Raw genomic sequence first — 72,089 nt, 5'->3', positions numbered from 1 at the left:
GGGATAGGTAGTGAGTTATACTCTAATCATGTCTAGAACGAAGTAAGTGGTCATATAAAAATATACATAACTAATGTCATATAACACTAGATATTTCTTCCATATTGTCTATATCAAATATTTTCATTCATACAACTTTATCATTTTGATTTTCTAATTACCCACAATTACTGATTTAGTCCCGATTATAATTGCTCACACACTTGTTTTATCGAACCACATTTGTTCTTCACAATCTTTCACTTGGGTCAACACTCTTAATACTAACAAAACATCAAAGACACACCAGCCATTTACCTTACTCGCTACCCGTCACTACTATTAAAGTCTTCTTAGAAAACATATTATCCCCTTAAAATTTTTATAATTATGGCTCCCTCCCTTTTCAAATAAGTATTTCATGATAGATACAAGCTCCACTTAAGGTCGATTGCACTAATTCCGAATCTAAAAAAGTTTACCTTTCAATGTAAGCTATTGAGTCGCTCCCAAGTAAACTCCACATAATCTCTCTCATACCAAATTTTAACTATCTTTCACAGCATCATATGCCTCATGTAAAAACTAGATAAATTCTTAGTCACTCCAACAATATTTTATAATATATGCTCATAAACTCTACTCGCCATCAAATGCCTAAGTAACATATCATAACATTCTATATAGTTTCATCATTTAAGTATTTTGAATTCCCTCAAATGCTCATTAATCATGTAAAATTGTAGGTCCTCACCGTTTAACATCAATAAGTTACTATAATTTGAAACAGCGAACTTTACATGACCACATATATAAAATATTTCACACATAGTTGCTTTTCACCCAATCAAAACTCAATCTTTAGAAAAATAGATGATAAGTTCCTTGTAAGTCCATGTAGGACTAATTCACATCTCACAATCATATCTTAATTCATATGCAATAAATCCTTCAACTACAAATTAGAGGTTTATACGAGAGGTCATAATCCTTAACTTTTTCATAAATTTTTCCCATGACACATAAATTAAAAAATCTTGAACTCTTCTCTACACCATATTTTTGTTCCTTTTGATAACTCGCTCACCAATATTATTCTTTATCCAACACCCCGTGTCATTTTTTTACCTTATACTTTGTAACAAAACTTGAAGAGAAGTACTTTCTTTTGACCTCTAATAATCAAGAGTAACAAAATTTACTACTCAAATTGTGTTTTTAAGTCCTCCGAAATACTTCACACTCAATTAATGTGATCGATCATTTTTTACCTTATCAATCCATACCTTGAAAAAAAATACTACCATGAACATAAACTCACCATGAAAAACATGAATTTTTTTATCTCAACCATGTAACACAATATGATTATCTATCATTATTAGCTCATAGCTTGAATTTTTGTAAATATTCAGGTATCATAGCTTATCAGTGATTCCTCTTCATTGAACTTATCATATCTTTCGCTAAAAGTTCAACCGTACTCATTACCAAACTCAAAATCAATTTTTTTTTAAAAATAAAATCTTATCATTGCACTGGACCTGAACGTATGTACACACATTTATCAATTTTATCCAATGGGTTTATTTTTTTTAAAAAAACTAATGTGATGAACCTGTGACACAATTATCATAAGTAGAGAAAATAGATGAAATCACATGTCTCTGAACTCAAATATCTTTCTTCCCCATCGCTTTTATCCAAAGACTAAGCTATATTATACTTATTGTCTTCATTTATGACTCTAACTCCTTTCAATTTTATACAAATAGTGTCTCCACATCTCCCATAACTTTCCATTCAATCAAGATACTCACAAAATAGTATGAAACCACAAACTTAAATACTTGCAAGTAGTAATTACAATACCAAATTTGTTTAACCAACAATCCTTATTATATAGTTGCATCTAAATCATATCGCAGACTCTTATTACCATCATGCTCAGCTAGCCCTTTCCATCACTACAAAGTCAATCTTGTCATTGATGACACCTTAAACCTAATTATAACAATCAAATCCAAGGGATTAACCCACTATTATATGCACTTTTTACAAAAAAACATTCAATTGCCTTCACATAAGTATACTCTTTTGGACATCCTTTACTCATAAGCTTGTCATTCTAGTACCTATCTATTTCCTTGGACCTTAAGATGAAATTGTCAATCCTCATCTAGATTTCTCCAGATACACTTAACAACCTAAACATATCAAAACCATATCAATGATCCACCACTAAAATCTTCCTTATGCGCACGTTTAACCCCAACCAACTGCAGTAACAACCTAGGTTATTTCTCCAAGGTGAATACAATATTGAATCTCACTATACGAGCATGTAATAAAACTGATAACCCGTTAAGTAGTTAATTATGACACTTGACATGAACGTATCAATTTTCATATACCATTAGTACCACATTGCAAAGACTGTTAAATCCACTACTAAAAAACACCATACCTATCGAGAAGATCATATCCAAATAAGTCAAACATTTTTCTACCCATCAAATAGATCTAAAATATTACCAAATTAATTAGGTATCTCCTAAAGCTATATGTATTCTTTTGTAGGTCTGGTCAATATCAAAAGTAACACACTAAATAACTCTAACCAAGCAAGCATATATACTAGTGTAATAGTCATTTTTGTTCGTCTTTGATATGCACTGAATCTATGAAACTACAATAGAGATTCTGACCTAACATCAGTCTCATCATTCACTAACTAGACCATATATATTATAACAAAATTACGACTATAGTTTTCTAAGTGACATTATTCATCACCTTTCAATTATTTTAATCTTTCCACTTTCAATTATCAAACTAGTTTATGATATTACCTATACCACACAAGTATTATTCCCTTAATTAGGGTAACTAACTTAACAGAAATAAATTCATAAATCTCTCAAACTATTGTTCAACCTCATCATTCGAATATCCTCAGAATGCATGACTGAGTCATCAACTTACTCAATTCTTCAAAATGTCTAAATATTCTTAACCTACCCACAAATAATTTTCATAAGTTTATTAATTCCACAAAAGTACTAAGTCTAACATTCAAGTGATACACGACACGCCAACTGCGTGCTCACATGAGGAACCACACATAAGTCATCAGATACATGAGAGTGAATGGAATTACACGATAGGAATGAAAACTGGACCAAGAACGCACAATCGAGATTCAAAACTAAAGATATTTCCTAAAAGTCACTATTGTGTGACGTCCCGCCACATCCTTGTTAAATTATGCATTCGGATAGAGGCTCAAGGGTCTACAGTTGTTGAGAGGTTTATGGAAAACTCTACAACCTTCTAGATTATTCAAGAAGGCTAGAGAATTCCTTAGAATTCTCTAGAATAACTTAGAATTTTCAAGAAAGGCTTTGAAAGATCCTAGAAAGTGCAGACTTTCCTAGAATAGGAACTTGTAAATAATTTTTATTTACACTTTAGCCCCTCTGAAGTAGTATAAATAGGGGGATCTCATTTGTAAATCAACAAAGCTAGTTGTATGTAATCTTTCAAAGCAATACAAAAGCCTTTTTTCCAGAGTTCTCTTTTGTTCTTTCTAATTATTTCTTTGCATTTTCCTAGCGTTCCGAGTCTTAAAGGCTAACTTGAGCTTACAAGATCTTGAAAGATTCGTGATTAAGTTGTCAAGTGCCGCACGAATACTCTAAGTCTGTGACAAAGTGGTATTTGAGCAAGTTTAATACTTAGGGAATGGATACCAAAGGACATTAAATGGCGCTCGCTCCAGCAACGTCCGTATGTATCGTGGAAAGAAGAACCGAAATGGGAAGAAACATCAAAAGGGTAATGAGGAGGTTCTGCACGAACCCACACCTACCGAGGCGCTAACATCTCATCCACCCTCCACTATCAAAGCAAGTGACGATGAATTGGGCGAAGACGCCATAGACGTCACCGCTGGAGAAGAATGGGTCATAATAGTGGAAGTAGCCATGCAGGCCGTAGAGATATTAGGCCGGCACATGAATGTGGCAGACGACAAGTTCAAGACCCTTAAGGACTTCACCTTTGAGGAGAATGAAAACATCCATAAGGAGTTGGAGGGTCGCCAACGGGTCAGGTTCAAGATGAAGGAGGCCATCACTTCGTTGGAGTGGCGGCTTATGGATGCACTTCCCATGATCAAGACGCTGAAGGCCAAAGTAAAAACACTCAAGAAAGGCGTAGAGGTTGGAGGATCTGCATCACCTGACCGTGATAGGGAGGACAGGTTTGAGGTTCCCAAGACAGTTATATTCAAGGGTGTCTATGACGCTCAATAGGTGGAAAACTTTCTATGGCACTTGAAAAATTACTTCAAGTGTAGTCGGGTGAGAAGCAATGAGAACAAGATCAACACGGTCGTGTTGTATTTGTCCTAGATGGCTATGCTATGGTGGAGGCGCAAAGAGGTTGAGATCGGGAAGCGGACGTGCACTATCAATGCATGGGAGCAACTCCGTTAAGAATTCAATAAAGCCTTCTTTCCTAACAACGTCATGCACGATGTTAACCGCAAGTTCCAAAAATTGAAGCAAACAGGAAGCATTGGAGCATATGTGAAGCAGTTCACAACTTTAACGCTTCAAAGTCCGAACCTTATAGATGAGTACATATTGTTCCACTTCATGGACGGACTGCCGAATTGGGACAAGAAGGAGTTGGAGCGTTGTCAAGTCAAAACCATTGACAAAGCCATCAAACAAGACGATTCCTTGATGGACTTCAAACACAAATGACATGACAAGGTGAATGGCAAGGATACAAAAAAAAGTCATGCAAAAGGTGGGGAAGACCGTGGTTAAGGAAAGGAGCAGCAGACACACCCCAAGTAGCATGACCCCCACAAGCTGGACGACAAGCGGTTCGGTTTGCAGAACTACACAGAGAAGCGGGCGCAAACCAAAAAAGTAAATAGATGCTACATATATGGTTGACTATGCCAGGTTCCTTGAGAGGAAGAACCTTGGTGCCATCCTACGTGAACGGAAGGAGAAGGACACAAAAGAGCAAGGGTAGAAAGCGGGCACGATACAATTGGGCATGGTTGGATTGTGCGGTGCAATAGCCAAGTAGACCGAGAAGCCAGGAGACTTCAGAATAGTGTATGTAGACATCTCCATAAATGGACGACCAGCTCGTGCCATGGTAGACTCGGGGGCCGAAGCAAATATCTTGACCAAGACGGTGGCATAGAGGTTAGGGATGAACTACGTGCCAAGCAACACCTGCCTCAATACAGTTAAAGCCTCACCCACTCCAGTATGCAGGGTAGCCCAAGGAGTGAGCATCATGTTGGGAAAGTTTCAAGGTAAAACAAACTTTACCGCTGCTCTTTTAGACATATTTGATATCATTCTCTGGAAAGAGTTCTTCCGACGCTACCATACGATGATTGACCCCTACCTCCAACGACTCATGGTCATGGAGTGGGAAGGGTCATGCATGGTACCTCTGATCAATGTGGCAATGAAAGAAAAACACGCCTACTTATCGGCCATACATATTATGAAGGGCCTAAAGAAAGGAGAACCCACGTTCCTAGCTACTATTGCAAGTTCAGGAGAAGATAATGGTACTATGGAGTCCTTGCCACCAATCATAGAGACTTTCCATAAAGAGAACAAGGATGTGATGCCGGAAGAGCTACCGCAGACTCTACCTTCGAGGTGCGAGGTATATCACAAGATAGAGGTGGAGATTGGAGCCAAGCACCCGCACATGCATTTTACCACATGGATCCACCAAATTAAAGGATCTAAGGAAGCAGCTGAAGAAGCTCCTCGAGACCGGTCATATACGTCCATCCAAGGCACCTTATGGCATGCCAGTGCTATTACAGAAGAAAAAAGATGGGTCATTGCGCTTATGCATCGACTATCGGGCGCTCAATAAGGTCACAATTAAGAACAAATATCATATCCTGCTGATTGCAGACTTATTTGATTGACTTGGGAAGGCCAAGTACTTCACCAAGATGGATCTCCGGAAAGGCTACTACCAACTGTGCACCACATAAAGAGATGAGACAAAGACAAGGTGTGTGACTAGATATGAAGCATATGAATGGTTGGTGATGCCCTTCTTCTTAACCAACACACCCGCCACCTTTTGCACGCTGATGAACGAAATATTTCATCCCTACTGGGACCAGTTCGTGGTGGTGTACTTGTATGACATAGTCATCTATGCAACACCATAGAGGAATACATGGAGAACTTGAGGAAAGTCTTCCAAGTCTTACGATAGAACAAAATCTACATCAAGCGGGAGAAGTGCAAGTTTGCCCAACAAGAGGTGTACTTCATAGGCCATGTCATCAACCAGGATGAACCACAGATGGACGAGACAAAGATCCAGGCATTCCAGGAGTAGACGGCACCCACGAAGGTGACCAAGCTACGATCATTCCTAAGAATTGCGAACTATTATCATTGGTTCTCAGTGGCTACTCCTCTAAAGCCGCTCAACTGACTGAGTTTTTGAAGAAGAATAAGTCGTGGGTTTGGAGTGAGAATTTCCAAAAAGCGTTCGAAGGTCTCAAGGTCGCAGTAAGGGAAGAACAGGTCTTGACGTTGCCCAATTTTGTCAAGACCTTCGAAATACATACGAATGCCTCAGACATTGCCATTGACGGAGTCTTAATGCAAGATAGACACCCAGTATCATATGAAAGCCGCAAACTGAACAAGGTCAAAGGACGGTACATGGTGCAGGAGAAAAGGATGACAACCATTGTGCACTACCTACACACATGGAGACACTACGTACTAGGTCCAAGTTCTTAGTTACAACCGACAACGTTGCTACTAGCTACTTTCAGTCCCAAAAAAAGATCAACCCTAACCAAGCTAGGTGGAATGTTTTTCTAGCAGAGTTCGACTACGTTTTTGAGTAGAAGCCAGGAAGACACAATGTCTTGGCCGACGCACTAAGCCGGAAGGCCAATCTTGCTTCCATAACTAAAATCCATTGTGACATTAAGGATGCAATCAGAGATGGTATGCAACATGATCCATATGCAAAGAAGTTGATGGAGTTGGCCGCTCAAGGCAAAACTAGGTGTTTTGGGTAGAAGATGTCTTCTTTCTCACTACGGGTTGGAGGGTCTTTGTGCCCATGTTTGAGGCAATCAGGTGGAACATCATTAAGAAAATCCACGACACACCGTGGACTGGGCATCCAGGGGAACGAAGTACAAGAACGCTGAACGAGGCTATTTATTTTTTGCCAAGCATGCGGGATGACATCGAGTGCTATGTGCAGACTTGTGTTGTATGCCAACAAGACAATGTTGAGCAAAGGCAACCGGGAGGGTTACTAGAGCCACTACCCGTAGTAGAACGCCCATAGGAGAGAGTGATTGTGGACTTCATCAATTTATTGCCGATGTCCGACGGGTTTGGCACGATCATGGTCGTGGTAGACAGGTTTTTGTAGTATAAACCTTCATTCCTGCCACATCCATTTGCAACGCAAAGAAAGTTGCTCGATTATTCTATAAGAACATGGTGAAATATTAGGGTTATTGACACATATCATTAGCGACTGAGACCCCCGCTATACCGGGAACTTTTGGAGATAGTTGTTCGAGATACTTGGCATGAAGCTTCACTTCTGCAGTAGTTTCCACCCGTAGACCGACACTCAGGCCGAATGCGTCAACAACCTATTAGAGTTCTATCTATGGCCTTATGTCAGTGCATATCAAAAGGATTGGTCTAGAGTCCTAGACATGCCGCAATTTTCTTATAATTTGGAGAGGAGTGAATCCACCAGGCTCACACCGTTTGAGTTGGCGACAGGCCAATAACCCCAAAATCCGCATTCGTTGAAGATTACTTTTGAGGGAAAGAGTTTGGGTGCCTACTATCTTGCATAGGGATGGGAGGAGCATCTTGTCACTACCAAGTCCTACTTGGACAAGGAAGCCAAAAGGATGAAGAAATTTGCCGACCGTAAATGTCGTCCCAAAGACTATAAGGAAGGCGACATGGTCTTGGTGAAATTCAACCCAAGACAGTTCACTAAGAGGCGTCCATCAAAACATAGTGCAAAAAATAAGATCCATCCGGTGTTTCATACAAGTTGGAGTTACCTCAACACTTAAAGATCCATCCGGTGTTTCATGCGAGGGTCCTCCAGCCTTACAATGAGGAAAGGGAAGATCCTAGCTGAAACCGATCACAACGGTCACCCATTACAGTCACCGCCTCGCATGATAGAGAGATTAAGGCTATCATAGATCATTAAGACAAATGAAAGCGAGGTCAACAAGCCAGCGTCATGTTCCTTGTACATTGGAAAGGACAAGCTCCAGAAGAGGCCACATGGGAGAAATATGAAGACTTGTGGTAATTGAAAGACAAAGTCCACGAGTTTTTGCAGCAATGCGCCGCGGTCGTCGTATCATCGGGTGGGGGATGGTGTGACGTTCCGCCACATCCTTGTTAAATTTTACATCCGGATAGAGACGAAAGGGTCTAGAGTTGTCGAGAGGTTCGCGGAAAACTCTAGAACCTTCTATATTAATCAAGAAGGCTAGAGAATTCCTTAGAATTCTCTAGAATAACATAGACTTTTCAAGAAAGGCTTTGGAAGATCCTAGAAAGTGTAGACTTTTCTAGAATAAGGAATGGTAAATAATTTTTATTTACAATTTAGCCCCTAGGAAGTAGTATAAATAGGGGGGTCTCTCATTGTAAACCAACGAAGCATGTTGTAAGCAATCTTCCTAAGCAATACAAAAGCCATCCTCCAAAGTTCTTTTTTGTTTTATCTAAGTCTTTCTTTGCATTCTCTTAAAGTTTCGAGTCATAAAGTCTTTCTTGAGCTTATAAGATTGTGAAAGATTCATGAGTAAGTTGTCTAGTGCTGCATGAAGTCTTAGCAAATACTCCAAGTCCGTGACAATAGTCTCTCAAAGATAAGTATAGACATCTCCATACCGATCGTCAAGGCTCTACATAGACTCGACTTGTACACACGTGAGACCTATGAACATGGGGCTCTGAAACCATTTTGTCACGACCTAAAAATATACGTGATGACACTCTTCATAATTCACTAAGACAAGTCCGCCTAAAACTCAATTATTATAATAAAATGCGGAAATTTTATAATCAATTAAAAAATAACCCCAAGATCTGGTTGTCATGTGTACCAGCCTCTAAAGTATTACAATTGATTCAAATGAAGTTGTTTCATGAATAGAACAAGATCATAATTGAAGAGAAAGAAAGTTTGTGTAGACGACAGACAACTGCCTCACAAATCTCCAAGAAGCCTCGGAAAAGAAGAGAATGACAAGTACCACAATAATCCAGCCTCATTAGCTACAAAATTTGTAGAAGCAAGGGTTGAGTGCCAAACCACATGGTACTGAACATGTAAATCCCTAAACACAAGCTAAGGGGATGAAATACGGACACTCTTACCACCCAAACCGAACCTCCACAACTACAACCTGCATAAAAATTAGTCCAACCTAACAGAAAGGACTTTCGATGTTCCGCAGAAAGGCATTCACATCAACAATGATTCAACAAGCATTCAAACCTTTCTCAACACATCACACATAAACAACTAATCACATTGCCTTTTGTTCTCCCTTTTTTTTTATTAGAATTAATCAATGTGGACAAATCAACCTATCCCCAATCCCGGTACAAACAAACATACACCACAAGAAAATAAACGCATTCCACACACTTAACAAGATTTGTGAAATCAACTTGCCTTAACAAATAAAGAATTCATTCTGGAACTTGAGTCTTCCCCTTTCGTTGAACTTTGAACTAAAAACAATCTATTTAAATGAATCATGATCACAATAAGATTTCAAAACTAACAACTCTCATATTACTATGTGTTTAGCCTTGACCCAAAAAGTCACCCAAATTTATAATCTAGTTCTTAGGTTTCATGCCTAAGATTATGTCGCATTATTTTTCCAATATCAACTCCAATAGTTTTAGTATGATAAAATACATCAATAATCAATTTCCTATCATAACATAGTGAACTTAAATTATAATATGATAACAATAAAACGAATTCAAAACCTAAACCAAACTAAGACTTGACCACTGAGTCCATTACCTAAATCATGAAGATCATAAAAATAAATAAATTACCTTATAAATGACGGCAGTTATTAGCCTATACTCGTTGTCCAACAATTTGTTACATGTGAGAACTTCCAACTTCCAGTGAAACACCTCTACATATGATTCAAACCAACAACAAATTCCCTTGAATTGAATCTTTGTCATGTAGTCATTATTGCCTCTATTCAATTATTATTCATCATTTCTCTAAATATTTATTTAGTGTTCATTTTTTAATTTATAAGAAGAGAATTAAGAACAAAAATAAAATATCTATGGAAGGGTTGGTTGTACCTAAATTGTTATCTTCCATGCGACGCTCTTCTCCGTGCTCGCTGTAGGTGTAAAAAAATTTACTCCTCTTTATTTTCATTTCTAAACTAGTTGTATATTAAAAAATGTTATGAAACTATATAAACTTAGAAGAAGAAGAAAGTAGGCAGAAGAGAAAAGACTTCTTATTTCTCTTGAATTATGTTCAGGATTCACAGATCTTTCGCAAATCTTATTTACAATGAAGGAAAACCCTTTATTTATAGGGAAAACCTTACTTGGTCCCCAAGTAGGATTCCTAACCATATTTTTCAAGGACTCCACATAATTATACATTAACTATAATACAAATTGTTTATAACACTCCTCCTTGAATGTCGGTAGATTATGTCCCTCGTCAAAAACCTTACTAGATAAAACCCAGTGCGAAAAAAATCTATTGAAGGAAAAAGAGTACACATATCTAATAATACGCATTATGGATGCCACATTAAAAACCTTACAAGGAAAACCCAGTGGGACAAAACCTTGTGAGGATAAAAGAGTACATCGCGTATGAACTCCCCCTAATGACAACTTCAATTCAGAGACTAGAATCTTGTTTTCCAAGCTTGTGCACTATCTTTTTTAAAGTTGTAGTTTGTAGAGACATGGTGAATACATCAACTATAGTATTACTTGAACAGACCTCTTACATGTTGATATTACCATTCTTGGGAGCTCATTAGTGTAGGGAAACCTTGAAGAAATATTTCTGCAAGTTCCTTACTTTAATTTCTTTAAGCAAGTAATCTATTTCCTTTTGAAAACTATTCAAGAGTTCCAATTCTAGGTATCAACTTGCATAACAATATTTGTATATGCTTCATGCATTTTGAATCGATTTAATCGTAATGAGGATAACAAAAAAGTTTTCCAAAAACTTGTATATGCTTTAGATTTTGAACACATTGGATATTTGATTTTGTCAAGTAAAAAAATTCAAATTAGATGTATGACATCTTTTAGTGCCTAGATTGCAAGTCAAATAAGCTTTATGCTTATCAAGATGCATCATTCCACTTTTCACTTGATAATTATTACTACACAAGCATGCTTTAATAGATGTGGAATTCATATTCTCATAATCTTTTACAATATTGTGCGCACATTGTATCAAATATATTGTCAACAATATACCATTTTGTATCGATTCACAATACGACTAAACTTATTGAGATCTCATCACTTTATTATTTTGAGGTAGCTACTCCTCTCATAAGATTTTCATAAAGTGTTATGTCGTAGGCTCTCCAAGAACACATTTTCTCCTTATTATGAGCATTTTGATTCTTTGATCCTCCCCATTTTTCAAGGATTATTATATTTAGAATTGATTAGTCTATAATGCTTAATGCATGTCATAGACTCTATCTTTAAGGGACATTCAGTAGGAGTATTTACAACTTTTGTGTTGCTTCTAATCTCGCCCTTATGTTAGACAAACTATCATATATCTCAATCTTTGGAGAATCTATCCTTGTGCATCAATGTATATTCATTGATTATACACCACATATCAAAATCATCAGATGAAAAATATTTGGTCCCCGTCCATAAATCAATTGAAAGAAAATTTGATCATAATTTATCAGTCTGATGCATACAATCACATTTGTATGCAATATCGTATTTCATATAGACATATGAAGTTTTTTTTTCATAAACAATGATTTTACAATTTTAGACATGTAGTGTCACATAATCTTGAGTATTTATCAATTTTATCAAGATAAATCGTCTTGATTACATATTCTGAAATTGTGCTGTTAACTCAATTATTTTTGCACAAACAATTTTGAAAATGTCAAACTACACGTTGACAACAAAAATACATGTGATTATATTATAGATGCATATTTTTATAATATTACATGATAGGTGAACGGAGCCATATTCACCTTTTATACATTTCAGAATTTAGAGATTTAATGTCAACATTAGTTGATCCAATCAACAAGTCATGAGGACAAACAACAAATGATTTCTTGAAGAATCTTCTTGTTTTTCAATGTATGTCCATTACTCACTATGAATATCTTTGGGATGACCATATTATAAATGCCAACTAATAAAATTATTAGTACTCGTAAACTCCAAGTTTACTACGTTTAGTAAATTTCTGATTTACTATTATATGACTAAATTTCAATTTTATTACTCCAAGAGTAATTTTCAGATTTATTTCTTCTCAATTACTTTACCCTTTAGATGAGTAGTGATTCCATCATTGAATAAACTAATCTGAAAAAAATTGTGCATGTAAACATATTATTTGTGCCAATATTTTTGCAAACATTATGTTGCGAGATAATAATAGAAGAAACATTTGTTAGGACCATTAAATATCTAAACTATCTACTTGGTGGATGACTAGGTCTACAAATATCTGTATACGTTCCTATAATGCAGAAAATTCAATCTCAACTTTCGTTTATGGTGGTCTCACAATTAGCTTGTCTTGGTAACAAGTAGTATACAAAAATTCACCATTTAAATGAATTTTTAGTTTCTTCCATGAAAATCCATTTTAATTTTTCATAATTCGTCCAAAAACTATAGACTAACGATGTCCCAGAAAATCTTGTCAAACTAAGAAAATATTGAAATTAGAAAACTTCTTATTTAACATAGAATGTGCTGCAATTACATTAATTCTTCTCCAATACAAGCCCGAAGATAAAAAATGAAACTTTTGTATAATACATGTCTTCAAAGAGACATGCTTGGTTATACCACATTATTGACCAAGGTCAAAATCTTTCTCATGCCTAGCACAGTGGCTTAAACCTCATTCCCTTTAAAGAATGGATCCATATTTTAGCATTTATCAGAAGTTCCCATTCTTCATGAATGGAACACAAACACGAGAGCTTATAAAATTATGATAGCTAGTACCTCATTCCATATTTATGTGCATTGTTCAATCACTTGTCTTCTTTCAGACATATTATGCACTAATACAACATTCACATTTATAATAGAGTAAATTCAATATGATTCATGACTCTTCATCTAAAACACATTAGCTTTTCTTTAGTCATTATTATACAATCAATATAGTGCACTAAGACTCAAATTCAATGTCTTATCAATACAAAAGTGTCTTAGGTCATAAATCGACGGGTCTTGAACCCAATATATTATCATTATAGTCACGACCCAAAACGAATCGTGAGTGGCACCCACCCTTAGCCTACTAAGTGAGCGAACCAAAAAAATTAAACCCCAACATTTACCAATAATTCAACGATAATTAATGAAATAATGTGGAAGCTCCAAAACATATTAATGAATACAAGTAAATAAACTTCTAACGTTTAACACTTATCATCCCCAAAATCTTGAAGTCATCGCACCAAGAACATCTATCCTCGAATTTCTAAATCTAAGAGTATTTAAGAAGCTGTAAAAGTAAAAGAGATGGTCCATGTCCGAACTTCAAGACATCAAGACGTAAAGGAGAGAATCCACTACGAGCAAGGAATAATAGCTCACCCTGAAATCTGATGTGCTGGAGACTTGCTAGAGTTGCGGACGAGTCGAAGTCGATGGCACGTTTGCTGCACTCCACAAATAACAAAGAAGAAAATTACAAGTAGGGGTCAGTACAAGGAACACGCACTGAGTAGGTATCATCGGCCAACTCAAAATAGAAAGCAATATATACTGAATAATAATATAAAATTAACCACAATACATAACAGGTGAAAATCAACAAGTACAAGAACCATTGGCAATAACACCAAGCACACCTATGAGAACTCAAGCCTCTACACCATACTCATTTGGAAAATAGGTTTCTTCGAATTTGAGTATATTAACATAGTTCAAGATTACTTCAATTTATTATTATTGTGTCGGAACGTGACACGCTGATCCCCTAATACTACCGTGTCGAAACGTGACGCACCGATCCATTATTACTACAGTGTCGGAACGTGAAACTCCGATCCCCTAATACTACGTGTTGGAACGTTACACTCCGATCCCCTAATACTACTAGTTGGAACGTGACACTCTTATCCACTAATACTACGTGACGGAACGTGACACGCCGATCCATTATTACTACTGTATCGTAACGTGACACTCCGATACCGTAATACTACGTGTCGGAACGTGACACTCTGATCCATTTATCTCATTGTTTTATTTCATCAAGTCTTCTAAATGATAAGGCGTCATCTTAATAGAGAGGATTTAAGATTTAAGATTCAACAGTCTCATCAATCTAATCCACCACAATTACACAATCACAACATACAATCACACAATGAAGCATATAGAAGAATTTACAATATCATAAATACATATCAATTGGTATTTAGAGTTTATCTATCACATAGAAATAAACCATAACCTACCTCTAACAAAGAATAGTGATCAAGCAAGATACTTCCCCAATGCCTTTGCTTTCCTCTTCGTTCTCTCTCTCTCTCGCTCGTTCCCCCCTCTCTGTTCTTTTTCTTTTTCTTCTCCAGATTCTTTTTCTTTTACCCTAATTATCATATAATTCATTATGATAAAAGTAACCCACTATTTATTTCCCTATTATCTTCTTTAACACCCAAGTAAATAAGTTATTAAACTAACCCCACTAATTTCATAATTATAATCATGAATAGTCCAAAACACCACTTTAAAAACATTATCAGAAATCCGACACAGTAGGGGTTACGCAACTTGTGACGGCCCGTCGTATCTGCGACGGTCCATCGTACAGGTCCGTCACAAAGTTCAGAGAGTCAAATTCAGTAAAGAGATTTGTGACGGTCCGTCGTAACTACGACGGTCCGTGCTGCAGTTCTGTCGCGAAGTTCAGAGAGTCGATCCAGCACCCAGATTTCAGAGTTGAAGTGTTTTAGAACGAAGACGCTCGACGGACCATCGTGCCTATGACGGTTCGTCCTACTTGTCGTCGAGGGTAATGAGGAGAACAGTAGAAGAAATTACACAAGTATGGGATGACGGAGTCCATAACGGTCCGTCGTGACCATGACGGTCCGTCGCGTGGTCCGTCGACCCAGTCAGTTTTTATCAAAAATAATTCTACTGCTCGAACCGACTAAACAGGTTGTTACACTCTACTAGACTCAGCTCTTGTACTCGTGAGACCGATGAACCTAGGGATATGATAGCAAGTTGTCACGACCCAAAATAACGAGTTGTGATGACACCTAAGTTTCAAACCGATAGGTAAGACAACATAATAAATTTCACCAATTCAACTTAATGTAAAAAGGTAAGTATCTAACTAGTATCTAACATACTAAGTAGTCAAATTAAATGTGGAAAATAGAAATAAAAGGAGGTTCCAACTTAAAGTTAAGAATTAATGCATCAACTTGAATATTACAAATATTTCATCAATTCTTGTTACTGTCAAAAGTATTAATTGACAATGAGTGCCATCAGAGAAAATTGTAGTATGCCTTAGCAATTTGAAATTAGGTTACGTGAATAACATCTAGTAAACATTCTTTGTAATCAGTCGATTATAGTTTTTATTATTTTCTTATTGTTACATTATAATCTATGTTTTTGATATATTAAGATAGACAATAACATATTAAATATATTAAAGTATACGAATAATATTAGAATTATGGTGTTGGAGAAATTGGAACTTAAACCTAAACTTGACACTTGAAGTTAATTAAAAAAAAGAGTTTACATGTTAATTGACATCAATATTACGAGCTTGATTACATATCTGAGAGAGTTTTTGTATTTAGACTAGACCTATAGTAATTTGAGTATTGTTAGGTTTTAAATCTTATTATGACTAATAATATCAATAGATTGCTTTGAGTTGGAAGTCCAACGAAAAGAGGAAGACTCAAGTCACAGAGTGATTGTTTGACTATTTGAGGGAAGTGGATTTCTAAACTCTTGTTAAGTGTATGAAATGCGTGTATTTCCTTGTACTATATGTTTGGGAGTAACGGGATTGGCGATGGGTTGACTTGTCCACATTAATTAATTCTAATAATGAAAAAAACGAAAAACAAAAGGCAATTTGATTAATTGTGTATGTGTGATGTGTTGAGAAAGGGTTGAAGGCTTGTTGAATCATTGTTGATGTGATTTCATGTTTGTGTGGTTGTGAACTGTGCAATGTTATGGAAATGGTCATCTCCTCATTATTTGTGTGAACTTGTCATCTGCGTTATAATGAGGCATTGGTTGTGACAAGTGTTATGTGCATTGAGAAAGAAAGAGTACTTAAGAGGATGTACCATTTCGAGCGACGTATCGCGCACCACGATGGATACTATATTTCGAGGGACGTATCGCGCACAGCGATGGTTACTTTTATCGAGGGTCGGATCACGCGCCGCGACAGATGAATGGACAGATATGTCCCACATGGGTCCCGGACAGAGAAACAGCGGGTGTGTATCTCTAGGTCAGACACGCATCATTATACTTGACATTGTATTCCATTGCATTGCACATACTTATCATTAGTGAACTTGATATGGTGTTTTGCTGATCTTCTTATTGCCTTTCTACGGAACATGTGATTGATCAATAATGACCTTGTTATTGCGGATATTTAATTTGTTAAAGTGTTGTTGTTGAGGATATGTAATTTTTCTAAGTATTGTTGTTGAGCTACGTGCTATGTAATCTGTGAACTGTTAGGTTGGGTTGATTTTAATGCAGGTTGTAGTTGTGGAGATTCGATTGGGGGTGGTAGGAGTACCCGTATTTCATCCCCTTTGCTTGTGTTTAGAGGTTTACTTGCTGAGTACCGTGTGGTTTTGTACTCACCCCTTGCTTCTACAAATTTTTGTAGGCTATGAGCCTGGATTTTTGTTGTACATGTCATTCTCTTCTTTTACGAGGGTTCATGGAGATTTGTGAGGTAGCTGTTTCCATCTCAGCAGACTTTCTTCTCCATAATTATGATCTTGTTCTATTCTAGAAACAAGTTCATTTGAGACTTGAGTTTTTCCTTTGAATCTTGTAATACTTTAGAGGCTTGTACACGTGACTACATGGTTTTGGGGGTTTTATTAAGTTACTTATATTTTATTTCCGCACATTATTATAATGGTTGAGTATTAGGCTGACTTGTCTTGGTGGGATAAGTCGAGTGCCATCACGTCCATTTTTGGGTCGTGACAACATGGTATCAGAGCCCCAGGTTCATAGGTGTCACGTGTGTACTAGTCGAGTCTAGGTAGAGTCTCGAGGATCGGTACGGAGACGTTTGTAGTTATCTTTGAGAGGCTATAGTGACTTTTAAGAAAAATCTTCACTTTTTGAATCTCTCTCGTGCATCTTTTGTTTGCTTTTGATTCACATCACTTCATTCCATTCTCTCTCACTTATGTGATGACTCATGCGTAGTTTTTCATGTGAGTATTTCATGTCGTCTATGATTTGAAGGTTAGATCTGGTATTACGTTGAGAGTAATATACTCATGAAAAAAAATGGGTGGTTAGATTTAAAAAGTTCAACAATTTTAATGGGCTGTGTAAGATTAGTTACCCTAGTAAAGTCAATAGTTTTTGTGTAGTATATACAATAATTAGAGTGGTTTAAACATTGAAGGTGAAATGATTAAAGGGAGAGACATTTAATGGACATGTGATTTTGTAAACTGCAATTAGTAAAGTTATCATAACATTAATGAGTTGCTCCAGAAATTATGATAATAGTGATGCATCAATTAAGGTTAGAATTTGTACCATAACAATACTGATGCTTACTTTGTTAGAGTTATGGAGTGTGTTACTTTTGTTATTGACCTGATCTACAAAGGGATGCAAATCTCTTTGGATGAGAGGTCGTAAAGTTTTGATAGTGTATGTTAGTTACCTAATGAGACAGAAACGTGTAGGTTATTTAGGTACAATATTCTCGATAGGTATGATGTGTTCTAGTGGTGGATTTAACATATTTCATAAGGTGATACTAATGGTACATGAAAATTGATATGTTTATGTCAAGTGCGATTACAAACCACTTAAAGAGTTATCAATTGTATCACATGTTCATATAATGAGATTCAATGTTGTATTCACATTTGAGAAAACAAATAGCTTGTTAATACACACGAATGAGTTAAGCATTATTTATAAGGAAGCATTTAGTGGTGGATCGTTGATACAATATTGATGATTTAAGATTAAAAGTGTATTCCAAGGATCCTAAATAAGGACATTGATTTCTTTTTAAGGTTCAATAGAATAGATAAATACCAAAATTACGAGCATATGGATAAATAAATTCCCAAAGAATATACTTGTATAAAGGTAATTGAATATTTTTGTAAAAAGATCATATAAAAGTGGGGTAGTCCTTTGGATTTGATTAATATAACCGAGTTTGAGGTGTCTCATTGATGAAAATGTTGTCTTCATGGTGATGATAAGATCTAATTGAGCATGATGGTAATAAGTGTTCGTTATGGATTGTGATTGAGATGCATATATATAATAAAAATTGTTGGTTAAATGACTTTTGTATTATAATGGTGACTTGCGAGTATTTAAGGTTGTGGTTTGATACTATTTAGTGAGTATCTTGATTGCATGAAAAGTTATAGGGGTTGTTGAGGCATTTCTTGAACAGAACAGAAAGGAATTAAAGTCATAAATGCAAAGAATAAGTATGATGTAATCTAGCCTTCGAAAAGAGATGAGAAAAAAAGTATTTTATTCTGATTGCAAGGGCTAAGGAGGTATTTTCAGAGAAGTTGATAATTGGGTTATGAGACACATTGTTTTCATCTATTTTGCTCTACTTATGATAATAGTGTCACGAGCTCATCAGATTGGTTAAAAACAATTGGGTAAGCCTTGACAAAGAAATCTATACATGTTTGACTCGAGTGTGGTGATAACATCTTATGATTTTGAGTTTGATAATTGGTACGGTTGAATTTTTAAAGAAGGATATGGTAAGATCAATGAAGAGGCAATGAATGATAGGTTAAGATACGTGGATTCATAAAGATATCCAATGTATGAGCAAATGTTGATAGATAATAGAATCGTGTCACATGGTTGGGTAAAAATTTAAGTTTTTCATGGTGATTTTATGTTCATGGTAGTATGTTTTGTCAAGGTGTGGATTGGTAAGGTAAGAAATGATCGATCATATGGAATGTTGAGCATTACAAAGGATTGGTATATGTTTTGAGTCATAAAGTGTGTTATTTTGACTTTCAAAATACCTAATGAAGTGTTTCATTTCAAGTTTTTGTTTTGTGTATAAGGTAAAAATGTCCAGCTTTGTTGGCCAAAAAATAAGATTGGTGAGCCAGTCAACCGAAGGAACATGGGTTTGGTGTATTGAAGAGTTCAAGATATTTACAACTTTGTGTCATGGGAATATTTTTTTAAAAAAAGTGAAGGAATAAGAACTTTCATATAAATTCTTGGTTTTTATTGGAAGGATTAATTAATTTTTGCCTATGAGTTTAGTATAATTCTGAGATGTGAACTAGTTTAGTACAAACATACCAAAAAAATAATAATTTATCATAGACTTTTCTCAAGATTGAGTTTTTGTTTGGGTAACAATCAACTAGGTAGGAGAGATTCTATGTAGTTATGTTGAGCTAGATTGCTTAAATTATGATAGGTAATTTGTTGTTGGGCCAATACATACTATTATGATCTGTTACATTAGCATTTGATGGTGATCAGAGATAATGAGCTTATGGTATACTGAGTAAATTGAGTGACCAATTTTTTTAAGTGTTGATATAAGATATATGATTACTGTGTATATTAGTTAAAATTTTGTATGTGAAAGATTGCGTAGAGTAGCGTTGGGTGTACTTTAATTATTTTACCTCGATGAAAAGTATTATTAGACTTGTAAGTACCTCTATCATTCTTATGTGTGCTGTGTATCTTTCATAGAACTATTAAATGGAAAGAGAGAGCGCCATTGTTTCAAATTTTTGGAGGTGGTAATGTATTTTTTTAAGGATAGTTTGATACTAGTGGCGGTTTGAGAGCATGGTAAATGGCTTGAATGGTTATAATGTTTTATTCGTATTAATAATGTTGGTACTAGTGAAGAAACTGCGAGAATCATATGAATTTGATGAATTAAGTATATTTACTATTGTAATGGGGACTATACTGGTTGATTGTAGGTGGCTAAAAATCAAAGAGATGGAGTCATATAAATGGAATGTTTGATATTGACGCTATGGAAAGAGTATATGGTGTTATTCGGTTTTTTTATGTACATTCTTAGGTGACCACCTACTTTGTTTTGGACATGATTTGAAGTACAATTCGATGTATATGTCCACGTGTGTTTCTACATATATCGGTAAATTTTTAGTGGTGGATTGGATGTACCGATCCTCTTATGTCCTCTTAATATGGTAGATTCTTGGATATAATTGTTCATTTCAATTATGAAAGAATTGGTGTTGTTTGGAAAATTAGAAGTATACCATTGTTTCTTTATGGACGACCTTGCTTATGAGAACTTATAGAAAAGCTTTCGTGAATAGTTATAGTTATCCGACAATTTTATCAAAGGTTCTGCATCCTAGAGTGTATCGCTTGTTGGGTATTTACTTGATCTTATTCTTTTTTTGACCTGCCAAGCATCAAGATGATGGATGATATAAGAAAAAGAAGAACAAGAAATACCAACATGGCTGATGTGTGTCGGCCTTGGCTGATGCTGCATTCAGTTGGCCGACGTCGCATGCCAGATGTGCACATTCCACGTGTGGGTTAGATAAGTTTGATTTTCCCTTGATGAGAACCCAATATATAAAGATCGGATTTATATAATTTAAGTTTGTTAAAGAATTGTGTTGTGAAAAGGAAATTTTGATAAGATATATGATGACTTGTACAATATGTGTATGTGGTAGTTAGTTCAGGTTCATATCTGATTGTAGTAGGTATTTAGTCAAAATGTCTCTTAGTTATGTGAGAAAAGATTCGTCATGATGGCTGTATTATGGTCAAGTGGATTTCAGTTTAGATTGGGTTCATGAGTTAGTTTGTGGCATTATAATCACTCTTGATTAATGAATCTTGCAAATTTTAATTTCCAAAGTTTAATTCTTAATAATTACTCTGATGGAATGGTCTTGAAGATGAGCCCACTTGGAGAGGTAAATATTGAATCTACAGGTTATACCTTAAGCTTTTGGTAACGTTGGCTAATATTCTTTCTTCTTGTATATGTTCGACGATGAACATGTTTTTTAGTGGTGTATAATGTAATGACTCGGAAGGTAATTTTTAAAAAATTTTAAAAAAAAATTATTTTTACCCCTCTCGATAGTTGCCTCGAGTTACTGTTGATCTATTGATAAAGTTGATTTGAAAATATTGAACTATTTATTTAACTATGATTAGTTAATTGACGAGTGTTTATAAAATAATTAATTTAATTAATAATAATAGGCAAAATCTAAAATTTATTTAACACTCTATACTATTTGGTTTATATATATTAATAAAAATTAGTATAATATACCACTTTTAGAACCTAATTAATTCATAAAATATAATAAAGAAAAGAAAGAACCTAATCTATCATGCGTGAGGCAGCGGCGGCAAACAAACAAACTATTACGTAATCAATTCTCGTACATTAAAAAAAAGAACTTTGTTTGTAAACTTGATTGTTGAATACTTGAGTACTCAATATTTTTTTTTATACATATAGATATATTAATTAGTATGTGATGATGGATAGAAATAAAAGGAGGTTCCAATTTAAAGTTAAGAATTAATGCATCAACTTTAATATTACAAATGTTTCATCAATTCTTATTACTGTCAAAAGTATTTATTGACAATGAGTGCCAATAGAGATATTTGGAGTGTGCCTTAGCAATTTGAAATTGGGTTACGTGAATAACATCTAGTAAACATTCTTCGTAATCAGTCAATTCTGGTTTTTATTTTTTTCTTATTGTTACATTATAATCTAAGTTTTTGATATGTTATGATAGACAATTAATATTAAGTGTATTATAGTATATGAATAATAATAGAATTATGGTGTTCGAGAAATTGGAACTTAAACCTAAACTTGAAACTTGAAGGAAATTTGAAAAAAAAAAGAGTTGACATGTTAATTGACATCAATATTACGAGCTTGATTACATATCTGAGTGAGTTTTTGTATTTAGACTAGACCTATAGTAATTTGAGTATTGTTAGGTTTGAAATCTTAATATGACTAATAATATGAATAGATTGCTTTGAGTTGGAAGTCCAACGAAAAGAGGAAGACTCAAGTCACAGAGTGATTGTTCGACTATTTGAGGCAAGTGGATTTCTAAACTCTTGTTAAGTGTATGAAATGCGTGTATTTCCTTGTAGTATATGTTTGGGAGTAACGGGATTGGTCATGGTTTGACTTGTCCACATTGATTAATTCTAATGATGAAAAAAAAGGGACAACAATAGGCAATTTGATTAATTGTGTATGTGTGATGTGTTGAGAAAGGGTTGAAGGCTTGTTGAATCATTGTTAATGTGATTTCATGTTTGTGTGGTTGTGAACTGTGCAATGTTATGAAAATGGTCATCTCCTCATTATTTGTGTGAACTTTTCATCTGCTTTATAATGAGGCATTGATTGTCACAAGTGTTATGTGCATTGAGAAAGAAAGAGTACTTAAGAGGATGTACCATTTCGAGGGACGTATCGCGCGCCGCAATGGATACTATATTTCGAGGGACATATCGCGTGCCGTGATGATTACTATTAACGAGGGTCGTGTCGTGCACCGTGACAGATGCATGGACAGATACGTCCCCAATGGGTCCCGGACTGAGAGACAGCGGGTGTGTATCACTAGGTCAGACATGCATCATTATACTTGACATTGCATTCCATTGCATTGCACATACTTATCGTTAGAAAACTTGATATCGTGTTTTGCTGATCTTCTGATTGCCTTTCTGCGGAATTTGTGATTGATCAATATTGAGCTTGTTATTGTGGATATTTAATTTGTTGATGTATTGTTGTTGAGGATATGTAATTTGTTAAAGTGTTGTTGTTGAGGATATGTAATTTGTCTAAATGTTGTTGTTGAGCTACATGCTATGTGAACTGTGAGCTGTTAGGTTGGGTTGATTTTAATGCGTAGTTGTGGAGGTTCGGTTGGGGGTGGTAGGAGTACCCATATTTTATCCCCTTAGCTTGTGTTTAGACGTTTACTTGCTGAGTACCGTGTGGTTTGGTACTCACCCCTTGCTTCTACAAATTTTTGTAGGTTATGAGCCTGGATTTTTGTTTTACTTGTCATTCTCTTCTTTTCCGAGGCTTCATGGAGATTTGTGAGGTAGCTGTTTCCTTCTCAGCAGACTTTCTTCTCCATAATTATGATCTTGTTCTATTCTAGAAACAAGTTCATTTGAGACTTCATTTTTTCTTTTGAATCTTGTAATAGTTTAGAGGCTTGTACTCGTGACTACCTTGTTTTGGGGTTTTTATTAAGTTACTTATATTTTATTTCCGCACTTTATTATAATGGTTGAGTTTCAGGCTAACTTGTCTTGGTGGGATAAGACGAGTGCCATCACGTCCATTTTTGGGTCGTGACATCTAGTAACTAACATTAATGGAAAAATTGAAAAGTTTATTTCGGAAAAAGTTATTTCAGTAAAAGTTCAAAGGAAAAGGTGAGGAGGATACTCGGGAGAGTGAGGACATGAAGATAAGATATTCACATTTAAGAGTCCAATTACTTTTATTCCTTTACCATTCGAGGACATACTTTTGTTTTAGTGGTAGATGATGTAATGACCCGTCAGATCAAATTGAGTACTACGACTATTTAGACCATTATTGTAATCTAATATAGAAAATTTTAAACTATTCGATAATTACGAATATTTAGTTGACGAATATTTATTAAATATAATTATTATAGTGATAGCTAATGCGCTAATTATTAAATATCTTTTACTACAGTGATAGCTAATGGGCTAATTTATTGAATATCTTTTACCACCTAACTCATATAATTTAACTAAAGGGCAACTTTCACATATAGCAAACCAAAAATTTATATTTGTATGCTACAGAAAATTTTTCATAATTGCGCTCCATAGCAAACATAAAACTGTATAATTCGCTATATATATACAAGTGTATAATTCGCTGGCCTAAATTGTATAATTCGCTGGCCTTTTTCGCTGCAATTGTATAATTCGCTATCCTATTTCACTGCAATTGTATAATTCACTGCCTATTTCGCTGCAATATTAAGTGTATAACAAGAAGATATATGTTTTTCTCTCGCTTTATACAAAAACAGAAACACAATATATATACACTTCTGTTGTATAAAGCTAGAGAAAATTGTATTTCACTGCAATTGTATAATTCGCAATTGTATAATTTGTTGACCTTTTTCTCTGCAATATTTGAAGTAAAATCTTTGTATATTGTATAATTAAGTGTATAACACGAAGATATATATTTTTGCATGTGTATATACAATTTTCTCTCGCTTTATACAAAACAGAAAAAGAATTATACACTTCTGTGTATAAAGCGAGAGAGGCGAGCGAGAATAGAGAGTGGCGAGCGAGATTTCTAAGAGACAGACGCTGGCAAATTTTAGCTAACGTTTTCTAAGGAGCACAATTAAATCAAACCCTAGCTATTCCATTTATTTGAGGTTTTTAGTTTGCTATTATATACAATTTTCCCAAAATTAAATTAGTGGAATGTTTCACTTTGAATACCCAGTTATTTATTGGGAAGGGAAAAGAAAAAAAGAGGCAGAACATACATGTGAAGATGAACGCCAGAGAAAGAAAAACATTGTGCTTAAATTTCAGGCAGGAGATGTATATATATACCTTTCCATTTTAAGTAGCTATTCTATGATAGATAATCATAACTTCTTATTTTTATATGTTTTGTTGGGAAAAGGGTTGGTTTTCAAATTGTTATAGTATTGATTTTATAAATTCTGGGTAGTATTACTTTGTTAGTTAGAATCGACAACAACTAGTAGATAGTAGGGGCTAAGTATATTCATGATAGGTGATAACAATGTGATAGATGGGGGGATGTTACTTATTAACATATTATAGATAGATTCTCATGTAACATTCTGCCAAAAAAATGAAGAAAATTCACAAGTGACTGAAATTGGTTTGTATTTTGATACCTAGTTTGGATTTTTCCTTATTATTATCACACTTCATATTGATATATTAATATATGTATAAGTGAAGGTTAGGTTATTAGAACTTATGAATACCATTTGAATATTAGATTAACCTTAGGCTTTAAATTTAGAAGCTTGACTATATTAGGATGAGTTTTGAACCTGGGTTAGATTTATAGTAATATGAGTGTTTATGGATTCACTTGCTTATGAGTATTGCATATTTGGTAGATTGGAAACATTATGAAGCTTTACGAAAGGGAAAAATTAAATCTAGAGGATTTAAACACGTGTTCGACATTCCAGGTATGTTAAGACTTTTTAGACTTGTTGAAGGGTGTTTTCTTAATTGAAGAATCACTACTAAAAAAACAGTGAATACCTACCTAAAAATTACCAACCTCAAATGATGTCGGTAATTTCTTACCTGTGGATGTCATTATTGTTAAAAAGAATAAAACTAGTTTGTTTTTATGCAAAATAAGGAGATAAAAAATAATTTTTACCTCAAACGGTCGGTATTTTTTGCGAAAAAAATATATTACAACAAAAATCAAATTCTTGATGTCGGTATTAAATAAAATAAATGAATAAACACTTTTATTTTGGATATTTTTATTTTAAAAATATCCAAATACCGACATCATGAGGTCGGCATTTTTATATCATCCAAATAATGACATCATGAGGTCAGCATTAGTAATTCATCCAAATACCAACAGCATGAAGTCGGTATTTTTTCTTCATCCAAATATCGACCTCATGTGGTCGTTATTTTTACTTCATCTAAATAGCGACTTCATGAGATTGATATTTACCTTTCATCTCAATACTGATCGTATGAGTTCAATTTATTGATTTCATTCATATTCAAATACGGACATCATGAGGTCGGTATTTTTATTTCATCTAAATACTGAAAGCATGAAGTTGGTATTTTAATTTCATCCAAGTACGAACCTCATTAAGTCTGTTTTTTTTCATCCAAATATCGACCTGTTATGGTTGGTATTTTTACTTCATCTAAATACCGACGTCATGAGATTGATATTTATATTTCATCTGAATACTGACCTAATGAGTTCGGTATATTTATTTCATCCATATTCAAATAACAACATCATTAGGTCGGTATTTTTATTATATCCAAATAATGACATCATGAAGTTGGTATTTTTATTTCCTCCAAATATCGACCTCATGAAGTCGGTATTTTTTAATTATATGTGATACATTTTAATAAAAGCGACATCCGGAGGTTGGTTTGTTTAAAATATTTATAATAATCAGAATTTCTGTTGTTTACCATAATACTAATATTTCATTTCAAACTTAAAATTAATTATTCAAAAGTGTAATAATTTTTTATACTTTATCAATAAAAAGTTAGACTTCGTGAAAAAATCAAAAAACTATATATAATCCATAGAGTATGAAACTACGTTATTATGAATTAGGATATAATTATACATACATTTCTAGAGTAATGTTCAAATTTATTAGACCGTCGTCTAATTGTAAAATTAATATCTCATGTTATGATGTGGAGGTTAAGCGATAACATATAATCTATTCGAGTATGAAATGACAGATAGTATTATTATATACTTTCGATCTTGAACAATGTCAAGTGTAGTGGTCACTTCTGTAATGACCCGAAAATTCAACATTGAAATTTTATTAAATTATTATTTTATCCCCTCCCGATAGTTGTACGAATCTTTTTTTTCAGTTCATGAAACTAGTTTGAGAATTTTAAATAATTCGATAATTTCAGATATCTAGTTGGTGGTATTTATTAAATAATTAATTTAATTAGTACTAATTATTTGGTCAAGCCTATATTTTGTAGAATACCCTTACCACTACACCACATAATTAAATTAAGTAGTGGAATTCAACTTTATAATTAGATCACAATTTGGAAAAAGAAGGAAAAAAAATATAAAAATAAAATAGGCGAATACGGAACCAACCTAGCACAGCTGCCCTCGATGTAAATTCTCAAGTCCTTAATTGTTGATTGGATTCAATTAGTATGTTGAATTCTTACTGGATGATTTAGATTGTTACTACTTATAAATTAAAAAGTGAATGATTTTCTCGTAAATGTAATGTTAGTGTATTACTTTGATAGGGTCTAAATTGTGGGGAAAAGATTATCTATGGTAAATGATGGTAACTATTACATATTTATTATATATAAATTAAAATCTACATGTGAGCAATTAATGTCTTGGTTTCATACGATTCCTAGTAATTCCCAAAATAAATAAATTTTTAATTTATTATTATTTTATAATTTATGTTTAGAATATTGAGATATGTAATTAAATATTTTGTATATTATATAATAGAAAAATTATCAAGGTTATAGTGTTTAGGAAAATAAAATAAAATTATGAGTAAATCTTAGGCTTTAAATTTCGAAAACATGAGAGTTGACATGTTAACTGGCATCAAGATTAAGGAACATGATTATAAATTTTGGTCGATTTTGGGTCAAGGTTAAACACATAGTAATCATAGTATTGTTAGTTTGAAATCTTATTACGGTTATTTATTTGAATAGACTGCTTTAAGTTGGGAGCTAAACAAAAGGAAAGGGCCTAACTCTCGTAGTAGGTTTTTTATTTGATTGGGGCAAGTGGATTTCTAAACTCTTGTTAAGTATATGGAATGTGTGTATTTCCTTGTGATATATGTTTGTGAATAACGAGATCTTGTGAGGGGTTAACTTGTCCACCTTGATTAATTCTAATGATGAAAATAAATGGTAATAAAAGTAAATGTGAATAATTGGTTGTGTGTAATGTGTTGATAATGGAGAATGGTTTGAAAGTCTTTTTGAATAATTGCTGATATTGTTGCGAATTGTGCAATGTTATGAAAATGGTGATATCCTCTTATTTGCGTAAACATGTCATTTGCATTATTTTGTGACATGATGGTGAAAAGTGTTATGTTCATTGAGAAGAATGAGAACTTACAGAGGATGTATAATTTCGAGAGACGTATCACGAGCCGCGATGGATACTATATTTCGACGGACGTATGGCGCGCCGCGATGGTTACTATTATCGAGGGTTTTTTCGTGCGCCGCTACAGATGCATGGGCAAATATGTCCCCTATGGGTCCCTGACTGAGAGACACCGGGTGTGTATCACTAGGTCAGACATACATTATTATACTTGACATTGCATTCCATTGCATTGCACATACTAATCATTAGTGAACTTGATATTGTGTTTTACTGATCTTATGATTGCCTTTCTGCGGAACTTGTGATTGTTGAATACTAAGCCTGTTATTGAGGATATGTAAAGCGTAGTTGTTGAGGATATGAAATTTGTTGAACTATTATTATAGAGGATGTGTAATTTGTTGAACTGTTGTTGAGGATATGTAATTTGTTGAAGTATTGTTGTTGGGGATATGTACTTTGTTAAAGTGTTGTTGTGGAGGATATGTAATTTTTCTAAGTGTTGTTTTTTTTAGTTACGTGCTATGTAAACTGTGAGCTGTTAGGTTGGGCTGATGTTTATGTAGGTTGTAGTTGTGGAGGTTCGGTTGGGGGTGGTAGGAGTACCCGTATTTCATCCCCTTAGTTTGTATTTAGAGGTTTACTTGTTGAGTACCGCGTAGTTTGGTACTCACCCCTTGCTTCTACAAATTTTTGTAGATTATGAGCCTCGAATTTTGATGTACTTGTCATTCTCTTCTTTTCCGAGGCTTCTTGGAGATTTGTGAGGTAGTTGTTTCCATCTCAGAAAACGTTCTTCTCCTTAATTATGACCTTGATGTATTGTAGAAACAAGTTCATTTGAGACTTGAGTTTTTCTTTTGAATCAATTGTAATACTTTAGAGGCTTGTACACGTGACAAATAGGTTTTGGGGTATAATGTAAGTCGATAGTAAATTTTCTGCATTATTTTGTAATAAGTTGAGTTTTAGGCTGACTTGTCTTGGTGGGATAAGACAAGTGGCATCGCGTCTATTTTTGGATCGTGACAAAATGGTATCAGAGCACAGGTTCATCGGTCTCACGTGTGTACAAGTCGAGTCTATGTAGAGTCTCGAATACAGAGACGTCTGTACTTATCTTCTTGTGGCTATAATGAATTTTAGGAAAACTTTTCACTTTTTTGAATCTCTATCGTGCGTACTTGATCCGATTCTGACTCTTATCACTTTATTTGGTTCACTCTCATTTATAGTGATGATCGTGCGTAGTTCCTCATTTGAGTATTTGGTGTGTTGTATTAGTCTTTGATGTTAGATTTGTTACAAATGTGGAAGTGATATATTTATGGGAAGGATGTGTATCAAATTTTGAATGTTCAACAACTTAAGTATATTGATTTCGGTGATTACTTGATGAAATATTTTGAGGATTAGGTTGAACAGTGATTTAGCGGACTTCACGAGCGTCTGATACTTTGTTTAGTCTAGTCATCTAGTATCAATACTTGTGTGGTATAGGGAATATCTTGAGTGTTTTCACAATTGAAAGTGAAATGAGTAAAAAAAAGGCTAGATTATGAATGCGATAACTGTAAAAGCTACATTTTATTAAAGTTTTATAACATATATGGTCTAGTTAGTGAATGATTAGAGTGATATTACACTAATTGAGGTCAGAATCTTTATTTTAGTTTCATAGATTTAGGGAGTGTCAAAGAGAATTCCAAAATTGCTACTATAAAGGTATCGATCATCACTTGCTAAAAGTTATGGAGTGTGTTACTCGTACTATTGACATGATCTATGAATGATTCCCTTTAGGTGAGAGATCGAATGAATTAAGTAGTGTATTGCAGTTAGTTTATGGTAAGAAATGTGTGAGCTATTGAGTATAATCTTCTCGATAGGTATGATATGTTTTAGCGGTGGATTTAGAAAATTTTTACTGTGTGGCACTAGTGGTATGAAAATGAATACGTCGATTGTGAAGTGTGAATATTAACTACTTAAAGATTTATACATTTTATCACATGCTCGTATAATTAGATTTAATGTTATAATCATATTTGAGAAACTAACTAGTTTGTTACTACGGGTGCTTAAGTTAAAACATTGTTATAAAAAAATATTTTAGTGGTGGATTGTTGGTATAGTAGTAATACGTTAATTTGTGGAGTGTATCTCGAGGTTTCTAAATAAAAAGTAGTCCAAGGGAATGGATAGATACCAGAATGAAAAATTTATAGGTAAAGGAAGTCTGAATGAGTATAAGGTAATTGAAAATATTAGTAAGAAAGTGCATATGAGATTGGGTTATTCCGTTGATTTTGATTGGTTTGATTGGATTTAAGATGTCATATTGATGAAAAGGTTGATCTCGTGGTAATGACTAGGGCTAACTAAGCATGATGGTAATAAAAATTCGTGATGAAATGTGGTTGAGATGAAACTATATAATAAGGATATGTGTCTTAATACAATTCAATGAGTAATTTGATTGCATGGAAAGTTATATGAGGCGATGAGATACCGCTTGAATAAATTGAGAGGAGATAGCGTCATAAATGGAAAGAATTAGTATAATGTAATTTAGTCTTTCGAAAGAAGGATCGAGAACAAAAGATGTACCTTCAGATAAGGAAATTGATTTTAGAGACAAATGATTTCATCTATTAGTCTATACTCAGGATAACAGTGTTACGGGTTGATCATATTGGTTAAAACCGTGTAGATAAAATTTTAGAAAGAAGTGTAAAGATGATCAACTCGAGCGATAATAAGTTTTTTTTTTGATGATTTTAAATTTCATAATGAGTATGACAGAAATTTTAGCGAAAGATATAATACGGTCGATGAAGAGAATTATGAACAAAAGTGAGTTTTGCAGATGTATGATTTTCTGATAAACACATCGCATAACCTCGCTTTTCTGCCTTGTGAAGATGGGTCACTCTAACATCTGGAAAGCTTACACAAGGAACTACGGCCTTTTTCACACACATGTATGTTAAAATCCTCAATTTGCCGTTAAAATCTTCAATATGAGTTTCTACTAGACCTCTACACGTGGTGCTGGAAGATATATTTCACTAGAGCTTTTTGATTTGCATCTCTATCAGTTAAATGTTGTATGGGATAATTTTGATATATGTTTCACTTTTATATGTGAACTCGTATGTTGACCTAAGAAGACTATTTTTTTAATTAAAAAAATTAATATTTTGTTCTATACATTCCTAATTTTTAGATTTTAAAAAAAATCCTAGGAGAGGCGATTAATGATAATATAAAATACTTTAATTCATAAAAATGTTTAAGGTATGAGATAATGGTGATAGATAAAGGGATTGAGTTACATAGTTAGATTCAAAATTCATTTTTTTCACGGTTAGTTTAGGTTTTTAGTAGGGTGTTTTATCAAGATATATATTGGTAAGGTAAGAAATGATTGATCTCATTGGGTACGAAGCAATTGGAAGACTTAAAAATATATTAGTGGTAAACTTGATTACTTTTGATTGTTATACCTAAGGGGGGTTTCACATAATTTATTGATGTAGAAAATAAGCGGAAAATATCATGGGTTGATGATCAAAGGATAAGATTGGTAAGAAAGTCAGAAAAAGGAAAAGGAGTTTGGTTTATAGAGGAGTTCAAGGTATTTTATATTATTGTGATGGAAAGAATTTAAGAAAAGTGAAGGAATAAGACCTCTCGTATATGATTTGTATTTGAAGAATTTATTGGTTTTTGTCTATGAATAGATATGCACTAGTACAGACTTACTAGGAACTATCATCATTTTTTTTTAAAGATTAAGTTTTGTTTGGGTGGTGTGGGGAAGATAATATGTGTTGTGTCGAGCTACATTGTTCAAATTATGATAGGTAACTTATTAATGTTTACATTGTGGACCTACAATTTTACATGATTAATAAGGATTTCGAGGAAATCGAATCTACTTTGTTGATGGGATGATACAAACAATTATGATGTGTCACATAAGAATTTGATGGTGAGCAGAAGTTATAAGCTTATAGTATGCCGAATTATTGGAGTGGCCAAGAATTTCTTAAGTTTTGATATGAGGTATATGATGATTTTGAATATTAGTCGAAATTTGGCATTTGAAATATTACGTGGAGTTGACGTAATAGGTGATTCAATAACTTTATATTGATGGAAAATGCTTTTATATTGGAAACTACTGTTAGTCTTGGGTGGGACCCGTATCTGTCATAAAATGCTTACTTGGAAAGATAGAAAGCCATAGTTCAAAAAAATTAGAGGCAATAATGTGTTTGCTAAGAAGAATTTAATATAGTGATGGTTTGAGAGTAAGGTAAGTGATTGATGTTGTTAGGATGTTTGTTAGTATTAAGAATGATGGCTTTATCATCGTACTGATAGGCTGGAGTTTGATAAATCGAGTATGTGATAGATTGTAATGGAGCTCACACTGATTTTTAGGTGGCCAAAAAAAATAAAATAAAATTGAGAGATGTAGTGAGATGAATGGAAATATTTGCTATGGACGTTATGGAAGAAATGTTTAGTACTATTCAATCTTGCTACTGTATATTCTTATGTAACCACCTTCATTATATTGGGCACTATTTAGAGTATAATTCCCTACTTATATTACGGGTGTTTCCACATCCATGGATGAATTGTTAGTGTTGGATCGGATGTACCGATCCTCTTATGTACCTTGATATGATGAGATCCTTGGGAAGAATTGATAACTGCAGTTACTATAGGTTTCATTTTGTTTGGAAGTTGAAGTACATAAGTAGTTCTACACGCTTAACCTTGTTTATGAGAACCTATATAAGAGGTATGAAGAGTTACAATTGTCTTATAGTGTTGTTAGATGTTCTGTTAGCTTAGGTGTATCGCTAGCTATGTGGTTAATTGATCTTGTTGTTCTTGGGTTAGATAAGATTGATTCTCCCTTGATTAGCATTTGATCTCTAAAGATCATATTTTTATAGCTAAGCTTATCAAAAGATTATATTGTTACAAGGAAATCTTGATAAGATCTAGGCTGGTTTGTGCAATATGGATGTGGTGGTTGGTTAAAATTTCACTTTTGAGTGTAGCCGATATTGATTCAGAAGGTTATCTTTGTTAAAGTCCAATGAAATTAAGTTTAGATAGGGTTCATGGGTTAGTATATGACTTGATAATCACTCTTAATTGGGAGATATTCAAATGTTTGATTAAAATTTCGATTCTTAGTAGTTGATCTTGATGAAATTGTCTTAAGAAGGAGATCACTTAGAGAGATGAACACCGACTCTGAAATATCATGCCTCAGACTGTTAGTAGGATTGGTTATTCTTTCTCCTCCATATATTCGAGGACGAACATGATTTTTAGTGGTGGATAATGTAATGACCCGAAAATTCAATATTGAAATTTAATTAAATTATTATTTTATTGTCACGACCCAAAACGAGCCGTGAGTGGCACTCACACTTATCCTACTATGTGAGCGAACCAACCAATCCAAACCCCAACATTTCAACCATAATAAACAGAATATATTGCGGAAGACTTAAAACTCATTAACGGAATAAATTGAATAACTTCTAAAGTTTATCAATTACTATCACAAAACCTAGAAGTCATCACCACAAGAACATCTATCCTCAAATTGCTAAATCTAAGAGTATTTAAGAAGCTAAAACAAATAAAAGAGATAGTACATGTCCGAACTTCAAGGACATCAAGACATGAATGAGAGAGAATCCAGTCTGACCTAGCAACAATAGCTCACCCTAAAATCTGATTATGCTGAGGTCTGGCTAGAGTTGCGGTTGACTTGAAGTCGATGGTACGTTTGCTGCACTCCACAAATAACAATGAAAGAAACATACAAGTAGGGGTCAATACAAGGTACAAGTACTGAGTAGGTATCATCGGCTAACTCAAAATAGAAAGCAATATATATCAGATAATAACATAAAATCAACCATAACACTTAAAAGGTAACAACAACAAGTACAATAACCATTGGCCACAACCCAAGCATATCTATGACGAATCAAGTCCCCACACCATACTCAGTTAGGAATTAGGTTCATCAAACCTGAGTATATTAGCGTAATTCAAGATTCATTCTCTATACTATCCTGTGTCGGAACGTGACACTCCGATCCCCTTAATATTCATTCATCTAACTATCCTGGTGTCAGAACGTGACACTCTGATGCCCTACTATCCTGGTGTCGGAACGTGACACTCCGATCCCCCACTATCCTGGAGTCGGAACGTGACACTCCGATCCCCTCAATATTCATTCATCTTACTATCAAGGTTTCGGAACGTGACACTCTGATCCCCTACTATCCTGGTGTCGGAACATGACACTCCAATCCTCTACAATCCTGGTGTGGGAACGTGACACTCTGATCCCCTACTATCCTGGTGTCGGAACGTGACACTCTAATCCCCTACTTTCCTGGTGTCGGAACGTGACACTCTGATCCCCTACTACTGCGTGTCGGTTCGTGATAACCGATCCATTAACCTCATTCTTTTAGTTCCTCAAGCCTTCTTTTATATCAAGGCATCATCATTAATAGATAGGTTTTAAGGTTTTTAAGATTCCACAGTATCATCATTATAAACTATCAATATTTACATAATCACAGCATGCAACAAAACAATTAAGTATATTGAAGACTTTATAATACCATCCAATACATATGAAGCGCTATTTAGAGTTTACTATGAAATAGTATAAACCATAAGCTACCTCCACCGAAGAATTTGTGATCACGCAAGCTACTCCTCAAGGTCTTTGCTTTCCTCTTAGTTCTCTCTTCTCTCACTCGTTCGTCCCTCTCTTTTGGTATTTCTATTTATCCTTATTCAAACACTTTTTCTTTTACCCTAATTATCATATAATTAAGTATAAAAGACGGTAAAAGTAACCCACTATTTCTTCCAAGGTTATCTCCTTTAACCCCCAAATAATTATATTATTTACATTAAACAACTAATTTTATAATCATAAGCGGGAATAGTCCAAAACACCCCTTAAAAACATTTAATAGAAATCCGACCCAGTCAGGGTTACGCAGCCTGTGACGGTCCATCGTGCCTGCGACGGTCCGTCTTGCTGAGTAGTCACATACTTCAGAGATTCAATTTTATTTAAGTGGTCTGTGACGGCCCTTCATGCCTGCGACGATCCATCCTGCCATTTCGTCGTGAAGTTCAGAGAGTCAATCTCAGTACCCAATTTTCCAGAGTCTAAGTGTTTTGGAACGAGACCCCCTCGACGGTCCGTCGCGCACATGACGGTCCGTCGTGGGATCCGTCGACCCAGAAAGCTATTACAAGAAATAAACTCTACTGCTCAAAACGACTAAACAGGTCGTTATAATAGATACCAATTTACCCATCGTTCATCCTCTAACGATCACAAGAAGAAAAACAAGGACGAAAAGGCATACCTGAGTCAGTAAAGAGATGTGGATATTTTCTTGCATATAAGCCTCCTTCTCTATCTAAAATAGCAACATGCTCCTCCTCATAAGACAAATTCTCAACAAGAAGAACTGAATCCCAACGAATGATGTAGTTTCCATCCCCATGGTATCTTTTCAACATAGACACATGAAATACCGGGTGTACTCCTGACAGTCCTGGGGGCAAGGCTAATTCATAAGCTACCTCCCCCACGCGCTTCTGAACTTCGAAAGGACCAATATACCTCTGGCTAAGCTTACCTCGCTTACCAAACCGCATCACCCCTTTCATGGGCGAAACCTTCAGCAAGACATGCTCACCGTCAATAAACTCCAAGTCTCTAACCTTTCGATCTGCATATTCTTTCTGTGTACTTTGAGCCGCTAGAAGCTTTTCTTGAATGCACTTCACTTTATCTAACGATTCCCTCAGAAGGTCAGTACCCCAAGGTCTAACCTCAAATGCATCAAACCACCCAATGGGAGACCTACATCTTCTCCCATACAGTGCCTCAAATTGGGCCATATCAATGCTTGAGTGATAGCAATTGTTGTATGAGAACTCTGCTAAGGGTAAGAAGTTATCCCAACGACAACCAAATTCTATCACACATGCACGAAGCATATCTACTAACACCTGGATCGTTCGCTCAGACTGACCATCGGTCTGAGGGTGAAATGCAGTACTAAGGTCCAACCTAGTACCTAATTCAGCATGCAACATTCTCTAAAACATAGAAGTAAAGTACGTACCTCTATCTGATTTGATGGACAATGGAACCCCATGCAATCGAACAATTTCTGAGATATACAGTTTGGCTAAGTTCTCTGCATTGTAAGTCACCTTGACCGGAATGAAGTGAGAAGACTTAGTTAATCTGTCCCCAATTACCCAAATAGAAACAAACTTACCCAATGTGTTTGGAAGACCAACCACGAAGTCCATTGCAATTCTCTCCCACTTCCATTCAGGAATGGGCATTCTCTGAAGTGTTCCTCCGTGCCTCTGGTGTTCATACTTTACCTTCTGACAATTCAGGCATTGGGCGACAAAATCAACGATGTCATGCTTCATTCTATTCCACAAAAAATGTTGCTTTAGGTCGCGATACATCTTGGTTTCACCGGGATGTATAGAATATCCTGAACTATGAGCCTCCGTAAGAATAGTGTGGATCAAATTATCAACACCGGGAACACATACCCGTCCATTACTCCTCAAAACGCATTCCTCAACAATTATTGCCTTTTTAGACTCTCCTCGCAACACCATATCCCGAATTCAGTTTAGCTTTTCATCAGTAAACTGCTTTCCCTTTATCTTGTAAAGAAAGGAAGATCATGCCTCCACACATGCCAAAAATCCTCCCTTCTAATTTACTTCTACCCTCATAATGTCATTAGCTAGATTCTGAACCTCTCTAGCTAATGGGCATCTAGAAACCTGCAAGTGGGCTAGACTTCCCATGCTTCCTGCCTTTCTACTTAAAGCATCTGCCACAATATTCGCTTTTACTTGATGATACAAGATAGTGATATCATAGTCCTTCAGTAATTCCATCCACCTCCTCTGTCTCAAATTCAAATATTTCTGAGTAAAGACATACTGTAAACTACGATGATCAGTATAGACTTCACACTTAACCCCATATAGATAATGTCTCCATTGCTTTAATGCTAACACTACCGCAGCCAACTCCAAATCGTGGGTCGGATTGTTACGTTCGTGCACCTTTAGTTGCCTCGAAGCATAAGCAATTACATTCTTCTCTTGCATTAGCACTCCACCCAAACCAGAATAGGATGCATCACAATAAACAATGAAATTCTTACCTTTCACTGGCAAAGTAAGAATTGGTGCAGTAGTCAACAAAGTCTTGAGCTTCTGAAAGCTTTCTTCACACTCGTCCGACCATACAAATGGAACACTCTTCTTAGTCAAATTTGTCAATTAGGAAGCAACAGAGGAAAATCCCTTGACAAAACGACGGTAGTAGCTAGCTAACCCAACAAAGCTCCTCACCTCTGTAACATTAGTAGATCTTACCCAAATTTTCACTGCTTCGATTTTAGAAGGATCCACCATCACTCTATCCTTAGAAACTATCATCAATGAATACAATGACAAAGAGATCCATATATGGTTTAAAAATCCCTTTCATCAAGCTCATGAAAGCAGCAGGAGCATTTGTAAGCCCAAAAGACATTACTAAGAACTCATAATGTCCATACCTGGTCCGAAAAGCAGTCTTGGGCACAGCCGTTGCCCGTATTTTCAATTGATGATAACCAGATCTCAAATCGATTTTTGAGAAGGTACAAGCACCTTGTAACTGATCGAACAAATCATCAATGCGAGGAAAAGGATACTTGTTCTTAATCGTTACCTTATTTAGTTGTCTGTAGTCTATGCACATCCGAAAACTTCCATCCTTCTTCTTCACAAACAAAATTGGAGCACCCCAAGGGGATGCACTTGGTCTAATGAAGCCTTTGTTTAACAACTCTTCAAGTTGGGTCTTTAACTCTCTTAACTCAGCGGGAGCCATTCTATAAAGGGGTATGAAAATGGGGCGAGTACCCGGCTCCAGATCAATGCAAAAGTCAATATCTCTATCCGGTGGCCTACCACGAAGGTCTGCAGGAAACACATCCAGAAACTCATGGACTATCGAAACTGACTCAATTGAAGGTACTTTGGTAGTATCATTCCTGAGGTGTGCCAAGAAATCTAAACACCCTTTACTAACCATTCTCTTAGCACGAATAAAGGAGATAATACGAACTGGAGTGGAAGTGTAATCACCCTCCCATACTAACGGATCTGTTCTAGGCATGGACAACGTTACAGTTTTAGCATTACAATCTAAGATCGCAAAATTTTGAGAATGCCAAGTCATACCCAAAATTACATCAAAATCCACCATTTCTAAGATAACCAAGTCTACATGAGTATTGCTCCCCACAAAAGTTACAAGACAAGACCTATACACCTTTTCAACTATCACAGACTCACCCACCGGAGTAGAAACACGAATAGGCATGTTAAGCAATTCACAATGTAAATTAAGACCAGTAGAAAATGAGGAAGATCCATATGAAAATGTTGAGCCAGGATCAAATAATAAAGAATCCAAGCAATCACAAACCAAAAGATTACCTGTGATAACAGCATCAGATGTCTCTGCTTCGGACCTCCCAGGGAAAGCATAACAATGGGCCCTATCACCTGTCTGCCCGTTGCCCCTACCATGTTGCGCTGCAGTAGTCCCAGTTTGCCTGTCACCCCGGCCGTTTTGGTGACCACCATTACCTCGGCCACCACGTCCTCCAGAATAGCGGCCTCTTCCATGACCACCTCTTCCTCTGACTATTGGGGTTCTGTAACTCTTTTTTGGATAATACCTCTTAATATTTCCATGCTCCCCACATCCATAACACTCTCTGGGTTCAAACATAAGTCTCTGTGAGAATGACGAAGTGTTGGGGTTATCTCCAAACTCAGAGGAATGTTGGCTGGTCTGTGATGGACCCCCAGCTACAGCCTGCAGTAAAGACTGAATAGGTCAGGCTGGGTAACCTCCTGAACCCTGTCCTATGGAGTAAGAACCATTAAACTCGCCTCCCTTACGAAACTTCTTAGATGTCGATACCATGGTGAACTCGTCTAAATTCACTCCCTCCACTTCTATCCCAAAATCTACCACTTCCTGAAAGGATTTTGCTGCAGCAGCTACCTGTAAGGCTGAAATCTGCAAATCTGAGCTCAACCTCTTCACGAAACGGCGAATCCGCTCTTGTGGAATGAATAAAAGCTGGATGGAAAACCTGGACAATGCATGAAACCTAGCCTCATACGCAGTAACCGACATCCTGCCTTGCTCTAGACTCAGGAACTCATCTCTCTTCCTATCCCTCAATGTCCGGGGTATATACTTCTCCATAAACAAGCTAGAGAATGATGCCCAAGTCATGGGTGGTGCCTGTGCTGGTTGACACTCAACATACGATCGCCACCACATTTTGGCATTTCCCTGAAACTGATAGGTTACAATTTCAATATCAAATCGTTCCACTATGCCCATCTTATGTAGAAACTCATGACAATCAACTAAAAATCATAGGCATCCTCAGATTCAGCACCCTTGAAGATTGTAGGTTTCAATTTCAAGAACTTACTGAAAAGTTCGTGTTGATCACTTGTCATTATAGGCCCTGTAGTCAACCGAGGAAACGTGCCTATTTCCAATGAGGCATTCATGCGGGGGGCCACAGCAGCTGCATGTTGTACTCCCGGAACCTGAGGTGCTGGTGCAGAAAACACTGGAGGTGTCAGGCCTTGATCAGATAACCCGCTAAGATAAGCAAGAACCTGATTAATCATCTCTGGGGTAGGTTGGGGTGGTAATTCCTCATTCTGCACTTGTTCATTCTCCCCTTCCTCACCATCTCTTACTACTTTCTCAGTCGGTGGAGGAGTCACCGCCCTAGTACTAGATGGGACAGGTGCTTGTCCTTTTCCTCTAGAGGACGTCCTCCCGCGACCTCTACCGCGGCCTCTTGCCACTGCTCCTCTTTGAGCTACAGCCCCAGTGGATGGCTCAGACGCATCTTGTCTTGCCAGTGTATGTGTTGACGCAGTTGTTGCTCTAGTTCTAACCATTTGCAAAATAGAGTGAAGATGGTCCGTTACCAATTTGTATCACCTAGATACCAATTGGATCCAAGTAATAGCACGAAAGAAAGAAAGAATGAAATTTTCCTAAAGTCTTATTGCCTCACAAAGAAAAGTAAAGGTGTCCCCCTACCGTTTCTCAAGACTCTACTAGACTCGTTCTTGTGTGATGAGACCAACGAACCTAATGCTCTGATACCAAGTTTGTCACGACCCAAAACGAGCTGCGAGTGGCACCCACACTTATCCTACTATGTGAGAGAACCAACCAATCCAAGCCCCAACATTTCAACCATAATAAAAAAGAATATATTGCGGAAGACTTAAAACTCATTAACGAGATCAATTAAATAACTTCTAAACTTTATCAATTACTATCCAAAAACCTGGAAGTCATCACCACAAGACATCTATCCTCAAATTACTAAATCTAAGAGTATTTAAGAAGCTAAAACAAATAAAAGAAAATAGTCCATGTCCGAACTTCAAGGACATCAAGACATGAATGAGAGAGAATCAAGTCTGAGCTAGGAACAATAGCTCACCCTGAAATCTGATTATGCTGAGGTCTTGCTAGAGTTGCGGTTGAGTTGAAAGCGACGGTAATGTTTGCTGCACTCCACAAATAACAAAGACAGAAACATATAAGTAGGAGTCAGTACAAGGTACAAGTACTGAGTAGGTATCATCGTCTAACTCAAAATATAAAGCAATATATATCATATAATAACATAAAATCAACCATAACACTTAACAGGTAACAACAACAAGTACCATAACCATTGGCCACAACCCAAGCATATCTATGAGGACTCCAGCCCCCACACCATACTCATTTACGAATTAGGCTCTCCAAACCTGAGTATATTAGCATAATTCAAGATTCATTCTCTTTACTATCCTTGTGTCGGAACGTGACACTCCGATCCCCTCAATATTCATTCATCTTACCATCCTGGTGTCGGAACGTGACAATCCGATCCCCTACTATCCTGGTGTTGGAACGTGACACTCCGATCCCCTACTATCCTAGTGTCGGAACGTGACACTTCGATCCCCTCAATATTTATTCATCTTACTATCCTGGTGTCGGAACCTAACACTATGATCCTCTACTATCCTTGTGTCGGAACGTGACACTCTGATCCCCTACTATCCTTGTGTCGGAACGTGACACTCTGATCCCCTCAATATTCATTCATCTTACTATCCTGGTGTCGGAACGTGACACTCCGATCCCCTCAATATTCATTCATCTTACTATCCTGGTGTCGCAACGTGACACTCCGATCCCCTACTACACCGGTGTCGAAACGTGATACTTCGATCCTCTACTATCCTGGCGTCGGAATGTGACACTCTGATCCCCTACTATCCTGGTGTTGGAATGTGACACTCTGATCCCCTACTATCCTGGTGTCGGAACATGACACTCCGATCCCCTACTACTTCGTGTCGGTTCGTGACACCCGATCCATTAACCTCATTCTTTTAGTTCCTCAAGCCTTCTTTTATATCAAGGCATCATCATTAATAGAGAGGTTTTAAGGTTTTTAAGATTCCACAGTATCATCATTATAAACCATCAATATTTACATAATCACAGCATGCAAAATCACAATTAAGCATATAGAAGACTTTACAATACCATCCAATACATATTAATCGCTATTTAGAGTTTACTATGAAATAGTATAAACCATAACCTACCTCCACTGAAGAATTCGTGATCACGCAAGCTACTCGTCAAGGTCTTTGCTTTCCTTTTCGTTCTCTCTTCTCTCACTCGTTCGTCCCTCTCTTGTATTCTTTCTATTTTTCCTTATTCAAACTCTTTTTCTTTTACCCTAATTATCATATAATTATGTATAAAAGATGGTAAAAGTAACACACTATTTCTTCCAAGGTTATCTCATTTAACCCCCAAATAATTGGATTATTAACATTAATCCATAATTTTATAATCATAAGCCGGAATAGTCCAAAACACCCCTTAAAAACTTTTAACAGAAATCCGACCCAGTCAGGGTTACGCAGCTTGTGATGGTCCGTCCTGCTGAGTCGTCACATAGTTCAGAGACTCAACTTTATTTAAGGAGTCTTTGACGGCCCGTCATGCCTGCGACAGTCCGTCCTGCCATTCCGTCGCGAAGTTCAGATAGTGGACATTAGTACCCAATTTTCCAGAGTCTATGTTTTTTGGAACGAGACCCCCTCGACGGTCTGTCGCACCCATGATGGTCCATCGTGGGATCCGTCGACCCAGACAGCTATTACCAGAAGTAAACTCTACTGCTCAAAACGACTAAACAGGTCGTTACATTTATCCCCTCCCGATAGTTGTCCGAGTCTTTTATTTTTAAGTTCATGAAATTAGTTTGAGAATTTTTAACAATTCGATAACTTCAGATATCTAGTTGGTGGTATTTAATAAATAATTAATTTAATTAGTAATAGTTATTGGGTCAAGCCTTTATTTTATAGAATACCCTTACCACTAGACCATATAATTAACTTATGTAGTGGAATTCAACTATAATTAGATCACAATTTTGAAAAAGAAGGAAAAAAAATATAAGTCAATACGGTACCAACCTAGAACGGCTGCCCTCAAGGTAAATTCTCAAGTACTTAATTGTTGATTGGATTCAATTAGTATGTTGAATGCTTACTAGATGATTTCGATTGTTACTACTTATAAATTAAAAAGTGAATGATTTTCTTGGAAAAGTAATGTTATCATATTACTTTGGTAGGGTGTAAATTGTGGGGGAAAGATTATCTTTGGTAAACGATCGTTACTATTACATATTTATTATATATAAATTAAAATCTACATGTGAGAAATTTATGTCTTGGTTTCATATGATTTCAAGTGATTCCCAAAATCGATAAATTTTTAATTTATTATTATTTTATAATTTATGTCTAGAATATTGAGATGTATAATTAAATTTTGTGTATATTATATAATCGAAAAATTATCAAGGTTATAGTGTTAAGGAAAATAAAATAAAATTATGAGTAAATCTTAGGCTTGAAATTTTTAAAACATGAGAGTTGACATGTTAAATAGAATCAAAATTTAGTAACTTGATTATAAATTTTTGTCGATTTCGGGTCAAGGTTAAACATATAGTAATAATTGTATTGTTAGTTTGAAATCTTATTATGGTTATTTATTTGAATAGATTGCTTTAAGTTGGGAGCTCAACAAAAGGAAAGGGCTCAAGTCTCGGAGTAGATTTTTTATTTGATTGAGGAAAGTGGATTTCTAAACTCTTGTTAAGTGTATCAAATGCGTGTATTTCATGTGATATATGTTTGTGAATAACGGGATTTGGTGATGGGTTAACTTGTCCACCTTGATTAATTCTAATGATGAAAATAAAGGGTAATAAAAGGCAATGTGAATAATTGGTTGTGTGTGATATGTTATTAATGGAGAATGGTTTGAAAGACTTTTTGAATCATTCTTGATATTGTTGTGAATTGTGCAATGTTATGAAAATGGTGATATCCTCTTAGTTGTGTAAACATGGCATTTGCATTATTTTGAGACATGATGGTAAAAAGTGTTATGTTCATTGAGAAGAACGAGAACTTAAAGAGGATGTACCATTTCGAGGGACGTATCGCGCGCCGCGATGCAAAATATATTTCGAGGGACGTATGGTGCACCGTGATGGTTACTATTATCGAGGGTCGTGTCGTCCGCCGCTACTGATGCATGGACAAATATGTCCCCGATGGGTCTCGGACTAAGAGAGATCGGTTGAGTATCACTAGGTAAGACATACATCAATATACTTGACATTGCATTCCATTGCATTTGTAACAACCTGTTTAGTCATTTCAAGTAGTAGATTCATTAGTGATAAAAAACTGACTGGGTCGACATATCACACGACGGACCGTCATGGTCGCGACGAACCATGATGGACCCGTCGTCCCATACTTGTGTAATTCTCCTGCTACTCTCTTCATTACCCTCGACGACAGGTAGAACGAACCGTCATAGGCACGACGGTCCGTCGAGAGTCTTCATGCCAAAACACTTAAACTCTGAAATCTGGGTAGGGGGATCAACTCTCTGAACTTCATGATGGAATTACAGCACGGACCGTCGTAGATATGACGGAGCGTCACAAACCCCTGACTAAATTTGAGTCTCTAAACTTTGTGACAGACCTGCAAGACGGACCGTCGCAGGTACGACAGGCCGTCATGAGCTGCGTAACCCCGACTGGGTCGGATTTATGTTAATGTTTTAAAGGGGTGTTTTGGACTAGTCCTGATTATAATTAGGAAATTAGTGGGGTAAGTTTAATATTTTATTTACTTGGGGGTTAAAGGAGATAACCTTGAAATAAATAATGGGTTACTTTCATCATAATGAATTATATGATAATTAGGGTAAAAGAAAAAGAATCTGGGGAAGAAAAATAAAAAGAAGGGAAGGAACGAACGAGCGAGAGAGAGAGAACGAAGAAGAAAGCAAAGGCATTGGGGAAGTAACTTGCTTGATCGCGATTCTTCGGTGGAGGTAGGTTATGGTTTATGCTATTTCATAGTAAACTCTAAATAACGATTGATAGGTATTGGGTGGTATTGTAAAGTCTTCTATATACTTAATTGTGTGGTTGCATGATGTGATTATGTAATTGATATTGATTAGAATGATGAGGCTGTTGAATCTTAAACCTTAAGTCCTCTCTATTAATGATGATGCCTTGACATAAAAGAAGGCTTGATGAACTAAAATAATGAGATTAATGGATCGGGTGTCAAGTACCGACACGTAGTATTAGTGGATCGGGTGTCACGTACCGTCACGTAGTATTAGGGGATCGGGTGTCACGTAACGACACATAGTATTAGGGGATCGGGGGTAACATACCGACACGTAGTATTAAGGGATCGGGTGTCACGTACGGACACATAATATTAGGGGATCGGAGTGTCACGTTCCGACACGTAGTAGTAGAGGATCGGAGTGTCAGTTTCCGACACGTAGTAGTAGTGGATCGGAGTGTCACGTTCCAGCATAAGAAGAATAAAGAGAATGAATCTTGAATTTGTTAATATACTCAAATTTAAAAAACCTATTTCCCAAATGAGTAAGGTGTGGAGGCTTGAGTCCTCATAGCTGTGCTTGGTGTTGTGGGCAAGGGTTGTTTACTTGTTGTTGTCACCTGTTGAGTATTGTAGTTGATTTTATATTATTGTTCAATATATATTGCTTTCTATTTTGAGTTGGCCGATGATACTTACTCAGTACATGTTCCTTGTACTGACCCCTACTTGTATTTTTCTCTTCGTTATTTGTGGAATGCAGCAAACGTACCATCGACTTCGACTTGTCCGCAACTCTAGCCAGTCTCAAGCATATCAGATTTCAGGGTGAGCTATTATTCCTAGCTCGGACTGGATTCTCTCCTTCATGTCTTGATGTCTTGAAGTTAGGACATGGACCATCTCTTTTACTTATTTTAGCTTCTTAAATACTCTTAGAATTAGACATTTGAGGATAGATGTTCTTGGTGTGATGACTTCCAGATTTTGGGGATGATAGTTTATAAACTTTAGAAGCATATTTATTGGTTATGTTAATATGATTTTGAGTCTTCCGCATTATATTTTATTCATTATTGTTGAAAAATTTGTAAATGTTGGGGTTTAGAATTGTTGGTTAGCTCACATAGTAGGATCAGTGTGGGTGCCACTCGCGGCTCGTTTTGGGTCGTGACAAACTTGGTATAAGAGTATTAGGTTCGTTGGTCTCATCAAACAAGAACGGGTCTAGTAGAGTCTTGAGGTACGGTAGGGGGATGCATTTTCTTTTTTTTGAGAGGCTATAGGGCTTTAGGAAAATTCCATTCTTTCTTTCTTTCGTGCTATTACTTGGATCCAATTGGTATCTAGGTGATACAAATTGGTATCTGACATCCTCACTCTATTTCACAGATGGTTAGAACTAGAGCAACAACTGTGCCAACACAACCACCGGCAAGACAGGGTGCGTTTGAGCCAGCCACTACGGCTGTAGCTCGAAGAGGAGTTGTAGCAAGAGGCCGTGGTAGAGGTCGTGGGAGGACATCCTCTAGAGGTAGAGGACAAACACCTGGTCCAGCTAGTAATAGGGCGGTGACTCCTCCACCGACTGATGAGGTAGTAAGAGAGGGTGAGGAAGGGGAAGATGAGCAAGTGCAAGATGAGGAATTACCACCCCAACCTACCCCAGAGATGATTAACCAGGTTCATACTTATCTTAGCGGGCTATCTTATCAAGGCCAGACACCTCCAGTGTTTTTTGCACTAGTACCTCAGGTTCTGGGAGTACAACATGCAGCTGTTGTGGCTACCCGCATGGATGCCTCATTGGAAGTAGGCACGTTTCCACGATTGACTACAGGGCCTATAATGACGAGCAATCAGCATGAACTTTTCACTAAATTCTTGAAATTGAAACCTCCAGTCTTCAAGGGTGCTGAATCTGAGGATGCCAATGATTTCCTGGTTGATTGTCATGAGCTGCTACATAAGATGGACATAGTAGATCGATTCAGTGTTGAGTTTGTGACCCATTAGTTTCAGGGAAATGCCAAAATGTGGTGGCGATCGTATGTTGAGTGTCAACCAGAAAAGGCACCACCTATGACTTGGGAATCATTCTCTAGCCTATTTATGGAAAAGTATATACCCTTGACTTTGAGGTATACGAGGAGAGATGAGTTCCTGAGACTAGAGCAAGGCAGGATGTCGGTTAGTGCTTATGAGGCTAAGTTTCGTGCACTATCAAGGTCTGCCACCCCACTTTGCTTCAGTACACAAGAGCGGATTCGCCATTTTGTGAAGGGATTAAGGTCAGATTTGCAGATCCCAGCCTTACAGGTAGCTGCTGCAGCAAAACCCTTTCAGGAAGTGGTTGATTTTGTGATAGAGGTGGACGGGGTGAAACCAGACGACTTCACCATGGCATCGACATCTAAGATGTTTCGTAAGGGAGGTGAGTTTAGTGGTTTTTACTCCAGAGGGCAGAGTTCAGGAGGTTACCCAGCCCGACTCATTCAGTCTTCACTGCAGGCTGTATCTGGGGGTCCATCGCAGACCAGCCAACATTTCTCTGTGTTTGGAGGTTATCCCCAGACTTTGTCATTCTCACAAAGACCTATGCTTGACCCCAGAGAGTGTTATGGATGTGGGGAGACTAGACATATTAGGAGATATTGTCCAAAACAGAGTTATAGACCTCCAATAGTCAGAGGTAAAGGTGGTCATGGGAGAGGCCGCCATTCGAGAGGACATGGTGGCCAAGGTAATGGTGGTCACCAAATCAGCTGGGGTGGCGGGCATGCTGGAGCTACTACAGCACAACATGGTAGGGGCAACGGACAGACAGGTGATAGGGCCCATTGTTATGCTTTCCCCGGGAGGTCTGAAGCACAGACATTTGATGTTGTTACCACAGGTAATCTTTTGGTTTGTGATTGCATGGCTTCTATATTATTTGATCCTGGATCCACATTTTCATATGTATCTTCCTCATTTGCTATTGGTCTTGATTTACATTGTGATTTGCTTGACATGCCTATTCGTGTTTCTACTTCGGTGGGTGAGTCTGTGATAGTTGAGAACGTGTATAAGTCTTGTCTTGTGACTTTTGTGTGGAGCAATACTGATGTAGACTTGATTATTCTAGAGGTGGTTGATTTCTATGTAATTCTGGATATGGCTTGGCTTTCCCCAAATTTTGCAATCTTAGGTTGTAATGCTAAAACTGTGACATTGGCCAAACCTGGGACAGATCCGCTAGTGTGGGAGGATGACTATACTTCGACCCCAGTTCGTATCATCTCCTTTCTTCGTGCTAAGAGAATGGTTAGTAAGGGTTGTTTAGCTTTCTTGGTACATCTCAGGGATGATACTTCCCAAGTACCTTCGATTGGGTATGTCTAGATAGTTCGTGAGTTTATGGATGTGTTTCCTGCAGACTTTCCTGGTATGCCACCGTATAGGGATATTGATTTTTGTATTAATCTGGAGACAGGTACTCGCCCAATTTCCATACCCCCTTATAGAATGGCTCAAGCTTAGTTAAGGGAGTTAAAGGCCCAACTTCAGGAGTTGTTAGGTAAAGGCTTCATTAGACCAAGTGCATGCCCTTGGGGTGCTCGTGTTTTATTTATGAAGAAGAAGGATGGAAGTTTTCGGATGTGCATAGACTACCGGCAACTGAATAAAGTAACTGCTAAGAATAAGTATCCTCTTCCTCGCAATGACGATTTGTTCAATCAGTTACAAGGGGCTTTTACCTTCTCAAAAATCGATTTGAGATCTGGTTACCATCAATTGAAAATACGGGCAACGGACGTGCCAAAGACTGCTTTTCGAACCAGGTACGGGCATTATGAATTCATAGTAATGTCTTTTGGACTTACGAATGCCCCTGATGCATTTATGAGCTTGATGAACGAGATTTTTAAGCCATATCTGGATCTCTTTGTCATTGTGTTAATTGATGATATACTGATATACTCAAAGAGCAGGAAAGAACATGAGGAGCATTTGAGAATTATGTTGGAAGTGTTGAGGGAGAAAAGACATTATGCCAAATTCTCCAAGTGTGAGTTTTGGCTAGATTCAGTGTCCTTCTTGGGGCACGTGGTTTCTAAGGATGGAGTGATGGTGGATCCTTCTAAGATTGAAGCGGTGAAGAGTTGGGTAAGACCTACTAATGTTACAGTGGTAAGGAGCTTTGTTGGTTTAGCTAGCTACTAGCGTCGATTTGTCAAGGGATATTCTTCGGTTGCTTCCCAACTGACAAATTTAACTAAGAAGAGTGTTTCATTTTTATGGTCGGACAAATGTGAAGAAATCTTTTAGAAACTCAAGAACTTGTTGACTACTGCACCAATTCTTGCCTTTCTAAAGGAAGGTAACAATTTCATTGTCTATTGTGTTGCATCTTATTTTGGGTTGGGTACAGTGCTAATGCAAGAGAATAATGTAATTGCTTATGCTTCAAGGCAATTAAAAGTGCATGAACAAAACTATCCAACCCATGATTTGGAGTTCGCTGCAGTTGTGTTTGCATTAAAGCAATGGAGATACTATCTATATTGGGTTAAGTGTGAAGTCTATATAGATCATCATACTTTACTGTGCGTCATTACTCAGAAAGATTTGAATTTGAAGCAGAGGAGGTGGATAGAACTACTGAAGGACTATGAAATCACTATTTTGTATCACCCAGGACAATCTAATGTTGTGGAAGATTCTTTAAGTAGAAAAGCAGGGAGCATGGGAAGTCTATGTCACTTACAGGTTTCTAGACGCGCATTGGCTAGGGAGGTTCAGACTCTTGCTAATGACTTTATAAGGCTGGAAGTACTAGAAAAGGGAGGATTGTTGGCCTGTGTGGAGGCAAGTTCTTTCTTTCTTAACAAGATTAAGGGAAAACAGTTTACTAATGAGAAACTGATCCGAATTCGAGATATGATATTACGATGAGAGGCTAAAGAGGCAAAAATTTATGAGGAAGGCATTTTGAGAATTAAGGGGAGTGTATGTGTGCCCCGTGTTGATGATTTGATTCACACTATTCTTATAGAGGCTCATAGTTCAAGGTATTCTATACATCCTGGTGCAACTAAGAAGTATCATGACCTAAAGCAACAGTTCTGGTGGAGTGAAATGAAGCGTGACATTGTTGATTTTGTTGCCCAATGCCCGAATTGTAAGCAAGTAAAGTATGAACACCAGAGGCCCGGAGGAACACTTTAGAAAATGCCCATTCCTGAATGGAAGTGGGAAAGAATTGCAATGGATTTTGTTGTTGGTCTTCCAAAGACATTGGATAAGTTTGATTCTATTTGGTTAATTGTTGACAGATTAACTAAGTCTACTCACTTCATTCCGGTTAAGGTGACTTACAATGCAGAGAAGTTAGCCAGGCTCTATATCTCAGAAGTCGTTCGAATGCATGGAGTTTCACTTTCCATCATATCAGATAGAGGTACGCAATTTACTTCTATGTTTTGGAGAAAATTGCATGCTGAATTAGGTACTAGGTTGGATCTTAGTACTTCATTTCACCCTCAAACTGATGGTCAGTCTGAGCGAACAATTCAGGTTTTGGAGGATATGCTTCGTGCAAATGTGATAGAGTTTGGTGGTCATTGGGATTACTTCTTACCCTTAGCAGAGTTCTCATACAATAATAGCTATACTCAAGTATTGATATGGCCCCATTCGAGGCATTGTATGGGAGGAGATGTAGGTTTCCCATTAGTTGGTTTGATGCATTCGAGGTGAGGCCCTGGGGTACTGATCTTCTGAGGGAATCATTAGAGAAAGTGAAATTCATTCAAGAAAATCTTTTAGCGGCTCAAAGTAGACAGAAGGAATATGCAGATCGAAAGGTTAGAGACTTGGAGTTCATGGAGGGTGAACAAGTCTTGCTGAAGGTTTCACCCATGAAAGGGGTGATGCGGTTTGGTAAGCGAGGTAAGTTTAGTCCGAGGTACATTGGTCCATTTGAAGTTCTGAAGCACGTGAAGGAGGTTACTTATGAATTAGCCTTTCCTCAAGGACTGTTAGGAGTACACCCTGAATTTCATGTGTCTATGCTGAAAAGATATCATGGGGATGGAAACTACATTATTCGTAGGGATTCAGTTCTTCTTGATGAGAATTTGTCTTATGAGGAGGAGCCTGTTGCTATTTTAGATAGAGAAATCTGCAAGTTGAGATCAAGGGAGATTGCATCCATCAAGGTTCAATGGAAGAATCGGCCAGTTGAGGAGTCCACATGGGAGAAGGAGGCGGATATGCAAGAAACATATCCACATCTTTTTACAGATTCAAGTACTCTTTCTTGCACTTGTTTTTCTTCTTGTGATCGTTTGGGGACGAACGATGGGTAAATTGGTATCTATTGTAACGACCTATTTAGTCATTTCGAGCAGTAGAATATTTGGTGATAAAAAACAGACTAGGTCGACGGATCACACGACGGACCGTCATGGTCACGACGGATCACACGACGGACCGTCATGGTCACGACGGACTGTGATGGACCCGTCGTCCCACACTTGTGTGATTCTCTTGCTGCTCTCTTCATTACCCTCGACAACTGGTAGAACGAACCGTCATAGGCACGACGGTCCGTCGAGAGTCTTCGTGCCAAAACACATAAACTGAGAAATCTGGGTACGGGGATCAACTCTCTGAACTTCGTGACGGAATTGCAGCACGGACCGTCGTAGATACGACAGACTGTCACAAACCCCTTACTGAATTTGAGTCTCTGAACTTTGTGACGGACCTGCAGGACGGACCGTCGTAGGTACGACGGACCCTCATGAGATGCGTAACCCCGACAGGGTCGGATTTCTGCTAATGTTTTAAAGGGGTGTTTTGGACTAGTCTTGATTATCATTAGGAAATAGTGGTGTAAGTTTAATAATTTATTTAGTTGGGGGTTAAAGGAGATAACCTTGAAATAAATAATGGGTTACTTTCATCATAATGAATTCTATGATAATTAGGGTAAAAGAAAAAGAATCTGGGGAAGAAAATAAAAAGAAGGGAAGGAATGAACGAGAGAGAGAGAGAGAGAACGACGAACAAAGCAAAAGCATTGGGGAAGTAACTTGCTTGATCGCGATTCTTCGGTGAAGGTAGGTTATGGCTTATAGTATTTCATATTAAACTCTAAAAAGCGATTGATATGTATTGGGTGGTATTATAAAGTCTTCTATATGCTTAATTGTGTGGTTTCATGATGTGATTATGTAATTGTGATGGATTAGAATTATGAGGCTGTTAAATCTTAAACCTTAAATCCTCTCTATTAATGATGATGCCTTGAAATAAAAGAAGGCTTGATGAACTAAAATAATGAGATTAATGGATCGGGTGTCACGTACCGACACGTACTATTAAGGGATCGGGTGTCACGTACTAACACATAGTATAAGGGTATCGGAGTGTCACATTCCGACACGTAGTAGTAGGGTATCGGAGTGTCACTTTCCGGCACAAGAAGATTAAGGAGAATGAATCTTGAATTATGTTAATATACTCAAATTTAAAGATCATATTTCCCAAATGAGTATGTGGTGGAGGCTTGAGAACTCATAGGTGTGCTTGGTGTTGTGGCCAAGGGTTGTATACTTGTTGTTGTCACCTGCTAAGTATTGTAGTTGATTTTATATTATTGTTCGATATATATTGCTTTCTATTTTGAGTTGGCCGATGATACTTACTCAGTACGTGTTCCTTGTACTGACCCCTACTTGTATTTTTCTCTTTGTTATTTGTGGAGTGTAGCAAACGTACCATCGACTTCGACTCGTCCGCAACTCTAGCCAGTCGCTAGCATATCAGATTTCAGGGTGAGCTATTATTCCTAGCTCGGAATGGATTCTCTCCTTCACGTCTTGATGTCTTGAAGTTTGGACATGGACCATCCCTTTTACATATTTTAGCTTCTTAAATACTCTTAGAATTAGAAATTTGAAGATAGATTTTCTTGGTGTGATGACTTCCAAATTTTAGGGATGATAGTTGATAAACTTTAGAAGCATTTTTAACGGTTATGTTAATAAGATTTTGAGTCTTCTGCATTATATTTTGTTCATTATGGTTGAAATATTGGTAAATGTTGGGGTTTAGAATTGTTGGTTTGCGCACATAGTAAGATCAGTGTGGGTGCCACTATCGGCTCGTTTTGGATCATGACAGCATTACACATACTTATCATTAGTGAACTTGATATTGTGTTTTAGTGATCTTATAATTGCCTTTCTACGGAACTTGTAATTGTTGAATACTAAGCTTGTTATTGAGCATATGTAAATTGTGGTTGTTGAGGATATTTAATTTGTTGAAGTATTATTATAGAGGATGTGTAATTTGTTGAACTGTTGTTAAGGATATGTAATTTTTTTAAGTATTGTTGTTGGGGATATGTACTTTGTTAAAGTGTTGTTGTGGAGGATATGTAATTTTTCTAAGTGTTGGTTTTTGGAGTTACGTGCTATGTAAACTGTGAGCTGTTTGTTGGGTTGATATTTATGAAGGTTGTACTTGTGGAGGTTCGGTTGGGGGTGGTAGGAGTACCCGTAATTCATCCCCTTAGCTTGTGTTTATAGGTTTACTTTCTGAGTACCGTGTGGTTTTATACTCATCCATTGCTTCTACAAGTTTTTGTAGGTTATGAACCTAGAATTTTGTTGTACTTGTCATTCTCTTCTTTTCCGAGGCTTCTTGGAGATTTGTGAGGTAGTTATTTTCATCTCAGCAGACGTTCTTCTCCTTAATTATGACCTTGTTCTACTCTAGAAACAAGTTCATTTGAGACTTGAGTTTTTCTTTTGAATCAATTGTAATACTTTAGAGGCTTATACACGTGACAACCAGGTTTTTGGGGTATAATGTAAGTCGATAGTAAATTTTCTGCATTTTATTGTAATAAATTGAGTTTTAGGCTGACTTACCTTGGTGGGAAAAGACAAGTGCCATAACGTCCATTTTTGGGTCGTGACAACTTTCTAATTATTATGACATGTAAATGATACTTTATCTGACTATGAAATACGTTAATTAATTATAAGAAATACATTATCAATTAAATAAATATTGATGATCAATTTAAAGAGATTTATATATTAGAGTTTATAAAGATAAACTTTCATTGATCGATAAAATTAAATTTATATAATCGAGGTGTGTGTGTGTGTTTGTGTGTATATATATATATACATATATATATATATATATGTATATATATATATGTATATATATATATACATATATATATATACATATATATATATATATACATACATATATATATATATATATAAATATATATATGTACCGCTCAATGTCAATATTTTTTTTAATATGATTACTTTTATTTGTCTACAAATTTAATGTGTTACCGACCTCATGATGTTTCTATATTTTTATTATATCTAATTCATTTTAACAAAAGCGACAAGCGGAGGTGGGTTTGTATAAAATATTTCTATTAATCATAATTTTTGCTTTTTAGCATAATATTAAAATTCAATTGGATACATACAAATAATTGTTCAAAAAATGTAACAATTTTGTATACTTTTATAAATAACAAGTTAGATTTCAAGGAATAAATTAAAACAATATATATAATCCATAATTAGAGCATGAACGTTGATATGAACTAGGATGTAATTATACTTATATTTCTAGTGTATTGTACAAATCTATTAGTCCGTCGTCTAATCGTGAACTTTACATCTCATGTTATGATGTAGAGGTGAAGATCTAACATATGATCTATTCAAATATGAAATGTGAGATAGTATTATTATATACTTTTGATCTTGAACGTATATCAAGGGTATGTAGTTATGACATCCTAATTATGATTACATGTAGAATATACTTCATATGAGTATGAAATACTTTGACTAATTATATTTGAAACACATGATCAATTAAAGAAATATCGATGATAAATTAGATTTCACGATGTCGATATTCATTTAATATTGTTAGATATAGATAATTATTAAAAAAATATCGATATTTCATTATCGGTAAATTAATTATTTTAAAAAATGTCGGCATCACTTGGTTGGTAAATTAATTATTTAAAAAAAAATACTGACATCATTTGGTCGGTAAATTAAAAAGTCCTCTTCAAAAAAACCAAGGATAAAATTAAAATTCAAAACCCTACTCAAATAACTCTCTAACTCCTCCCTCATTCCCAACCACCGCAGCCGCCACCCATCGCTCTGTCGTCGCTACCATTGAGCATCGCCGCCGCCATCGCCAATCCCACGTTCTAGACGACTAGCGCTACCCACACAATCTGCAGTCGCACATAGCAGTGGGTCTCTCCTCCCTGTTGGAGGTCGTGCCGCCTCCATCGGCACCGGCGCCGCGTCCATCACTAACTTGCACCGTCTCCGGCAACCAGCTCCTCTCCGTCTGTTTAACTGAAGGTGAATTTTTAAAACCTTCCTAACAAAACATTTTCGTTTCAATTTATTTTAAGTGTCTCAAAATTAGAGTTCTAATATACTTTGTTTGATTTATACTTTATGTTTTTCAAGAATTTGCTTGTGTTTTTATATGTGCATCTCCCTTAAAAGATTTTTATTGTAGTGGTTAAAGTGTTATTAGAATCTCTAGTTAAAAACATATTTCCAATTTGGTTTATTGAAGTGTTTGAAGTACTATTATTATGGTAGAGTTGTAATATTTTTATTTTTAATAAATGGTTCTATCATAAAGAAAAACTCATACACCTTTGTGTTTGTGATAAATTAGTAGGTTGGAGGGAATCCATACTTGAATTGATCTATTGATGTTAGTGACTCAAATCGAACTATTTTGAAATAAAAATACAAATGACTTAAGATTATGACTTAATTCCCTACTTGATCTTCTTGTATGTAACATGTGTGTGTATAATTTAAAACTCAATTTTTCTAGTGTTAACTTTTTTACCTCTTTTCGTGCTAGGTAACTCAGGAAGCTCAACATATAATAAAGTTGATACAACATTATATTGCTTCTTTCATGAAAGTTGAAGATAAGGTTTGGTGATTATAAATCTCTAAAGTTTAAGTACAATTATTTTATATAATGTGTGTATCTACCTACTATATTTGTGTCCTTGTATAGACACTTAGCTTTAAATTTTGGAATAATATATTTGTTAAGGACAAGTATCACTACTAGTTGATTCTATTGATGACTAAATCAATTTTCATGCAAGATCGATTTGTGTCCATCTAGTGTTGACACTTTGACATAAATTTAAATATAATATATTTGTTAAGAATAAGTACAAACACTAGTTGATCCTATCAATGACTAAATCGATTTTCTTGCAAGATCGGTTTGTGTCCATCTATTGTTCACACTTAGCTATAAATTTAGATATAATATATTTGTTAAGAATAAGTACTAACACTAGCTGATATTATTAATGACAAAATCGATTTTCTTGCAAGATTGATTTGTTTCCATCTAGTGTTGATACTTCGGTTTAAATTTAGAAATAATATATTTGTTATGGATAAGTGTCAACACTAGTTGATCCTATTAATGTCACGACCAAAAACGAGCCGTGAGTGACACTCACATTTATCCTCCTATATGAGCGAACCAACAAATCTAAACCCCAAACATTTACCGGATATCAATTATAATGAACAAAATATAATAATGCGGAAGACTCAAAACTCATTAACGAAAATCAATTAAATAACTTCTAAAACTCAATACTTATTATTCCAAAAATATGGAAGTCATCACACCCAGAACATCTTTTCTCAAGTTTCTAAACCTAAGAGTAACTAAGAAGCTAAAATAAGTAAAAGAATGGCGCATGTCCGAACATCAAGACATCAAGACGTGAAAGAGAGAATCCAGCACGAGCTAGGAACAATAGCTTACCCTGAATTATGATATGCTGGAGAGTGGCTAGAGTTAAGGGCGAGTCGAAGTCGATGGCGCACTTGCTGCACTCCACAAAATAACAAAGAAGAAAAATACAAGTAGGGGTCAGTACAAGGAACACGTACTGAGTAGGTATCATCAGCCAACTCAAAATACAAAGCAATATATATCGAATAATAATATAAAATCAACTACCACACTTAACTGGTGACAACAACAAGTACAAGAATCATTGGCCACAACTCCAAACACACGCATGAGGACACAACCCTCCACACCATACTCATTTGGAAAAATAGGATCTTCGAATTGAGTATATTAACATGATTCAAGATTCATTCTCTTTATTATTATTATCATGTTGGAACGTGATACTCCGATCCCCTAATACTATGTGTCGGAACGTGACACCCGATCCCCTAATACTATATGTCGGAATGTGACACCCGATCCCCTAATACTACGTGTAAGAACATGACACCCGATCCTCTAATACTACGTGTCGGAACGTGACACCCGATCCCCTAATACTACGTGCCGGAACGTGACACCCGATCCCCTAATACTAATTGTCAGAACGTTACACCCGATCCCCTAATACTACGTGTCAGAACGTGACACCCGATCCCCTAATACTACGTGTGAACGTGACACCCGATCCCCTAATACTACGTGTCGGAACGTGACACCCGATCCTCTAATCTCATTGCTTCTGTTCATCAAGCTTCTTTTATGTCAATGCATCATCTTAATAGAGAGGGATAAGATTTAGGATTCCACAATCACAACATACAAACACACAATCAAGCATATAGAACACTTCACAATGCTACCCAATACATATCAATCGCTATTTAGAGTTTACTATGAAATAGCATAAACCATAACCTGCCTCCACCGAAGAACCGAAGTCAAGAAACTACTTCTCCAATGTCTTTCCTTTCCTTATTTCCTCCGAACCCTTCCAATCTATCAAGTATATATATACATAAGGCGTAAGTTAACAAAATCATAAACACTCCAATTATTCTGTGTCTAGCCTATAACCGTCAATTCACCTAATTCTATAATCATTTTAATAAAATTTAAACCCAAGGTAAGTCTAGATTCCTTCTATTATCACAATTTTAATTGTATTCAAATGATACAATAAACCTAATATTTAATTACTCATCTCAATATATCTATACCTAATTTATAAGATAGAGAACTAAGTAAAGTAATTAAAAGTGAACGCTACTGGAATTGAAACAATTATACTTTAATTGTCCAAATAGTGAGCATATACTACTTATATATAGTACACTTAAACATTTTCTGCCAAACTACCATTGTAAATTTTTAATCAATTGCATACAATTCAACTCCACTAACTTATTAATATTAAACTATTTACATGGAGTAATAATGAAAAAGGCAAATTGAATTTTATCTATCATCGTTATTCCATCACCCCTCTATAACTATTACACAATTATTGATTTCTTTTTTATATACCACCACTAATTGTCAAAATAATATTTTACGAGAAAAGAGTACAAACCTTAGAGATATGAATGCCTTTAGGTGGTTTCCGCCACAAATCCTCTTCTCCTCCACTCCTTTCATTTTCCTTATTACTTATTACCGTAGTTATTATACTCATCTAATTATAATAGTGATAAAAGTGACCCACTATTAATTATAAAAATATTTTCTTAACCACTAACTAAATAAATTAGTAAAACTACCCCACTAATCTTATAATTATAATTATGAATAGTCCAAAACACCCACTTAATTCTATCGTAAAGAATTTTCTAACATAAAAAATTCTAGTGCTCAAAACGACCAAAAATTGTCGTTACAATAGATACCAATTTACCCATCGTTCGTCCTCGAACGATCAGAAGAAAGGCGTGGGCGAGAAAGAGTACCTGAATCGGTGAAAAGATGTGGATATCTTTCATGCATATCAGCCTCACCCTCCCAAGTGGACTTTTCAACTGGCCGATTCTTCCACTGAACCTTGATAGAGGCAATCTCTTTTGATCTCAATTTGCGAACCTCTCTATCTAGAATAACAATAGGCTCCTCCTCATAAGATAGATTCTCATCAAAAAGAACTGAATCCCAACGAATAATATAATTTCCATCACTATGGTACTTTTTCTGCATAGACACATAAAATACTGAGTTCACTCCTGACAACCCTGGAGGCAATGCCAATTCATAGGCCACCTCCACCACGCGCTTCAGAACTTCAAATGGTCCAATGTACCTCGTACTTATCTTACCTCTCTTACCAAATCGCATCACACCTTACATGAGTGAAACCTTCAGCAAGACTTGTTCACCCTCCATCAAATCCAAGTCTCTAACCTTTCGATCTGCATATTCCTTCTGCCTACTCTGAGTTGCCAAAAGCTTTTGTTGAATAAATTTCACTTTCTCTTATGATTTTCTAGCTACCCACAATCACCAATTTAGTATCAAAGTATTCTTATAAAATATATGTTCAAACCATGGCTATCTCTATTTCTATTTAAGCATTTCAGGACAATTACGAGTTCCAATAAAGGCTGCTAACATTATATAAAATTTGATAGTACCTTTCCTTCATGATAAACTATTAAATCAAACCCCAAGTCAACCTCACACCACTTCTACATATCATGCTTTAGCTACCCTTCTAAACCATCACATACCTCATGCCAACACTTAGAAAGTTTATTGGTTATTCAAATTATTATGTATCCTATTAGCTCATAACCTCTATTCGCCATTAAATATCTATGTAACACATCATAATATTCTATGTAATCCCAACAATAGAGTAGTATTATTCCAACTCTAAATTCTTAATAACCATGTAGAATTATATTACAATTTATGAATCATTCTTAAGTCATCTATCCAAATTTGAGCAATCTAACCAATGTAAAATACTTAATTCTTCATGCCTCATTGTTTCCAATCCAAATCATAACTCAATCTTTATAAAAGTCGATGATAAATTCTAGTAAGTCTATATCGAACTACTTCACATCTCACGGTAACATCTAAACTCATAGGAAAAAAACAATAAAACAATCAACTACAACCCATGTTTCTTCAGATCACTCATCGATCTCATCCTTTTACCAACAACCCATGACATTTTACTTTACATTCTAAATCAAAACTCAGAAGGAAAATCTTCTTAGATCCTTTAACAATCAAGAGTAATAAACTTTATGATCCAAAACATGTACAAGTTCTTTCACATGCTTAATGCCGATGCAATCAATCATTTATTACCTTACAAATTCATACCTTGAAAAAAAACATATCACCAAGAATGCAGACTTATACTGAAAAGTTTGAATTTTATGTCCAATTCTGTAACCCAATACCCTTATATATCTACGTTTGCTTATACTTTGAAGACTTTTATAATTACCTTATCTTAGATTATCATTGATTTCCTCTCCACCAACCATACCATATGCTTCACTAAAAATCCAACCCTACTCATTTCTAAATTCAACAGTACAACAAAACCTATCATCTCACTCAAGCTGAACGTCTGTACACTTCTTTCTTAAGTTCTATTCAATAGCTTTTAACCAAGCTGATTACCCTGTTATGCTATTACCTTAACAAAAAAAAAGATGAAATCACGCAATTTTGAACCCAATTGTCGATCCCATCGAAGATACATTTTTAGTTCTTACAATCAGAGAAAATAATTCTGCTCTCACTTTTTTTTTCTTAAGGCTACACATGCCACAAGTTTTGTCTTATTTTATTTATGATTCCAGCTCCTTCAAATTCTATTGGAGCGTTGACCCAACATCTCTTAAAACTTGTCATACACCCACATTACTCACAAAATAGTAGAAAATCACAACCTTAAATTGTCACGACCCAAACCGGGTTGCGACTGGCACCCACACTTACCCTCCTATGTGAGCGAACCAACCAATCTAACCTTAACATTTCAATATAATATCAACAGAAAGTAATGCGGAAGACTTAAACTGATTAAATAAAGACCAATTCATTAACTTCTAAAATTCAACATCTATTATTTCCCAAAATCTGGAAGTCATCATCACAAGAACATCTACGATCCAATGACTAAACTAAGAGTATTCTAAAAGCTAAAAATACATTAGAAGCTAGTCCATGCCGGAAGTTCAAGGCATCAAGACTTGAAGAAGAAGATCCAGTCCAAGCTAGAAGCATTAGCTCACCCTGAATTTCCGATGTAGTAAGACTGGCTTGAATTATTGTTGAGTTGAAGATGATGGCACGTTTGCTGCACTCCACAATAAAACAAGAAGAGAACATAAAAGTAGGGGTCAGTACCAAACACGGGTACTGAGTAGATATCATCGGCCAACTCAAAATAGAAATCAATATATACCAAGTAATATCATAAAATCAACCATGATACTCAACATGTAGCAACAACAAATACTATATCGTTAACAATTACAGTCAAGTTCACACATGAGGACTCAAGTCTGAATACCATACTTATTTGGGAATTATGTTCATTAGATTGAGTATATTAACATCTTTCAAGATTCATTATCTTTAGTTCTCTTGTGTCGGTACGTGACACTCCGCTCCCTCATATTCATTATTCCTCTGGTGTCGGTACGTGACACTCCAATCCCCTAAATCTACGTGTCGGTTCATGACACCCGATCCTCTAAATCTACGTGTCGGTTCGTGACACCCGATCCCCTAATTCTACGTGTCAGTTCCTGACACCCGATCCCCTAATTCTACGTGTCGGTTCGTGACACCCGATCCCCTAATTCTACGAGTCGGTTCGTGACACCCGATCCCCTAATTCTATGTGTCGGTTCGTGACACCCGATCCCCTAATCTCCTTCCATCAATTCATCAAGCCTTCTTTCTTACCAAGGCATCATCAATCTCATTACTTTAGTTCATCAAGCCTTCTCCCTTACCAAGGCATCATCATTAAAAAGAGATTAGGTTTTTATCAATATTTGGGATTCAATAACTTCATCATGCTTAATATAATCACAATAATATAATCACGTTCATGCATGTATACAATTAAGCACATAGCAGGGTTTACAATACTATCAATACATATCATTCTCTATTAAGAGTTTACTATGAAAGCATGAAAACCATAACCTACCTCCACCAAAGAATTGAAATAAGGCAAGTTAATCCTCAAAGCTTGGTGCTTTCCTCTTCTCTCGATCGTTTCTCTCTCTCCCTTCTTTTTCTTTCTGTTTTCTTTATTTAAACCCTCTTTCTTTTACCCTAATTAGTGTATAATTAAGGATAAAAGATGGCAATAATGCCCCACTAATTAAATTAAGGTTACCTCTTTTAACCCCCAAGTAATTAGACTTATTAACATTAACCCACAAACTTTATAATTAAGGCAAGAATAGTCAAAAACGTCCCTTAAAAGGTATCAAGAAATCCGACCCGGACTGGGATTGCGCAACCTGTGACGGGCCGTCGTGCCTGCGACGGTTCGTCCGGCAGGTCGTCGCAAAGTTCAGAGACCCAAATTTCCACCAAGGGTCTGTGACGGTCCGTCACACCTGTGACAGTACGTCCTGCCATTTCGTTACGAAGTTCAGAGAGTCGATTTTCAGTACCCAATTTTCAGTTTTTCTAAGTGTTTTGAAACGAGACCCTGCGACGCTCCGTCGTGCCCATGGCGGTCCGTCATTGGGTCCGTCGCCTCAGCCTGTTTTTGCAGAATAAATTCTGCTGCTCAAAACGACTAAACAGGTCGTTACATAAATACTCACAAGTCTTTATTACGTTAAAATTTGTTTAACCAACAAATCCTAATCGTATAATTTAATCCCAATTACAATTTCTCTCGAATTTTTATTTTCAATCATGCTCAGTTAACCCTTTTTATCACCATGAATTGAACCTTTTCCTCGATCTAATACCTTAAACTTAGGTATACCAATCAAATGCAAGGGACTAATCCAATTTTATATGCACTTTATTGCAAAAATCTTCAATTTACTTCACCCAAGTATACTCACTAGGGGTTTTTTTCCCTATAAGTTTGTAATTCTAGTATATGTCTACCCTTTGAAAAATGAGATAAAATAACAAGTACTCATTCAGAACCCTCAAGATACATTTCACAACCTAAATGTATTAATATTGTACCAAAGATCCATCACTAAAATTTTCCTTTAAAATAATGCTCAATCTAAGTTCCTGTAGTAATAAACTAGTTGGTTTCTCAAATTTGAATGCAACACTAGATCTTATTATCTTACCATGTCATACAACTTGTAACTCCTTTAGTAATTATTATTCGTACTTGACAATCGACGTACCTGTTTCCACATAACCCTAGTACTGCCACACTGTGAAAGTCCGTTGGATACCTCACTAGAACACATCATACCTATCCATAATATCGTACCCAAATAGCCCACGTATTCCTACCCATTGAATAATCACGAAACATTATCGAACATGTTCTCTCTCTGGACCAAAAAATTTGTTTTCCTTCTTAGATCAATTTAATAAAAAAATAACACACTTCCTAACTCTAACCAAGTAAGCATCGATGACTTTCTCTAATATACCCTCACTCTATGAAGTCATAGCAGTGTCTTTATTAACCGACACTCTACATGAAACTACCACCACATTTTGCGATCGAGAAAATATATCTGTTTCTAAGGACATATTTTTTTTCTTTTTATTGTTGCTATTTCAACTTCAAATACTCTAGTAGTACCCATAGTTGAAATAGAGTGAAAAAGTTCAGATACCTATTTGAATCACCTACATACCAATTGGATCCAAGTAATATCATGAAAGAAAGAAAGAATGGAATTTTCCTAAAGTCCTATAGCCTCTCAAAAAACAGTAAGGACGTCCCCCTACCGTTCCTCAAGACTCTACTAGACTCGTTCTTGTGTGATGAGACCAATGAACCTAATGCTCTGATACCAAGATTGTCATGACCCAAAACGAGCCGCGAGTGGAACTCACACTTATCCTCCTATGTGAGCGAACCAACAAATCTAAACCCCAAACATTTACCGGATATCAATTTTAATGAACAAAATATAATAATGCGGAAGACTGAAAACTCATTAACGAAAATCAATTAAATAACTTCTAAAACTCAATACTTATTATTCCCAAAATCTGGAAGTCATCAAACAAAGTACATCTATTCTCAAGTCTCTAAATCTAAGAGTAACTAAGAAGCTAAAATAAGTAAATGAATGGTCCATGTCCGAACTTCAAGACATCAAGACGTGAAAGAGAGAATCCAACACGAGCTAGGAACAATAGCTCACCCTGAATTCTGATATGCTGGAGACTGGCTAGAGTTGAGGGCGAGTCGAAGTCGATGGCGCACTTGCTACACTCCATAAAATAACAAAGAAGAAAAATACAACAAGGGGTCAGTACAAGGAACACGTATTGAGTAGGTATCATCGGCCAACTCAAAATAGAAAGCAATATATATCGAATAATAATATAAAATCAACTACCACACTTAAGAGATGACAACAACAAGTACAAGAATCATTGGCAACAACTCCAAACACACCCATGAGGACTCAAGCCTCCACACCATACTCATTTGGAAAAATAGGCTCTTCGAATTGAGTATAGTAACATGATTCAAGATTCATTCTCTTTATTATTATTATCGTGTCGGAACGTGACACTCTGATCCCCTAATACTACGTGTCGGAACGTGACACCCGATCCGCTAATACTATGTGTCGGAACGTGACACCCGATCCCCTAATACTACGTGTCAGAACGTGACACCCGATCTCTTAATACTATGTGTCGGAAGGTGACACCTGATCCTCTAATACTACGTGTCGAAACGTGACACCCGATCCCCTAATACTACGTGTTGGAAAGTGAAACCCGATCCCCTAATACTATGTGTCGGAATGTGACACCCGATCCCCTAAAACTACGTGTCGGAACGTGACACCATATCCCTTATCTCATTGCTTCTTTTAATCAAGCCTCTTTTATGTCAATGCATCATCTTAATAGAGAGGGATAAGATATAGGATTCCACAATCACAACATACAAACACACAATCAAGCATATAGAAGAGTTCACTATACTACCCAATACATATCAATCGCTATTCAGAGTTTACTATGAAATAGCATAAACCATAACCTACCTCCACCGAAGAACCGAATTCAAGCAACTACTTCTCCAATGTTTTTCATTTCCTTATTGCCTCCGAACCCTTCCAATCTATCAAGTATATATATTCATAAGGCGTAAGTTAAAAAAATCATAAACACTCTAATTATTCTGTGTCTAGCCTATACCCGTCAATTCACCTAATTCTATAATCATTTAAATAAAATTCAAACCCAAGGTAAGTCCAGATTCCTTCTATTATCACAATTTTAATTGTATTAAAATGATACAATAAAACTAATATTTAATTAATCATCTCAATATATCTATACCTAATTTATAAGACAGAGAACTAAGTAAAGTAATTAAAGGTGAACGCTACTGGAATTGAAACAATTATACTTTAATTGTCAAAATCGTGAGCGTATATTACTTATGTATAGTACACTTAAACATTTGCTGCCAAACTACCATTCTAAATTTTTAATCAATTGCATACAATTCAACTCCACTAACATATTAATATTAAACTATTTACATGGAGTAATAATGAAAAAGGCAAATTGAAACTTATCTATCATCGTTATTCCATCACCCCTCTATCACTATTATACAATTATTGATTTCTTATTTATATAGCCCCACTAATTGTCAAAATAATATTTTATGAGAAAAGAGTACAAACCTTAGAGATATGAACGCCTCTAGGTGGTTTCTGCCACAAATCCTCTTCTCCTCCACTATTGCTGATGACTTATTACCCTAGTTATTATACTCATCTAATTATAATAGTGATAAAAGTGACCCACTATTTATTATAATATTATTTTATTAACCACTAACTAAATAAGTTAGTAAAACTACCCCACTAATTTCATAATTATAATTATGAATAATCCAAAACTCCCACTTAATTCTATCCTAAAGAATTTTTTAACATAAAGAGTTTTAGTGCTCAAAACGACCAAAAATGGTCGTTACAATTAATGACTAAATCAATTTTCTTGCAACATCAATTTGTGTCCATCTAGTGTTGAAAATTAGCTTCAAATTTATATATAATATGTTTGTTAATCATAAGTACAAACACTTGTTGATCCTATTGAAAATTTATTTTCTTGCATGATCGATTTGTTTCCATCTAGTATTGGTGATTATAGTGCTAGAATTAAGTTAAAACTAAACTAATTAGACTTAGAAAGTTGTTAAGTATTTCAAATAAGTTAATGTGATTTAGTTTGTGAATATAATGTTTTAGTTAAGTTAAAACATAACTAATTAACCCTAGAAATTCTTTAAGTTCTCCAAATACTTAATCTGATTTAGTTAGTGAATATAGTGTTAGAAGTAAGTTAAAACTTAAGTAATTAGACTTAGAAAGTTGTTAGGTTTTCCAAATAAATAATATGATTTTGTTGGTTAATATAGTGTTTGGAAGTAAGTTAAAACTTAACTAATTAGACTTATAATGTCATTAAGTTCTCAAAATACTTAATGTGATATAGTTGGTTAGTATAGTTTTCGAAGTAACTTAAACCCATACTAACTAGCCTTACAATGTCTTTATGTTTTACAAATACTCAATGCGATTTAGTTGTAGACTATAGTGTTAGAAGTAAGTTAAAAATTAAGTAATTAGACTTAGAAAGTTGTTAATTATTCCAAACAAGTAATGTTATTTCATTGGTGAATAATGTTAGAAGTAAGTTAAAACATAACTAATTATACATAGAAAGTTGTTAAGTTTTCCAAATAAGTAATCTAATTTCGTTGGTGAATATAGTGATTGGAAGAAAGTTTCAGCTAAACTGATTAAACTTAGAAAGTCTTTTAGTTATCCAAATACTTAATTTTATTTAGATGGAAAATATAGTATTAGAAGTAAGTTAAACCTAAACTAATTCGCCTTACAACGTCTTTAAGTTCTCCAAATACTTAATGTTATTTTGTTGGTGAATATAGTGTTTGAAGTAACTTAAAACTTAAGTAATTACACTTCGAAAGTTGGTAAGTTTTCCAAACAACTAATGTGATTTCGTTGGTGAATAGTGTTAGAAGTAAGTTAAACTTAACTAATTAGACATAAAGTCTTGAAGTTCTCCAAATACTTAATGTTATTTAGTTGGTGAATATAGTGTTAAAAGTAAGTCAAAACTTAATAAATTAGACTTAAAAAATTGTTAAGTTTTCAAAATATTTAATGTGATTTCATTGGTGAATAGTCTTAGAAGTAAATTAAAACTTAACTAATTAGAGTTAGAAAATTTTTTAACTTCTTCAAATAAGTTAATGTGATTTAGTTGGTGAATATAGTCTTTGAATTAAGTTAAAATTTAAATAATTAGACTTAGAAATTCTTTAAGTTCTTCAAATAAGTTAATGTGATATAGTTGATGAATAGAGTGTTTTAGTTAAGTTAAAACATAACTTATTAGACTTAGAGAGTTGTTAAGTATTCCAAACAAGCAATGTGATTTGGTTGGTGAATAGTGTTAGAAGTAATACTAAACTAATTAGACTTAGAAAGTTTTTAAATTCAAATAAGTCAATGTGATTTAGTTGGTTAATATAGTGTTTTAGTTACCTTAAAACTTAACTAATTAGCCTTTGAAAGTATTTAGATTTTCCAAATACTTAATGTGATTTATTTATTGAATCCTAAGTTAAAAATTAACTAATTACACTTAGAAAGTTTTTAAGTTTTCTAAATAAATAATGTGATTTCATTGGTGAATATAGTGTTTGGAAATAAGTTAAAACTTAACTAATTAGACTTAGAAAGTCTTTAAGTTCTCCAAATACTTAATTTCATTAAATTGGTGAATATAGTGTTAGGAGTAACTTAAAACTTAACTAATTAGACTTAGTAAGTTGTTAAGTTTTCCAAACAAGTAATGTGATTTCGTTAGTGAATAGTGTTAGAATTAAGTTAAAACTTAACTCATTAGATTTAAAAAAATTGTTAAGTTCTTCGAATAAGTTAATGTGATTTAGTTGGTGAATATAGTGTTTCATTTAATTATTGTAACGACCTGTTTATTCGTTTCGAGTAGTAGAATCACTTGTGATAAAAACTGAGTAGGTCGACGGATCACGCGACGGACCGTCATGGACTCCTTTGTCCCACACTTGTGAAATTACTCCTGTGGCTCCCTTCATTACCCTCGACGACAGGTAGGACGAACCGTCATTGGCACGACGGTCCGTCGAGAGTCTTCGTGTCAAAACACTTAAACTCAAAAATCTGGGTACTTGAATTAACTCTCTAAACTTCTCGATGGAATTGCAGAACGGACAGTCGTAGATACGACAGACCGTCGCAAAACTCTTAAATGAATTCGACTCTCTGAACTTTGTGACGGACCTGCATGACGGACCGTCGCAGGTATGACGGGCCATCACGAGTTGCATAACCTCGACTGGGTATGATTTCTGCTAAAAATTTTAAGTGATGTTTTGGACTATTCCTAATAATAATTAGGAAATTATTGGGGTAAGTCCAATAATTTATTTACTTGGGGTTAAAGGAGATAACCTTGAAATAAATAATGGACTAATTTCATCATTATAAATTATATGATAATTAGGGTAAAATAAAAAGAATTTGGAGAAGGACAAATAAAAAGCACAGAGAGAGGGAGAACGAGCGAGAAAAGGGAGAAGTGAAGAGGAAAGCAAAGGCATTGAGAAGTATCTTACTTGATCACAATTCTTCGGTGGAGGTAGGTTATGGTTTATACTATTTCATAGTAAACTATAAATAGCGATTCATATGTATTGGGTGGTTTTGAAAAGTCCTTTATATGCTTAATTATGTGGTTGTAATGTTATTATCATGTACTTGTAATGGATTATAATTATGAGACTGCTGAATCCTAAAACCTAAGTCCTCTAAATTAAGGTGATGTATTGACATAAAAGAGGCTTGATGAACAAAACCGATGAGGTAAATGGATCGGGTGTCACGAACCGACATGTAGTATTAGGGGATCGGGTGTCACGAACTGACACATAGTGTTAGGGGATCGGGTGTCACGAACCGACACGTAGTATTAGGGGATCGGGTTTCAAGAACCGACATGTAGTATTAGGGGATCGGGTGTCACAAATCGACACGTAGTATTAGGGGATCGAAGTGTCACATTCCGACACGTAGTAGGGGATCGGAGTGTCACGTGTCAACACAGTAATAATGAAGGGAATGAATCTTGAATTATGCTAATATACTCAATACAATGAATCTATTTCCCAAATGAGTATGGTGTGGAGTCTTGAGTCCTCATAGGTGTGCTAGGTGTTGTTGTCAATGGTTCTTGTACTTGTTATTGTCACCTGTTGAGCATTGTAGTTGATTTTATGTTATTACTAGATATATATTGCTTTCTATTTTGAGTTTGCCGATGATACTTACTCAGTACGTGTTCCTTGTACTGACTCCTACTTGTATTTTTCTTTCTTGTTATTTGTGTGTGCATCAACCGTTCCATCGACTTCGACTCGTCCACAACTCTAGCTAGTCATCAACATATCAGATTTCAGGGTGAGCTAATTTTCCTAGCTCGGACTGGATTCTCTCCTTCACGTCTTGATGTCTTGAAGTTCGGACATGGACCATTTCTTTTACTTATTTTAGCTTCTTAGATACTCTTAGATTAGAAATTTGAGGATAGATGTTCTTGGCCTGATCAAGGCCAGTCACCTCAAGTGTTTTCTGCACCAGCACCTCAGGTTCCGGGAGTACAACATGTCGCTGCTGTGTCTCCCCGTATGGATGCCTCATTGGAAATAGACAAGTTTCCTCGATTGACTACATGGCCTATAATGACGAGTGATCAGCATGAACTTTTCACTAAATTCTTGAAGTTGAAGCCTCAAGTCTTCAAGGGTGCTGAATCTGAGGATGCCTATGATTTTTAGGTTGATTGTCATGACCTTCTACATAAGATGGGCATAGTAGAACGATTTGGATTGAGTTTGTGACCTATCAGTTTCAGGGGAACGCCAAAATGTGGTCGCAATCGTATGTTGAGTGCCAACCCGCAAAGGCACCACCTATGAGTTAGGCATCATTCTCTAGCCTATTTATGGAGAAGTATATACCCCGGACTTTGAGGGATAGGAGGAGAGATGAGTTCCTGAGCCTAGAGCAAGGCAGGATGTCGGTTAGTGCTTATAAGGCTAAGTTTCGTGCACTATCCAGGTAAGCCACCCAGCTTTGCTTCACTTCACAAGAGCAGATTTGCCATTTTGTGAAGGGATTGAGGTCAGATTTGCAGATCCCAGCCTTACAAGTAGCTGCTGCAGCAAAATCCATTCAAGAAGTAGTAGATTTTGTGATAGAGGTGGAGGGGGTGAAGCCAGAAGACTTCACCATGGCATCGACATCAAAGAAGATTCGTAAGGCAGGTGAGTTTAGTGGTTCTTACTCTAGAGGGCAGAGTTCAGGAGGTTACCCAGCCCGACCTATTCAGTCTTCACTGCAGGCTGCGGTTGGGGGTCCACCGCAGACCAGTCAACATTTCTCTGAGCTTGGAGGTTACCCCATACTTTGTCGTTCTCACAGAGACTTATGCTTGACCCTCGAGAGTGTTATGGATGTGGGGAGACTGGGCATATTAGGAGATATTGTCCAAAACAGAGTTACAGACCCCCAATGGTCAGAGGTAGATGTGGTCAAGGGAGAGACCGCCATTCTGGAGGACGTGGTGGTCAAGGTAATGGTGGTCACCAAACCAACCGGGGTGGCGGGCAAGCCGGAGCTACTACATCACAACATGGTAGGGGTAACGGACAGACAGGTGATAGGGCCCATTGTTATGCTTTTCACGGGAGGTCTGAAGTAGAGACATCTGATGCTGTTATCACAAGTAATCTTTTGTTTTGTGATTGCATGGCTTATGTATTATTTGATCCTTGATCCACATTTTCATATGTATCTTTTTTATTTGTTACAGGTCTTGATTATATTGTGATTTGCTTGACATGCCTATTCGTGTTTCTACTCCAGTGGGTGAGTCCGTGATAGTTGAGAAGGTGTATAGGTCTTGTCTTGTTACTTTTGTGGGGACCAATACTCATGTAGACTTGATTATTCTATAGATGGTTGATTTCGATGTAATTCTGGGTATGACTTGGCTTTCCACAAATTTTGCAATCTTAGATTGTAATGCTAAAACGGTGACATTTGCCAAGCCTAGGACAGATCCGCTAGTGTGGGAGGGTGACTACACTTCCACTCCAGCTCGTATCATCTCCTTTCCTCGTTCTAAGAGAATGGTTAGTAAGGGTTGTTTAGGTTTTTTAGCACATATCAGGGATGACACTTCCCATGTACCTTCGATTGAGTCTGTTTCGATAGTCCGTGAGTTTCTAGATGTGTTTCCAGCAGACCTTCCTGGTATGCCACCGGATAGGGATATTGATTTTAGAATTGGTTTGGAGACGGGTAATCGCCCCATTTCCATACCCCCTTATAGAATAGCTCCCAAAGAGTTAAGGGAGTTAAAGGCCCAACTTCAGGAGTTGTTAGGTAAAGGCTTCATTACACCAAGTGCATCCCCTTGGGGTGCTCCTGTTTTATTTGTGAAGAAGAAGGATGGAAGTTTTCGGATGTGCATAGACTACAGGCAACTGAATAAGGTAACTTTTAAGAACAAGTATCCTCTTCCTCGCATTGACGATTTGTTCAATCATTTACAAGGTGCTTGTACCTTCTCAAAAATCAATTTAAGATCTGGTTATCATCAATTGAAAATACGGGCCACAGATGTGCCAAAGA

At 36.0% G+C, this 72,089-nt stretch overlaps 1 protein-coding gene and 1 long non-coding RNA gene across 2 annotated transcripts; both read left to right on the top strand.

Annotated features, from left to right (window-relative positions):
• The first annotated feature begins 16,652 nt into the window (after positions 1 to 16,652).
• On the top strand, positions 16,653 to 20,857 carry LOC109120797 (uncharacterized). Its single transcript, XR_002028280.3, has 2 exons — positions 16,653 to 16,845; positions 20,561 to 20,857. It is a non-coding gene; the product is annotated as an uncharacterized lncRNA (long non-coding RNA).
• Positions 20,858 to 47,463: 26,606 nt separating this feature from the next.
• LOC138337479 (uncharacterized) lies at positions 47,464 to 50,217 on the top strand. The gene is made up of 5 exons (XM_069287392.1): positions 47,464 to 47,713; positions 47,966 to 48,175; positions 48,392 to 48,585; positions 48,664 to 48,754; positions 49,694 to 50,217. The coding sequence occupies exons 1-5, from the start codon at positions 47,464 to 47,466 to the stop codon at positions 50,215 to 50,217; spliced, it is 1,269 nt and encodes a 422-aa protein (XP_069143493.1).
• Positions 50,218 to 72,089: the final 21,872 nt, after the last annotated feature.

The sequence above is a fragment of the Solanum lycopersicum genome, chromosome 7 (genome assembly GCF_036512215.1).
Source record: "Solanum lycopersicum chromosome 7, SLM_r2.1".
Taxonomy (NCBI): domain Eukaryota; kingdom Viridiplantae; phylum Streptophyta; class Magnoliopsida; order Solanales; family Solanaceae; genus Solanum; species Solanum lycopersicum.
This window is presented reverse-complemented; position numbering and strand designations above follow the sequence as displayed.

What these genes read in the sequence shown, in the direction of transcription:
- LOC138337479 (XM_069287392.1), top strand. Translation starts at nt 47,464, where the DNA reads ATGTCGGTTAGTGCTTATGAGGCTAAGTTTCGTGCACTATCAAGGTCT. An exon ending in TAAGATGTTTCGTAAGGGAG is followed by an intron (nt 47,714 to 47,965) that starts GTGAGTTTAGTG and finishes GACCTCCAATAG; the next exon opens with TCAGAGGTAAAGGTGGTCAT. An exon ending in TTCTTCGTGCTAAGAGAATG is followed by an intron (nt 48,586 to 48,663) that starts GTTAGTAAGGGT and finishes GGGTATGTCTAG; the next exon opens with ATAGTTCGTGAGTTTATGGA.